Source organism: Amblyomma maculatum, chromosome 7 (assembly GCF_055883805.1).
Source record: "Amblyomma maculatum isolate TAMU_Amacu chromosome 7, ASM5588380v1, whole genome shotgun sequence".
NCBI lineage: Eukaryota > Metazoa > Arthropoda > Arachnida > Ixodida > Ixodidae > Amblyomma > Amblyomma maculatum.
The window spans coordinates 51,939,175-52,002,571 of record NC_139350.1 but is presented as its reverse complement, the minus strand read 5'-3'; the positions used below and the strand labels follow the sequence as shown (position 1 = coordinate 52,002,571).

At 45.8% G+C, this 63,397-nt stretch overlaps 1 protein-coding gene and 1 long non-coding RNA gene across 3 annotated transcripts; one reads left to right on the top strand and one right to left on the bottom strand.

Annotated features, from left to right (window-relative positions):
• Window positions 1-24,048: 24,048 nt before the first annotated feature.
• LOC146183185 (uncharacterized) lies at window positions 24,049-27,563 on the bottom strand. Of its 2 annotated transcripts, XM_084609071.1 has the most exons (6): window positions 27,311-27,563; window positions 25,990-26,178; window positions 25,495-25,614; window positions 25,139-25,337; window positions 24,653-24,750; window positions 24,049-24,250 (listed from the first exon to the last, which is right to left on the bottom strand). In XM_084609071.1, exons 1-4 carry the CDS (start codon window positions 27,456-27,458, stop codon window positions 25,270-25,272), a joined length of 525 nt encoding a protein of 174 aa, XP_084465197.1. In that variant the 5' UTR covers window positions 27,459-27,563; the 3' UTR covers window positions 24,049-24,250; window positions 24,653-24,750; window positions 25,139-25,269. The 2 variants fall into 2 exon arrangements, with proteins under 2 accessions (XP_084465197.1, XP_084465198.1); XM_084609072.1 differs by lacking the exon at window positions 25,495-25,614 and having other exon boundaries at window positions 24,053-24,250; window positions 27,311-27,502.
• Window positions 27,564-32,225: 4,662 nt separating this feature from the next.
• Window positions 32,226-45,498, top strand: LOC146183184 (uncharacterized). The gene is made up of 3 exons (XR_014708746.1): window positions 32,226-32,379; window positions 32,978-33,098; window positions 45,236-45,498. It is a non-coding gene; the product is annotated as an uncharacterized LOC146183184 (long non-coding RNA).
• Window positions 45,499-63,397: the final 17,899 nt, after the last annotated feature.

The window sequence follows — 63,397 nt, the reverse complement described above, 5'->3', positions numbered from 1 at the left end:
CAACCGAAGGAATACTGGGACACGACAGAGGAAATGAGAGTGGAGGTCCGGAAACTGATCCATATCCCACCAATACCAAAGAACATGCACCCTGAATATAATAAGCATAGACAAGAGAAAAGGGCCGAAACACAGACACGGAGATTCGAGACGGTAAATTCAGGTAGAATTGCATATGTAGATGCTGCATACTGCGGCAAAGGAAAAATGAATGCAGCCGTAGTTAATGGCTAGCGAGAAATGGTTACAGCAATCTCTATAAAAACAAGATTGATACAAATAGTGGAAGAGGCTGCAATAGCACTGGCTCTTGCTCAGACCGAGGCAAAATACATAGTGACAGCAAAAGCGCAATCAGGAGCTACACTGCAGCAGTCATAGTGACGATCGCGGGTAAAATCCTCGATCCGAAACGAATAGAAAGAGCCGTCACCCTTGTTTGGACGCCAGCCCACGTAGGCATGCCCGGAAACCAGGCGGCACACGAACTAGCCCGAGACCTCACACACCGGGCTGGAGGAGTGCCACCGGGGCAAGGCAAGCAAGAGGACCTGATTAACTATAGAGAAATAACAACGCACTACAGATTGAGCAGGAGAGTCCTGCTACCACCAGACCCCATTTTAGGTAAAGAGGAAGCAGTAGCATGCAGAAAACTACATGACAAATTCATACCCGAACCAGTTCTAGTCAACCATATATGGCCAGAAATACAATCAGAACTATGTTTATTATGTAAGAAAAGGGGATCACTAAATCACATAATATGGATATGTGCAGTTACCAGGCAGGGTTAAAATACTATAACTAAATACAACTGGGAGACCCTTCTGCGAAGCTCAGACTCAAGAGCCCAAAGAGAAATTGTTCGACTGGCCGAAGATGCCGCCAGAGTCGCAACAACTACAGGCCTGCAGCTAAAGAGACTGTCCCACCTTCCAGGTCTAACCCACGAAGAGCGGGATAGTCATTCTGTTGGACAAATAAAAGTTCTCTCTATCTGTCGTTGCGCTAAGCCATCCATCATTACATGAGCCTCTTCTATGTCTTAGCCCAAATTTTGCACTACCTTTTTTACTACTATGGTTTCTTGCTACAGTAGAGAACAACTGCTCAGCCTTTGCATTACCTAAAAAGTAAAGTGCGGCACCACCTAAGGAGAGAAATTAGATCATACACTGAAAAAAAAAAAAATTGCAGCTGTTTAAACAGTCAAATATTGAAAACACACACTGTGCACAGTTTGCATTGTTTCCTAATACACGTTTTTAGCATTTATACCTACCCAAGGACTTGAGTAATAAACCAGGTAGAAAAGGAGACAAGCTCTAGCCAGACAGAGCCGTAATATGCAAAACTCTGTTGTTAACATACTTCACACATGCTTAAACTGTTCAAGTGGAAAACCCAAGCTGTTCCAAAAAAAAAAAACCCACCTCATTTCACGCCTCTTAATTCAGGAATTTTAATAATTCGAACAAACATGCTAATAACACACTTGCTTGGTGTGTCATTAGCACTTTTACCTTTGGAATAGAGTAATAGCATTCTAATATGCCTGCGCATAGTATTTCTCTCCCTTTCACCACTATGCTCCCTCTGCTCTTTCGAGTAGCCTGCACCACCATGTACATGTAATGAGGCATCACCGAAATGCAAGCAGGCATTTGTAAAAAGGCACGCCTGCATCGTGCCGCACGAAGGGTAGCAGAGGCACACAAGATTGTGAAGCACTTCTTCAACTTCCTCGACAGTGCACGCAAATCAAAACACTTGATGGAACTGATCGAGATTTTGCTGCACCTTAACATCTCTCATTTGCAACGATGACATCCTCCTGGATAAATATCATTCTCAATCCATGCAATGCACAATGCCTGCCGGCAAGAACATTCCAGTACACTGCTGGAAGAACCCAGTGAAGAATGGCAGAAGAGTATTAAATCCCTTTGTCAATATTCTTGACTGAAACGATTCCAGGATAACACATGCACTTTTGTGTTGTTTTAGCCCTTTACATCGAGAACACAGCACATATTTAGGCAAAACTGAATGCGTCTGGGCAATTAACTGCAGCTTGCAGACAAATTGGCTGCTTGATAGGATGATTGCCGAGTGAATATTGAGGCTTTTCCTTTGCGTGAAGGGCCTCGGAAAAAGGTGACTATGCTATGGCCACTTGTCCGGTGTACTATCAGGTACTCCTCTGCAAACGTTCAGCTGTAGTGAATGCAATGAAAAGGGCACTCGCCGATGGGTACCCTCCTGCGTTTCATCAATTTCGCACGATCACTTGTGGTGCAGCTGCACTCGAAGAACTAGAACCATTGAGACCCAGGTTGCGATCCACCTAGTGAGCTGTCGCATCATTTTTCCATTGTTATGTAGCCTGCACAATGAACAAAAATAAGGGTTCCATTAAATGAGAGGAATACACGCCAATGAACAGACAAGATCTGGTCCACATCACACAACGTGTTAATGCATGTCGAGAGTATAAAGTGACAATGCCTAACGCTGCCCTTTATGCACCGCTGGCGGATAAGTTCTCAAATCTTCATCAGTCAACAGTTTTCAATGCCGTCTTAAAATGAAAAATTCTATCTAAAAAGTAGCTTGCTCTTAGCATCAGCACCAAAGGTTGATAAACTAACCAGTCCATAAGTGCAAGATGCCTGTTAATTTTTTTCAGTCGTTTAAAAGACCATTGCATTTTGGGCTCCCTGGCCGCCATCATACTGTTCACCGGTACGCACAAGCACTGTGCACACTAAACTGCAACGAAACCTGCTTCCAGCTGTCTAGAGGGATGGAACATCAATCACTCTCTTGGTCGATGCAAATGTCTACAGCCTGAGCAATTCAATTTCAGGCTTCATTTCTTCAGAAAATCAGGGGCTTTTGAACACGCCTTCAGAAGCTCCGCTTCATTGCCCGACTGACGCTGTTACCATACCAGAGAATAATGTGAGTGAGTGATCACACAACTGCAGTTTGCGGCTGACTCACAGAACAAGCAGTTGCCGAAAGCATTGAAATGTATAACCAACACAGCACAAAACTTCATCGCTTCACCACTGAGTACTACTATGTAGGACAAAACATAGCGGAATACAATTACACAAGCTTTTGAAATGCTCTGTAATCATCTGATGACTTTGGCTAAAAATTCCAGACACATACAAGATTATGTAGGATGGTGAAGACATTATACTGGAAAGTTAAGCAGCCATGCAGTTTCATTGGAAACAAATAAAAGGTTCCAAGGCTGCAACAACGTAATTGGAGTGAGCCTTGACATAGGCAGCGTACTGACACAGACTTTTTAAATTAATTTATATAGAAAAGGGTCTCTTTGGAAACAGCCATGGGTATAAACTCAGTTCCAATCAGATTAACTGCCATCCTCAGTCAAACTGAGCTATGTGCTGCGCTGAGCCACATTCTTAAATGTACCAGAATCCAGCACCTGGGCCAGCTAACTAGACAGCCGGTGCCGCAGGAGCACCCACCACCAGTCCCGCATCCCAGAACATACAGAAGGATTCTCCTTAATGGCAAGCAATACTGGCACTAGCACACAAGGACACAGCATATGGTCACACACTACTTGCATGTATAGAACTTTTTCCTATTCTTTCATTACATTTTACAATTGGCTAGGAGCAGAACGCAAACTAACACAAGCAAAGAAATAGCGTCTACTGTTCCTCTCCACTTGTGGGCCAGTCACAAAGGTCTGGAAGCCATCACTGCACGCTCGTAATTGCACTCCAATATGATCTGGTCATCAGCCTTCACTTTCCAAAAAAGACTGCATGCACGCAATGAGAAGGCACCAGCTTAACAACACCAGCATCACCAGGGGCAAAGGTCCTCAAATATGTTGTCTTCGTCGTAAAAGTATGAAACAACTCTTCCACTTCTTTTTTCTTCAAACACAAACCTTTCATTCTTGTCTTCTTGAAAAACTACCTTGTCAATCAGACATGCACAGGAAAAAAACAAAAAGAGAGACTGGTCAAAAACTACTGGGACAGTTACTATTAGAAGCTGTTGTCATAACACAATAAAAAACTGGACAGTAATGAATGCCACAAAACAGAAACTTAAGTTCATCTATAAGTATCAACAATGGGCACCAACCATATCCAGAAACATGACCTAGATTACGGTCACTGCAAGCCAAAGTCAATGGGCACCAACCATATCCAGAAACATGACCTAGATAATGGTCACTAAAAGCCAACGTCCTGCGTGACACCAGGTGTTAAAAGGCTTTTCCGTAACCCCACTCCCATTCTACAATACAGCTGTTTATCCAGAGCTAATGAGTTCTCATTCTTAACTATCACTGCTGCTAATTGAACAGCACATAAAGAATTTCATGAGAGCATACATGATAATAATGGTAATATACTGGAAAACTACATGGCTATAAAGTACATTTCGAAACAGAAAAAATGACAATTAGTAAGCACACCAATACATTACAACATAAACATAAGAAAAAAAAAAAGACAACAAAAATACCTATTTGTGATTGCTTGCTGCATTAAATATTTATGTTACACATCCTTCACATTGGCTGAGCACCACCCGAGGAAAGAGACTAGACTCCCCATACACATGGCATCAACAAACTGCACCTAAGACAAACTCTAGAAGACAGACTGTTGAATATAATGGTCAGAGGTGCAACAGCTGAAATAGGATTTGTATAAATGTTTGGAGCAGTAAAATCCATATTTGGAGCAGCTCACAGGAAAAAGAACTGCACTTCACAGCACGAATTCAAATTTTGCAGCCATTAAACGAGAAAACCTTACTTTCAGCACACAAAAATGAAGATGTGAATGCTGAACCGTATGAATGTGATCCACTGAAATCTAGCAAGGACCACCTAATACCGGTGCTCAGTATATTTCCTTTAGGAATTTGGCGTGTTTAGTTTTGTAAATATGAGCTTTGTACTGCAAGGCATGCTATCACATTAAAGAAAGAAAGAATGTGAGCCATAAAACCGACGGTTAATATTTAAGCTTCGAGGACAGAATGAAAATGAAAAAAGCTAGAGAGCGTGGTTTGACAATCTTAATCAAGGAATGTTGTCTTGCTCGCAAGCTTTATAAAACAATGTATTACTGTCAGGGAAATCCACAGCTAGTGTCGTGCGAGGGCAGCTCCAGAAGAGCCCAACTCGAAGCCGTGACTCCGATCAGCCTGCGTCCGAAACCGAGTGCAGTAACAAAAAAACCTAAAAATTTTGATTGAAAAGCAAACAGGAAAAAAAAAAAAAAAAAAAAGACAGGAAGAAAAGAAAAACGTTACCAAAAGGAAAAAGGGTAAATGCCGAAAGCAGGCAAGAAAGCAAGTTGTAAGCAAAAAAAACTGAGCAGCGAGCCTGTCTTCGGTCCGTTTTTTTTAGACTTTCTAGGAAATGGTGAAGACTGTGGTTTTGACTTGATATTTTGATTAAGGGGAAGTGGGCAATTATTCAGGATATTAGGTTGTATATGCACAGAGTAGACTTTATCATTTCGACGTTTCAGAGTCCGTGAATGAAGAAGTCATAAACTGATGCGCCTCTTATACTCTCTGACGAAGGGAAAGTGAGTATATCGACGAGACAGCATAAAAACAAGCTTGCTATAGATGAATGGCCTAACAAAATACCGAAAACTTCCAAGAGCTACAAAAGAAATCTAGAGATACATCCAAATATACAGACCTTACGGACCTACGGAGCTTAAAACACAATGTCGAAGTATTGCTCCAATATCAGAAGCATTACCATAGCCCTTTTCGCAGTACAATGCAGTAGCAGTGGTGCCTCGTTACAAACCCCCTCTGCGTTATGGGGATGCTTCACCACATGGACAGTAACCCATGCAGTGAAGCATCCTCAAACCGAGACTGTTAAGCATACTCAAAGTGTAGAGGAAGCACGTGGACACCATTTAAACTAAAAGGCTACTGAAACATGCTGCAATGTTGAAACGTTGTGACAGGCTATATCACGGCCGCAGAAAGTTTTCGCTAAGCATGGCGAACTTTTGCAGTTAGTTGGGGCATTTTGGCATATCCTGGCACAAATTTAACAAATCTCATGCTTATGGTGCAGCTCGGTGCAGAAATATGCAGCTGTATCAAAACAGCGCAATTAACTCGGCTGTTGCACCCCTGAATGGTAAATAACATTTGGTCTGATTTGGTTTATGGGCTTAATGCCCCAAAGCCACTTAGGCTATGAGAGATGCTGTAGTGGAGGGCTCCCAAAATTTCAACACCTGGGGTTCTTTAAAACACACTGATAGACAGCACACAGGCATGCAGCTGTCACCCCCAGGGGAACAGCATTCGAGCGCCCTAACCACAACACAGCCATGGCGGGGTACAATGGTAAATAAGCACACAAAGAACTTGTATGTATCACTGAAAGAAACGAACATGCACTGTTCGTAACATGCTTCAGTCGTGCTTAAATGGTTCTGGAGCAAAGCACCACGCCTTTCGGCACTCGGCCACAAAGATAATAAAAAGAATGAGCTAAAAGTCTTTTACAAAATGACACACTTTTAAGCATAGAATAAAATGCTCTCGCACAGTAGTCCTTGGCACATGAAATGTACAACACTTGCCTTAAATAAACAGCCCAGATTGCTGCAAGAACCCACCAAAGGATGACGGTGTTAATTAAATGTGTCTATCCATGTTCTCGACAGAAAGGGTGCTAGGATGACAATGCATACACCATTGTGTTGTCATCCTAGCACCCATAAAATCACATCACTAACTACTTAGGTAACAGCGGATGCGTTAAGGCAATTATACACAGATTGTAATTTAGCTGCAGCTTCCGCATAAATTCACTCAAGCGAGAGAGTCACAAGAAAGGGTTCTACTAGTATGGTTCTTCACACGAATAGCTAAGCTTCGCTTATTTGTGAAGGTCAAGGGGCAGACAAAAGTCACAATGGTGTAGTCCCCTATGGAGGTGAAGGTGCACACTCAGAGTGTTGCCGAGTGTGAAGATTTTGACGCACTACATGCATTGGTACGCCGTCTCGCATGTGTGGGCACGAGGTGCCTTGTTGGGCGGTACATCCTCGCGAACCTCTGCCTGCAGTATCTGCACTGAAAGGGGCATTTCGTTGTCCAGTGTGTGGCCGCTGCTGTTTCATTATGCAACCAAGAAACTTTGTGGCGTAGCTAGGCTCAGGGCACTGGAACCACTGCCTTGAAGTCTGCAATTTGCACTGTAAAAAAGAAGTGAAAATAACTTGAAGGTTGAATTACTGAGTGGCTATAAAATAACATTAACAATAAAATTGTTTTGCACTGCAGCAAATAAATTTGCTGATGAAAAAAAAAAGAGGCTATGATCACCTGCCTTTAAATGAAAAACTGAGCAAAAATAATTTCTGTTTTTCAGAATTCCTCCATACTGTACTGTCGTCTTTGTTAAGAATGTCAAAATTGAGCCACTGGAAAATACTAAGGGCTTCCGTGCCATCCATCACTGATGCAATGTGGCGGAGGTGGAGCCTCCAAAGCGAAGACATCGACGTAGAGATGGCTTGGCCCCACAAAGAAGCAACTCATGATGAGTGCACATTTTAGTGGACAGATGCGAGACGAATGCACATTGGCGGGCCCGCATAAAATTAACAAAAACGGCCAGCGTGTCAATCAGAGCAAAAGACTGGTTACAGCGATGCGCTGCTGACAGCCGCTACTACCGCGGACCGGTATAGCAAAGATTAAAACCAAGCTATGCAGAGACTAGTTGCCTGTGATAACTTGAAGTCTCAGTCAGACCTCGACATGATCCCTTCAGCTCCTATTTTCCTTAACATCTGATTTAAATGATTAGAGGGGTCCAACTTTCAGCTCAAGTGGCACACCAAATCAGGCGTATGACTTCTGCCACTGCTCTACTGCACGTTGGGAGCTTTGGAACAAGAGATAAATGCTTTAATCGGGCAACTGCAGTATAAAATGAGGCCACGCAGCTGAAATATATTAATAAGTCTTCACAATAAAAACTGATTTTTTTTATTATTTTATTAAAAACTGATTTAAGTGTCAGTTGGTTCTGCCACATTTTATGTACGCTACTTTGTTCACACAGAGCCAATTATTCACTTTTGGCCGCTTTCTCTATAGTTGTGAGCCAGGCCAGTCTTGACCAGACCCTTGTACTGGCAGCAGCAATGCTGCCTAGAATGTGAACAAAAGCCTGCGCTAAACCTCCCCAATCGATGTTTAAAATGACAGGCAAAGCTCTAGGGAACACCATGCTGCACAATTGAAATAAATAATGAAGTACAAGCATAGCTACGTCTCCCCGAGCTACTGGAGCGTGAAGCTTCCCAATTCCGGAGATCAGTTTAAAAAAAAACAGAAAAAGGGAGAGTGGCAATTCCATTTTGCTGAAGGATTTGTCAAACATCGTAACAAAATAAAAAAATACCCAAGAAGAAAGATGGTAGAACACTTCGAAAAATTGAAGATGGTAGAACACTTCGGAGTTTTTTTGTTTTTTTTTTAATCCTTCAAGGTCCAGAGCCATGCATAAGAATAAGAGCAACCATGGCTAACAACGATCTGAAGACAGCAGTTGATTAAATAGCCACTCCCATTATCATCACTGCGATATGACTTTTCAACACAATGGCATTTCACTGAGAGGAGAGTGTTGTGAAACTTGGGCTCACAAAAAGGAAACAGAGAAATGCATCAAGAAATAGCCCACAGCAAATGGTTTACACAAGAAAGTGAGAAACACAAGAGTATAAGCTGTATGCTCTGCTTCATTCATCCGCACCGAAAGCTGTGACTGAATGTCCAACATGGCATTCCATCGACCATGAACAGGCAATGGGGATAAAGTGGTTTAGCAGCAATTTTTGAACTCTATTAATAGCAGGACTGAAAATGAACTGCAAAATAAAATAGCCTGCGGAATGCTTCAGCACACTCGAAGAATTTGTAAACAGCCTTACTCCGACTGGAACTATGAGAAACGAAAAGGCACAGAAAGCAGCTGTTATGTCGCAGAAATGACGCTAGAGTGTGATATTCAAAAGAGCTAACCTTATATACCTATGATTACAAATAAGAACAGCCTGATATATAAGGATGTAAAAAAAGTGATACCATTGCCATTGTGCTCACTGAAGCCAGCCGGCTATGTACAGTCGTGAGCAAAAGTGGAGAGACCGCCGCTGAAGCGGCGGGAGCACTTGCGGGCCGCCCCAGGGCGCTGCTATCTCGCCACGCTCGTTCGCTGCGAGAGTGCCTAGAGTGACGCCAAACTTCCCCCTCACTCTTGTACGTGTGTTTTCAAGCCTGATAAATTCCTAGTGCGGATTTCGGCTGCTCTGCTGGTAAATGGTCGTGTTGAAGAGGAGTGTGAAAAGAAAAGTGTGTAGTTCCCGAAGGGAAACTAGCGGCAGCTGCTGCCACTGTCGGCGCGCTTCAGCGGTAACGCCGTCGGTGGCTTGGCTGCCTAATTAGTCGGCGGCTGGCATGCTACAAGAAAAAAAAAAATGCATGGGAAACTTTGCTCGAGCCTTGAGGAGCCATTTTTCAGGCCTGATTTTCTTTAATCAGTGAATAGCTGTGAGAATGCCAGTTGGGATCGTGGGAAAAACACAGAAAATTGCTGTTCTTTAAGAACTAATGCGTCCGCATATTGAGAGCGGGTGTGAAATGCAAGCAGATCATAGATGTTGCGCCTTAAGTGTTGCAAAATTAGCATAGTTTTAAGCCTTCACTGTATGGGTACCTTTACTGAAGTTGTTAGTTATGTGTGTTAATGGTGACGGGCTTATGATACCAGTTTTCATTAACAGAGCTCAATCTGCACGGAGTCATGTTGCACATTTGTGAGCGCGATTGTGAGCGCTGATGAGCGCGATTTGCAATGTCCATGAACGACCGGTAGTTTTTGTAAGCTTGGAAGGTACTACAGACAAAAACGCACTATTATTCTATTCTAAGTAACTATTCTAGCAAGCTTTTCCGTTGCTAACTTGTGCAACACCAGGCTGAAAAGGAATGCGCCAAATAACATTTATACATGACTAAAGTGCAATCAAAATATGGTAGTGTTCCAAATATGCACCTCTCCTGCTGCTTTACGTAAAACTCTGCACTTCCATAACAATTTCCCCGTGGCGTTTTTAAAGGCATGTAACAAAAAGGCAGCGGCCAACAAGAGCGGTGCAATTTCTAACAACGCCATATGTGCAATAAAAAAAAAAAAGAAAAGGCACCACCGACAGGTGCTGAAATGCAAACAGTGCAAGCTGTTATCCATTGTAATCTCATTTTGCACAGATTTCGTCGAGCCGAACCGTTTGATACCACCCGCATGTGGCTACGACCAGTGGTTCGCCAGATACGCACCCACTAAAAATTTCATTGAAAACAGAAATTGTCATGGGACCTCGATTACCGTTCTTATCTGAACACACGGATATATAAATTCGACCACACCACTGATCGCCGTTCAATTGAAGAGCGTTCTGTCCAAAGCAGTTCCCCAATGAGCGGTAGGCACATCTGAATTTCACTCCTTGGTACCAAGTTCGGGTACCAATGTGTTTGAGCACGTAACGATTCATTTTGCACCACCGGCGTCCTTCTGCTGCTACTGGTTCGACCGTCATACCCACCAAAGTCGCTCAGTGGTTAAGTAGCTCAACTACTGAATCTGAGTACCCAGGTTCGATTCCAACCGCGGGGGCCGCGTTTCAATGGAGGCAGAACGCAAAGGCGTCCGTGTGCTGTGTGATTTCAGTGCACATTAAAGGTCTCCAGGTGTTCGAAATCATTCCGGAGCCATCCACTAAGGCGCTTTTCTTTGACTCCCACCTCCCTTCCCTCGCGACGTGGCTGAAGTGTCCAGCGAGAAGGGTGACATGTCATGACTAAATAGTCATGAGTAATGACTATGACGCCATCACATGGTGACGTCATCGGCCGTGATGGTAACATGATGTCCCATCCGGACAATGAATGGTGGTGATGTCACCAGGAGATTCACGCATATATGAAGCTGACCCCACTGGGCATTCCATCCAGACATCTCTGCAGCACCTTTCATTTGGCGCTTCCTCGAACGCCGCACTACAGAGCATATAGAAATAGACACAGTACAGCAGGCATCAGCGGCGTTTAAAATTGGTTGACAGCAAAGAAAAGGCACAGTATCTGACACAATTCTGTGCGAACAGCTTAACTGAGCTGTAAAGAAAAGGAAAAAGGTGGCCGTGAAAAAAGAGAGAAAGAAGTGCCATAGTGGAAGGCTTCGGACTGTATGCTTGGGTACAGCCACAGGTCTGTTTTTAACCCCATTCAAAACTTTTTAATTGAATCAAAACATCTGCCTTGCTTATATGCTTTGAATATTTTAATCTGTAAATACAAATCTCAATGTTCTCCTACTGCCTGCATTATTAATTCCTTTTATTTTGGTTTTTCATTAATACTTTCCTTCTCTATTCCCTAGCAATCTTTTTTTTTTTTTTTTTTTTTTTTTTGTGACACGTAATTATACAACTCAAGAACAAATATCTCTGCATCCCAATTCTTGGCCGATCCCCCTGTGTGGGTATGTGCCATCAAATTAGCGAACAACACTTCGCAACAGCCGCTTTTCGCCTCATCACACTTTAGTGGTCCAAAGTGCCTCGAGTATTGTGCGTTTCTAATTACGCTTCACAATAATTGGTTCACAGGAAGGGAAAGGCGCAGTATCTGTCACACTTTCTCTGTGGACACCTGACCCGCGCCGTAAGGGAAGGGATGAAGGTGGGAGTGAAAGTGGAAAGAGAGAAAGGGGAGCCGTAGTGGAGGGCTACAGAGTAATTTCGACCACCTGGGGATCTTTAACGTGCGCTGACATCGCACAGCACACGGACGCGGCTGCGTCGGACGCCACTTCGTTTCGCCTCCATCGAAACGCAGCCGCCGTGGTCGGGTTCGAACCCGGGAACTCCGGACAGTAGTCGGGCGTCTTATCACTGCACCACCCGGCGGAATAATTACAGTAGAAGTTGGTGAAGCAGGGGAAGAGGTGTGATAGAAAGAAGCCAAACACACCAATCAAAGTAGACAGTTGTAATTCGCATTCCAGGTCAACAGCCAAATAAAGCACTAGTCAATACCAACGGTCTCGCAGTCAATGCCTCAGCAGCGCGGCGGGGAAGTCTTCCGCCTTGAAGCACTTCAGTGAGTCAAAGTGCCCCCTGAATTTTTAAACCAAATGCCCCCCCCCCCCCCTCCCCCACGTGGTACACCTTTAATTTGAAGCCACCGAAAGAAACCGTCAAAGGTGCGAAGTAAGAGCTTACACTCTTTAAAAAAAATTAAAAACTCGCGGCGAAATTTCATCTGGCAGTCAGCTGACAGCAGGAATTTTCTCACTGGCCTCGCTACCAGTCGAGCGCCCTAACCGTTCAGGTAGTGTTGATGGTGTTGAAATGAGACTTCCTTTCGAAGGGCGGCAAGCTCAACTTGGCGAGTATTGAAATTGACACAACGCGACACCAACAAAGGACGCAAAGGAATTTAAATGAAAATAATGACTAACATGTGCGCGAGAACGGATACGTAGCACGGTGCTTGAGGTTCCATGAAAGACGCGCCGAACACACGCCTGCCAGTGTGTGCATAAAGTGGGGTCTCAATCCGAACATTGCGACCCAACTTTTTTTTTTTTCAAGGGCAACTGTTAAGCAAATTTTTGGTTGACTGTGACGCTCACCTGAAGACATGATGCATAAGGTTGATAAGGTCAATAAGGTCTCGTGCACGACCAGCTTTTCACGGGAAAGAAGCCAACAGAAAAAAACTTGCTGGGCGTGACGTTCAGCGCTCAGTGTCGAAGGTCCGTTCGATACAGCTGCACATGGCTGCACTCGTTGCACCAGTTCCGTAAAGTTTTACGGCTGAGCCATTGGCGCAAGCGTGCAGCGCGAGTTCCAGTGCAGCACCGGCTGCTTCTAAACAAATGGTAGAGTGCAGGCTAGGCCGTCTGCTAGCCTTGGCGTCGCCAAAGCTGCGGTCGCTGTGTGCAACTCGCGTCAGCCGACGTCAATGTCCAGTACGGTACAGTGAACTGAGTCCCGGCGAACTTGATGAATTTTCAAATAGCACATGACAACGAAGTTTTTCCATTATCCAGCCGCAATGATTTTGGCCTGTGCGTTGTAATAAACGGTGAAAAAACACGGTGTTATTTTTTTCACTTGTCAACGAGATGGTTTAAAAGTACTTGTAGACGGGCTAGATGATGTTCAGCTTCAGACAGCATTCTTAGCGCTAAAAATACACACGCACACAAAAGAAAACGAAGGACACGGAACAGGCGCTACTACACACTGAAAAGACATACGCTAGGGCCATTTTTTTAATCTACACCAGCTACACCTGTGCAGCAAAAATTTCCTACACTGGTGTAGCTGGTGTAGGTTAAACAAATGGCCCTAATATATAGCAATGACCACACATGCGGCGGCGGCGCCACAGGCCGCCTAGCCGTGAGTAGTAATATATAGTTTGGGCTTATTGCCTTGCTATTCTAGGCACTACATGGCGGAAGTTTGTGAGCGTGACGTCAAAATTACGAAGCTGTGACGCAGCCTTGAGACGTCAATCGTGACGAGTATGCGAAATCGTCCAATTACCAGCGACTTTTAGCGTGGCTCCGCCCTAGTAGTCCCGAATCCTCGGCAAACGTTGATGCCACAGTGTGGCACAAAACTGAGCAGGGACCGTCTCCTAACTTTTTCTAACACGACGCAACTAATACGCAATAAATAAAACAAACAAAGGTTTATTTTGGCAAGATACTATTTTTAGTATTGATTAACATTGAGCTCAAGTTGAAGCGTTCTTAGTTGTGTAGTTATACTTGCTATTAGGTAACTTTTGTTGCCGCGAGGGTGCGCCGGCGGCGTCATGGCGTGCACATGGCGGCCTGCAAGCAAACAGCTGATTCCCCGAGAAGGTGCTGCTTTTTTTAGTGTCGTCGGTAATCGAAGTATTGTGCAAGTGCCGTGAGCATGCTGAAAATCTAATAGAATGCAGTCGAAGTCCAGGGCCTGCAGCGATAAAATTTCATGGAGCGCTTGACACGGAAATGGACAAAGACAACTTGCGAAGGTGTTTTCGGTCGGCGCCTACTAGTATCGATGAGAAAAGTGCTTAAAGTGCAACGTGCAGGCTCCGTGGTTCTATTCGTTTCTCTTTAGGAAATGCAAGACGACTGTGAAGCATGTAGTGTAGGCCAAAATGAAGCTCTGTCCTTGCATTATCATCTGTTTGTATGTAGCTGGATAGTTTAGGAAAGAACATGATCATGGGAATGCTTCCACCCCTGCCGTGACTGAACCCGAAGCCTTCATTCACTGCAGTGCCACCGTGACAGGGCTTTCGATGTAGCTCTCGTTGTAGTGTGCTCTGTATTTTTTTTTCTTTGTTCTCATGACTGAGTTGCTTTGTTTTTGAGCGATACCTTCTGCCCACAAACCATTTGCTTGATGCATATGTGACGTTTTTCTGCGTACGCTACAATCACTGTGAGCACTAAAACTCGCAATATTATGCATTCAATTTGTCAGCTTTACACTGTTTAGCATTAAGCAAATGCTTTCTATGCGTCCTAACAGTATATGCAGGCCTGTAGTCCTGGAAGGTTCACTAATGGAGACTACCTTATGCAAACATTGTACATAGCACTACTTGTGTCATGTTTCTGCACTGTTAAGAGCCATACTTTGTTTCCTGCTTCTGAAATGTGCCAAACCTATGACAACTACTATGCAAGCCTGTAATCATTAAGCAACTATTATTTTGTGTCATGCCTCTGAGTCGCAGTTTTATGCACAATACTTTCATTTCTTGTTTCTGAAGTGTGTCAGACCTGCGATGAGTACAGTGCCAGCTTACAGGCTCTAAAAAATTATTCGTGTATGTCTTCTCTGTGTAGCACAATCGTGCAGCACGTGCAAATAACTGCCTGTGCTATTGCAGGCAGTTGGTTTCGCTGCTGCATATTCAAGCGTGTGAAACGCTGCAGGAAAATAAAGGGGCACAGTTGATACACGTGCTTCTAAAAAACTTCTGTGAGACTTTCCCATTCCGATAGGCATCACAATTGCTGCCTCGTTGTGAAACACTTTAATTATGTACTCAAACACAAGCACACACACAAACACCAACATGCACGGTTGCAAGCAACAGTGAATGGGGGGGGGGTACGAAGACAAATTTGACTTGACAGATGAGGTTCGAGAAGATTCATCATTATCACAAAGGTTTCTGGCACAGACATGAAACGAGAAGGCGCTGCACTTGGCTGCCTGCGATGAGTTGGTCAGCTACGTGTGGTATATCATAGCCGATTGTTGTGCTGGCATTGACGCCGCAGCTGTTGCCGCACCATGGGCAGCTGTGCCAGCCAGCTCTGGTGGCAGGTTCTGTGGAACAGGCTAACATGATTCTGTATGGCTTTTCCCTAGAGGTATGCATGGCAATAGTGATCCCACTTCCAAGTAGCCGGTACACAGATGTGACCCTTTCTTGTCCAAGCCAGCAGCACCCTCCTCGTCTGCAGGCAGGAAGACATCCAAAGAAGTTATGCAACACGGCACGTGTTACACGCTCTGGCTGGTAGAGGAGCGTCTAGTATTTTTGCAAGCACTGGAAGCGGCTCTTCAGCACGCCTACGCAGTTATCCACCATTAACCTTGTGGAGGTGTATGCCTTGTTCTATAGCCGTTATGGAGAGTCCGGACCGGGATGCCATGACACTGGCAGCCATGTCTCCAACAGGTGCCCCTTTCACCAGCATAACCGAAAATGGCACGCTGTTAAGCACATTCTTCGTCGTTGTCGACCTCAACAGCCTCATAAACTTTAACAGCCTTGCTGACACAATGGAAGAGTCGCATCAAGTAGCTCATTGCCAGGTCTTGCTGACGATGACATTCATGGGAGTGCAGACAATGAATGATTGAAAGTTTCAGCAACACTGCTGTAAGGACAGCCTTGCACTTCATATCGGTATAAATGGTGCCCCATTCCTACTCAATACAGGCATCAAACACACGCATTCCCATATTCGTTTCTTACGTAGGCATTTCAAAAATGTACGACGTGTCTTACGTTTCAGCTTTTATAAAAGCCCAAGAACGGCAATACATGTGAGGCATGTGGAGCCTACCGTAACTTATCTTGCAAAGAGCAGCACGGCTCACTGTCGTGAATTCGACGCCTCGCAGAAGGCCTTCCTCGGCCTGTGTCATGCCTGTGTGCAGCCGAGAAGGCCGCCAGAAGAAAGCATCATGCCAAAATACCACGTAGGGAGGTTCATGGCCCAAATCATGTTGGCATCTCATATCTGAAAACAGGGACATCACAAGGCTACTCGTAGACGCCCGATGGGCCGTCGACAAACCCGACGACGCCCGGTATGCTGCCGTGACGAAGGAAGCCTTTCTTCGCCGCAGCCTTGCTGCATGCCGCAAACGCTTTCGAAGTGTCGGCTGCGCGAGGCCGATGTTCGCCTCGTTGCCAGTAGCGGTTTGGAAGCCACTAGGAGCTCGGAAAAAGCGCAGTGCACACATTATCTGCCGCCACACAGACAGCGCACTCGGCCGCACACACCTATCTCAGTTCGTCGCGTCGCACAGTCACTGTCCTATATCCTTCTCGAGTAGCAACATGCGTCGAAACATCTCGCCCGGCACGTCAAACAGTCTTCGTACACCGTCCTTTGCCGATGATCGCGTCGGGGCGCCGCCGCTACCGCCTCACGAGAACGCCGGCCGCCGCATAGACCGCCGCCATTTTTCCTTTGTGAGCGCGCTCACAAACGAGTTGTGAGCGGCTCGCGTCGCTCACATCCCCCGCTCACAATTGGCCCGTAGTCGACGTCAACACTTCAAGTGTGTCCATGACGTAAACAGCAGACGTCGATGATGTAAAGGACGGCCACTCCCACCGTTTTGCCGCTGGCCAATAGGAAGATTGTGAGTGTGATTGTGAGTGTGAGCCGTCTGTAATACGGCCCCTGCACTATACTATACTATCTCTTCGTACTTGACTCGGTACGTCGATCCGTAATACTCCTGTCCTACCCTCGAACAATTAATGAGCTGCCCCTAGAAGTATCGTAAATGTTTTCTTTGGCTATTTCCTGCTAGAAAGTTCTGTACATTTCTAATGCTGATTTGTCTCCATCCCTGTTTTCCACAGACCCCTCTCTGTTTCTTCAACATTTTTCTTAATTGATAATTCCTGGCTGGTCCCCTACTGCTGTCCAAATATTTGCTTGCCAATTTTCTTGTCCGCCTTCTCCATCTTGTGTCAACATTCCTCATGTAGAGGTAGCTGAAGACTTTCGTAGCCCATCGCTTTTCTCCCATTTTTCTCTCAAACACTATCTTGCTGCCAGCTTCCCTGCTCTCAGAAGAAGACCATCCCAGGTCACCCTTGGTTGGTTGGTTCACAGGAAGGGAAAGACGCAGTATCTGTCACACTTGCTCTGTGGACACCTGAACCGCGCCGTAAGGGAAGGAAGGTGGGAGTGAAAGTGGAAAGAGAGAAAAAGGAGCCGTAGTGGAGGGCTACGGAGTAATTTCGACCACCCGGGAATCTTTAATGTGCGCTGACAGCGCACAGCACACGGACGCCACTTCGTTTCGCCTCCATCGAAACGCAGCCAGGTCACCCTGCACACCCTAGTTTGGCGTATTCCCATGAGCTCCCAAAGCAAGCCTACCCACCCCGCACTGCTTAATTTCCAACCATGCTCGGACCAGCTGATCTCATACACAGTATGTTGACAAAAATCTGACGAGGAATCATCACCCCTTTGCAAATCCCTCGCACCACTTCATACCTATTGTAATTCCACAGTGCCCTGTTTTTCATGACAGCTGCGTTTCTGCTTTCCTTAGCTGCCAAATATTTTTCATGCTCCGTTAGATATTCAGCTCCATTATTTATCCACACCCCAAGATATTAGTACTTATCCACTACTTCCAGCATGTCCTCCTGTATCCTATGTTCGCCAGCCTCATTATCATTAACAATCATGACTGCCAATTTTTTCTTGCTAAACTGCAGACCTAACTTATCTCCCTCTGTACCGCAGATATCCATCAACTCCTGCAAATCTACCCTGTTGTCAGCCATCAGTACTATATCATCTGCGTACATTAGTCCTGGTAATGACTGTTGGATAAATTGTCCTTGCTTGAGTAAGAAAACATTGAAGCCGAGTCCACTCTCCTCTAGTTTAGCCTCTAATCCTTGCAGGTACAGCATGAACAACAAAGGTGACAGGGGACATCCTTGTCTAAGCCCCTTCTTTACCTCTACAGGCTTCGACACCTTTTTTTCCCATTTTATTAGCACCTGGTTATCCTTACAGATATCTTTTAAAAGATTGGTTACTCCACTTTCCACACCTAATACATCCAGAATACTGCATAAGTCTTCTTGAAGTACACTATCATAGGCTCCTTTGATATCCAGAAAAGCTAGCCATAAAGGTCTGTGTTCCTTTTCTGCTACCTCAATACACTGTGTCAATGAGAACAGATTGTCCTCTAACCTCCTTTGTTTCCGGAAACGATTCTGCAGCTCTCCCAGCACCCCCTTGCTCTCTACCCATGCCTGCAGTCTGTCCTTTATAATCTGCATCACCACCCTGTGTCAGCTTTGTCCCCTTTCCCTTATATATCATGCTCATCCTACTTAGTCTCCATTCATCAGGAACTTTGCCATCCATTAACATTTTGCTAACCACCTCTCTTAACGTTTCCTTAGACTTTAAGCCCAATGTCTTTAATAACATAATAGGAATACCATCTGGGCCTGCTGATGTGCTACTTGGTACTCTCTTCTCGGCTTTTTCCCACTCTCGTTGTCCAACTGAAACAATTGCACTAACCGGTCTATCCTCCTCTACTAAGGCACCTACGACGTTTCTTTGTTCTTTAAACTTTTCTGACATCATTAGATGTTCTATTGCCTTTTCCCCTTCTAGCCAGATATCTTGATCTGTAACAATAGACCTCTGCTCTAGGCTAGTCTTATTACTAAGGGAATTCAGGTGTTGCTAGAATTTCTTAGCTGCATTTTTATCCCTTTTGTTTACTTCTGACAGCCACTGGGACCCCTGTCTTCTAATTTTCTCATTAAGTAGGATGCCTCCCTTCTACATTTTATGTATTTATCCCATTTTCTCCCAACGTCCGCTTCTGATTTTCCCCTACGCTTAGAATATCTGTGTTCCCCGGAGGCATCCTGATGTTTCTCTATGGCCTTCTTAACTTCCCCATCCCACCAGCTCTTTGGTTTTCGTCTTGTCCTTTTTTTCCAGACTCGCACCTTAGCCAGCTCTAGCTCAAACAGTCCCCTTAACTTTATGTATGTCCACTCTGCTTTATTATCCTCAAAGATTACTGCTTCAATTTGGTTGCTTGCTGTTTCCATTTGCTGCTCCAAGTAAAAGATCCCATCTGGCTGGTCATCATGCTTCATTCCTGCTTTAGTTTTTATTCCAAAACTCAGCTTGATATGTTTGTGATCACTGCCTAGACTCCTGGTGCCATGTTCATCTATGTTCATTACCCCTAGCCTATTGTACATCCTCTGTGACATTATCGCATAATCTATTGTCGAATGCAGACTCCCCACCTCCCACGTTGTGACCCCATCACACTTCTCAGTACTATTACAGACAACTAAGTCATGTCTTTCACACATATCCAGTAGCATGGTACCTGTCGAGTCTGTGTATCCATCCATATCTTCTACATGGACATTCATGTCCCCTATTATAACTATCTCGCATCCTTTTCCTAGCTCATTAATGTCACCTACTATACATTCTACCATTTTTTTGTTTTCCTCTTTGGCGGTTGCTCCTGTCCACAGGTATACAAAGCCAAGGAGTGTTTGCTCCCCTGCCACTTTTCCTTTTAGCCATAAATTTTCCCTGCACTCCTGTTTGACTCTTTGCCAATTTGTACTTTTATGAATGAATGCCCCAATTCCCCCTCCCTTTCTGCTGCCCTCCGTTTTGTTGCAGTATTCCCATGAATAATCAGGGTTACAGGGTGGTTGCTCCATGTCCCGATGATGCGTTACCACAAATCCATAAACCATTAACTTCTCCTGCCTTAGCTGTTCTTCTATTTCCTCCCATTTTAGCATATTTCTGCCACCTTGCATGTTAATATACCCTATGTCTGAATTAATTTGGCTCTAGCACTTATGCCTGTTGCTTCTATGGCTTCTATGTTTCCCTGATCTAGGTTCGTCTTCCTGGTCGCCTTTGTTTACACTGGTGGCTTCAGGGCCCTCCTAAAAAAGCTGTTGCCTGGCGGCCTATCCTGCCTCCTACCGGTGGCCTGGCTGTAGTGGATGCCTTCTCATGCAAACGGATGGAGGCCGGCCTCGTACACATCTCTGTTAATCTCCATTGTGTTGTACCGAAGTGGTCGGCTCAGGCTGCTAATGATCCGGTTGGCCTCGACTACTCTCCCCTCTGTTCTGCTGGGCTGCCCAGCGACTTCCGGGATTGTGCATATAGTCATGTGCACTTTCTCAAAGGCCTCCTTTATGTTCTTTACACTTACTTCTAACTGCCTCCCAAGATTCCGGCTCGCCCCTTTCAAGACATAATCGAGTCCAGCATGGATGATGACCAGGGTTTCTACATCCTAGTTCCCTACCACCTCCTGGGCTTTGGCCATCGCTTCTACCATACCTTTTCCCGATTGGGCCTCCACCCTCAAACGCCTGTCACCCTTCACTGTTGTTAGGACAGCCTCCTCAAACCTCGCTACATTTGAGTCCCCCACCACCAGAACCCTTCTACGTTCTAGCCTTTCATCTCCAGCTTGCGCTAACTGCCGCCCGGTTCGCTCTCGTTGGCCCTCCTGTCGTAGCGCTGTTCCACCCTTCTCGCGCGATTCTGGGCTTGTCGTTAGCCCTCCCGGAGACTGTTTTGCTACCTCGCTGTAGCATCACGGAGCCGCCGCCGCGCTACTGTTTGTCTTCGCCTCTTGCGATTCCACCGCCACTGGGTGAATTTCCCTGTCCGCCTCCTTCCCATCTCCTTCATCTTGAGGGAACTTACGCTGGCCTCATCCCCCACCTGTCTTTGCTCCGACCCGGGGTCTCTGGCTACCCGCGTTATAAGCGCCTTCACCTGACCTTCCAGCTCGGCTCGCGCTTTTTTTGTTCTTCCCTGAGCTGAAACCCTATGTCCTCAAGCTGGGCGGTCTTTGCCCCTTCCATCCTAACCAGCTCTACTGCCTGTGCCTCCAGCGCCATCCTTTTCTCCCTCTCAACCTTCAGGCACAGGTCTCTCCCGAGCTCCTGAATCCTGAACTTGCACGGGAAACTAGTCTCCCCCGCGTATCAAAACCAGTTTCATCCATGTAGCACCAGCGCCTGCACTCGTCACATTGCATCAGCTCCTCGCCCCCCATGTGTTCCTTAGCATTGCGACCCATACGCAGCCCGCACAACTACCTAGGGAAAATCGGTTACCTCCGCTTTCCCTGGCCTTATGATTTGAAATTAGCACTTTAACTCATGCAGGTGAATACGCTTTCAATTGTAAATATAAAAGCGTACTTAGCTTCGGACGACGTCGCTGGCAAATTCCCTCGGAGTCCCCAGAAGTCTGCACGTGGTCCGCACAACACCAGCCAGCGCTCTAAACCTCTAAACAAACTCTAAATGCTCTAAACACTCGGCGAAATGGCGCGAAATCTGGCCCCAGGAAATGACGCATGACTACAGGTTTTCCCTCTGAATTTAATCCTAGCGCCAGCGGAAATAATCTGAGCGCCGACTAATATAATCTAAGCGCCATGCAATATAATTCGAGTGCCAAGTATTTAATCATAGCGCCAGCATATTTAATCCAAGCGCCAACTCGAATAATGTCCGCGCCAACCAATTTAATCCAAGTGCCAACGCAATTAATACAAGCGCCAGCGAATTTAATCCGGGTGCCAACCAATTTAATCCACATGTGGAAAATGATGCGGTGGAGGACTCCAAAGCATGAAAAATGAATTCCAGAAATAAATAGAAATTGAGATCACATTCCAGACCATGCGACGAGTAAGCGTCACATCTGCATGCACTATTTCGCTTTGTTCTTGTATCTTACAACAACCAAGAACCATATGTGCAGCCGAAAAAAAAATGCGGTTTGTGACACGTCTCTTTCAGCTTTTAGCTTAGACGCATGGCAAGTGAATAAATATACCTGTCATCTTCTAATTGTTTGGTTAAGCACTGCTTATCATGGGTTGTCTTATGCACTGAATCTGCATGCTGATGGCAAGTGCGGTCTTCACACAACAGCCGGCTGTTTTTAGAAATTGCAACCGGTGCAGAAATGTATTTGGGTTTCTAATCATGATTTAACACCACTAGCAGAAAAGGATCAGTGTAACACACAGTTGGTTTCGGCGTGAAGATGTAACGCTACCACGGAAAGAGAGAGCGCGCCCCTGCTTTCAGTCTGGCCGCGGCACGGTAGAGTGAATGAAACTATGTACAGCGGAGCTTACAACCGAGGCCAGGAATAGCTACTGGCTTCTCAATATGGTCACCTTAGCAGCAGTATTTAATTTGCCTGGGCTATTGGGCGGCAATCCTAGCAGCGTAGGTTGCCAACAAACTATAAGCACGTACAAGCACAGAAGTAGCCGACTGAAATGCAATTTTATTTTCTAGGAGACATTAGGCAGGTTTAAGTGTAACTCAGAACGTTTTACATATCGTCTCCATGCAAAGCTGCCCGTATAAAAGAAAAGTTATGGCGGTCAAAAGCAGCGCACTCTACGCTTTGTATTTGCTGCATAGAGTGTCGGGCAGCGTCGAGCAACAAACTGTGCCGATGGTCCTTTTTAGTCATTCCGGGAGGAGTGATTAGCACCAGGTCTCTCCGCTCGCTCAGGAAAGCTTTGACTTCCGACTTGAACTTCGAAAAAACTTCCTCTATAGGGTTGAAAAATGGACTAAGGAGGCAGCCGCTTGATCGAGTGCGTCTGACTGGCCAGGCTTGCCTGTTCCGCACGGCTGTGAGCTGGAGCGTTGTCAAAAATAAAAACCGCTTCAGAACCAGGTTCTTCACTTTCGACACGGGGTGATATGTCGCTCAAAAATTCATTGAAAACGACCCAGTGAACCTTGTCTACGGCCGTCCAATGAATGACACCATTGCAGGCGAGAATGTTAAGGTTTGCTCCTTTGGTGCCAGTCGTCGTCTGCACCGCAGGCTGTCCCTTCACTGCACGGCCGAAGCTCCTTGAACACCATATGTTATAGTTGGTCTCATCGATGTAAAACCTGCACAAGCGAGGTCCTTCACACTGCAATATTGCGCGTATGTTTTGCGGCTGCGTTTCACGTCGTCTCTGTTGCGGTCAATCGGCTTCTGAGTCATCAACTTCATAGCGTAACCGTGCGAATCCAGTAGGCGATCAATGCTACTTGTGCTGATGGCGATTCCCGGCAATTCTTCTTCCACTGCTTGCTTTATTTGCTTTAGCGTGAAAGCAGGGTTGTTATCTACAATATTCTTTAGAGCCGTTACAGGTAACGCAAAATGTCACTGGAACGTTATCTGAATGGCCACAAATGTCAGAGAGCAACGTTGCCTGATTGTTGCTAATGTCACTATTTTTGATCACCAGATAACGTTATGCACTAATGTTTCTACAACGTTCTGAAAACGTTGACGTTATGTTATTTCAACGTTATACCAACAAAAAATGACGAAAGAAACGTTGCCTGTACATTGCCTTAATGTATTCTAAACAATGCATGCGGTACCTTCCTCAAGGAGCTTCTAGGCAAAAGCTACATAACCCGCACCATCTGCTCCTACTAGACAAGGTGCAGCCATAGCTGATGAATCGTGCATGAGTGCGTTCTGCCTTCCTGAAGTGACTAATGTATGCTTATATGTCGGCAAGGCACACACCAAAAGGCAGTTACGCAGTAATCGTGGTCTGCTGACTGCTGACCGGTCACTTGAATGACACAGCCAGTGCAAAAATTACGTCAGGTGCACATGTGAGATCATTTACACAATTTATTTGGCATGATTGTACATCTGTTGAGTCAGCAATTCCATGAAGAAACGAGCAATCACATAGCTGCCAGGTCATCCATTCCATGAATTAGGCCACTAAATTAAAAGAACAAAAATACAAAAAAGATTATTATTCAGCCAAAATTCAAGACAGCACTTACAAAGTAATCAGACATCTAAAACTAAATTTGCAGGACCAGAATTACTTGTGTGTGGAGCGTGCCAATATTTATTGGACAGATAGTACAAAAATAAAGAACACCAGGACACCCACTGAATTTCCGCTTTTAAAACCATCAAAATTACAGCTGATGCAACATTGATGGCCTTGCACTATATCCTAGAAGTTTACTTTTATGTACCATAGGTTTTGCCTATGCTGTTCCATATGATATGCTGGTAAGCTAAGTGACTGTGACAAGTCCAGTTTTTGCACAGCTTGATGCACAAGTAGACTAAATGATAGTCCAGCTTCCGTACACAGCATAACAGACCTACCGTTTTTTTGCAGCGTGCTGGTGCGTAGCGAAAATGGTCGCCAATGTCATGTCTCATGTCCACTTCCTTGCCCAACAGGCAAGACTGCCGGAGGGCCACTGCGCAAACAAAACAATATCACAGACTTAGGGCAGTAAACCTAGACACACACTGATATTTACTACAAATTAACAAAACCCATTACATCTGTTATGAACTGTGAACACGCTTTTGAATACATTGAATTGTGCATCTCAATCTATTATACGACTCAATGAATCCACACCTTTTGCACAAGGTTCTTCAGAAGCCCTTAAATGAGCAAAAGAAAAAAAATTAGAAAATACATTAGAACGCAGCAGCAAAAATGGACTGCTGGCCAGAATTTAAAAACTAGCCAAATATATATTTGTGCCAGAATAAAACCACAAATATAGAGCTATAACATGCACTGCACAGTAAAATGTTGCTTACAACACCCACTACAGGCACAAGGCAAGTTTTTACCTTGGATGCCGCTTTCTGCTTGTGCTGGTCTCGGTGGAGGACGGCCAACGAATGGTAGTTGCTTGGCTTGTTGTGTAGGAACTGTAGATGGTAGGCGATGATTATCGCAGCTTTCATCGCTTTCACTTTCCTCACAAACAAAAAGAGCCTTCTGTTTCCTTTTTTTTTGTTGGGACGTTGCTGCCGTCTTCATCCGACACTGCAGTTAAAAATGTTTCAATTCAGTTATTTCAATAGTGGCTTGCTAAAGTAACATTCACAAATATAGCAGCAAAGCAAATGGAATATGCATGATTAATATAGAAAGTGTAAACATATCAGGCAAAAACATTTTAGCAGCAAAACTGGACTCGTACTTCCATACAACGTCTTCTTGGTGGGCTTTCTCGGCCTTTTTGTCAGCCGTTCCTCATCAGCTGTCAAATCTGACACCTCTTCAGCTTTCTTCTCTCTTCTTTTTGCGTCAGCATATGTTGCTACAAGCAAAGAGTTCAGTGTAGAAAGATTGAATGACACGGCTAAAGGGAAACTGAATTAAAATATTAAGCAGACCCGTGAAAAGGCAACGTTCACAACTGCTTAGCAACAATATTACTGAAATAAGAGCATAACAATATCACTATAACAGGAACCTTGAGCCAATGAGCAACAAACACGATTACTGATAAGAGTCATTGAATTAAGATGATGTGTGATTATTTCACCATTTTGGCTCAGAAGTTCTCCCCTCTGGCAGTGCTTAACTTATGTGCATCGTTGCCTTTGTACACTGCCACAACCAAGAACCTAAAGCTCCGACAGTACCCTATAATCACAGTACTATCTTGTGACAAAAAAAAAAAATGACGTACTAGTCTCGCCTAAGATTCGGCATTTGTGTGCAATCCATTCTTTTCCAGGCTCCTCGCAGTCTTTTATAGCGCTTGGGCAACGAGACGGGGTTCGGTATGGCAGCCATAATGCTTCCCCATTCCACACCCAGAATTTTGGGGATGGCAGCAACTCCGTCCGCACTGCTGAATTCGACGATGTAGAACATCCTGCAAGAATATAGCGCAGTTAGCATAACAAGCACTAGTGCCAAGTCAAAAGCATTATTTTCTAAGTGCCTCTGTTGAAGAGACACTAATGAGTTGCACTTCACTGCTCAAGTTTCCAATCAATGAGGGTCAACTTATGGTCAGTGTGTATTTTGCCAGCAGCTGAGCGAGATGCATGTCATTGAAACTAGTTTTCTTTGCACACTTATTGCTGGCGTTTCAGGAAATTAAATCGCTGCAAACACTATCTCCTACTCGGCATGTGCAAGAAATTTTCATCAACAAGAAGTTTACTGCTGATCTCTAAAGTAAAAACAGTGCAACACAGTCGTGGCGAAGAATTTCAGCATACTTAACTTCCAACTATGTTCAGTCCACGCAGATGACACACACACACACACACACACACACACACACACACACACACACACACACACACACACACACACACACACACACACACACACACACACACACACACACACACACACACACACACACACACACACACACACACACACACACACACACACACACACACACACACACACACACACACACACACACACACACACACACACACACACACACACACACACACACACACACACACACACACACACACACACAAAGCGCCAAAATGCTAAACCGGAATGGCAAAGGGCGCATACATACACTGAGCAAGTTAGCGAGATGGCTGGCTGGTGGCCCCAACCGGCGGCCTGTGGGCTATCAAACTAGATGAATTTTCAGTCACACTTCGAGCAAACGATTAATGACACTAATCGGTCACACAGACCTAATGATGCGGCTCTTGCCACGGGCGTGACAACTTAGGCGTTAGCGTGACACTGTCACGGTGACCACACCGCCAAAGAGGCAAAATAATTTCAGCATTTGTCTCCTGATCAGAACACAAGCAGCTCTGCTGAACATCTGTGATGCGGGGCAGCGCAGCACTGTTCTGCTGCGAAAATGCATGGCCAGTCGTTAATGACAAAGAAATTCATGATTAACAAAGCAGCAAGGAATAAACAGAAAACGCGTGGCGCATCCAATGTGGTTCCAGATGAGGCAGTCTGAGATATGCCTACAAGCTAAAAGGGAGGTCACCAAAGCAATAGCAACTCACCTGTGAGCGATGAACAGTGCATGCAGTCGGAAGATTGAGTTCGCACGTGAAATGCGGCTGCGAAGTCTGCACGAAGGCACTCAAAGTCAAAATGCACACGAGCACAGGCAAGTGGCAAGACAAGGCATAACGTGCGAAAAAGCTCCATAAAGCCCCACAAGAGCCATGCCGTCGTATTTCTTTTGTCCCGCCATATTGAATGTGGTGCCGCCTGAACCAAGCCTGAACTGCCTGAACTGCCTGAACGCAGCAAAATAATATGAAATAAATATTTGTTAATTTATGCTAATGTTCAAGCTTAGTAATTTACTGCGTGAAAGTTTTTTTATTTGCAAAAAATTGTTTATTTATGGTTATTTATTACATAAACGCTTTCGTTGGCCAAGACAAGCAATGTATGGCACACAAACGAGGTGTAGTCGAGCCAAGCTCAAGCCCAGCCAGTGTGTGTTCACATCTCATGGGTAATGCTTGTGTAGCAGCGCGGAAAAGTGGCTTTTTCTCCTGAGCACGCCTTATCATGTTGTATCAGCTTTGCGCTGTTATAACCCCGATACTTGTGCGTAGCTGAAGCAAGTGATCATACTGCTCATTCGTCGATGACCTTCAGTGCACCATGATGCGTACCGCTCGTGTTTGCGAGTAAAGCTGTGTCTATCGGCGATGGAGAGGACATAGTGGTGTATCATTGATGTTGGAAGAAGACAGAAATTCTGACGCAGGGCAACCAAAATAGCAGCACTTTGCCAATCTGATAGCCCTACTGTACAGCAGTCCCTTACAAGCTGAAACTTAGCTACTGCCGAGGAACATTTTGAGAAGGTGGTGTTTCACAGCAGCAACGACGATGAAGAATTGGTTTCTCCATTGTGCCCCGTTGATCCACCGCCAACTGGCGAAGTTGCCGAGTCTCAAGAACAAATTCTACAGCAGTATTCATGCAGCAGTGAGCTCCGCGATTTTTCGTCAAGCGATAGTGAGGTGGATTTAGCTCCGGCTTTGCACGACCCACTTCGTTCATGGGCTGTAGATAACATTTTTGCCGCCCACATCACTAAGCTTCTGAAAATTCTGCAGCCGCACCACCCAGACCTCCCTTCTGATGCCAGAACACTGCTGCGGACGCCTCATGCCAGTAGTCACCAGCATGGGAAGTGGCACTTACTGCTTTTTTGGCGTCACTGGAAACCTCATTCAGCAACTAGAAAGTGGAGCCATATCAGTGAGCGCTTCATTGATTTCCCTGACGATGAACGTCGATGGTGTGCCCTTATCTAGGAGTTCGTCGAAACAGTTCTGGCCTGTGGTTGTGCGGGCCGAAGAAAGCTCGCGAAATGAACCTTTCCTTGCAGCTCTCTACATGGGGGACTCAAAACCCGAGAGTGTTCACTTTTAGAGCTTGGACTGCACCATGGTGAAGCTGTGTTCCCTAGTGATTGTTCATGCATTTGCGACATGCCTGCGCGGGCATTCCTTAAATGTACCAAGAGACATGCAGCATACTATGCATGTGAAAAGTACGTGCAAAAAGGCATGTACTCTGTAGAGCATAGGAAAGGTATATTTCCTGATGTGTTGGCCCCTCCGCGTACAGGTGAAAACTTCAACATGACAGCCTGATCATCACAATTGCACATCACCATTGCTCAAGCTGGGCATCAGACTGGTTCCCACTAGACTATATGCGTTTGGTTTGCTTAAGAGTTATGAAAAGACTTCTAGTGCAGTATTGGACATCAACTGCCCCATCAGTGTCAATGCTGCCTTTGAGTGCACGTAGGGCCATTTCTGAGAACTTAGTTACTTTGGCTGTCAACACTCCACAGGAGCTTCAGCGCATTCCAAGGACCCTGAGTGTTCTAGAATTTTGGAAGGCATCCGAGTATAGAAACTTCCTTGTTTACTTTGGCCCCATTGTTCTGAAGCAACACCTTGCTCATCCATTTTACACGCACTTTTTGAAGCTAAGTTCTACCATCACAATACTGGCCTCACCCGATCTTTGTATGACTTTGTGTGAATATGCTGAGCAGCTGCTACTTAGCTTCGTTACAGAGGCAGGTAAGCTTTATGGCAGTGGCATCTAAAATGTTAGCATACATAGCCTCTCGCATCTGGAAGATGATGTGCGACGGTTTTGCCACATTGCCATATTTTCAGCCTTTCCTTTTGAAGCTTTTCTAGGAAAGCTGAAGCGACTGGCCAGAGGCCATGCCCTTCTTACGGAACAAATTTTTATGCGAGCAGCTGAACTAAAGCAGTTCAAGCAACCAGTGACTCCTAGAAGTGATGGCATCAAGCTGTCCAATATTCACATGAATGGACTAGTCCCTGAAACATTCCGGGGGCAGCGATTCAGTAAAACTACGATTGGGAAAAAAGTGTTTTCTACAAAGCCAAAAAACAGCTGTGTGAGGATAACGGGTGGAAATTTTGTCCTAATAAGAAATTTTATAGCAGCTGAAGGTGACGTCCTTATTTGCGGGCAACACTATGCCGATGTTACTTTCATGATGCAACGCTGTGGTCTGTTGACATAGGTGTTTACAGAGCCCGAGGACTTTCACGGGGTCTGAGTACGTGGAGCATCAATGAAATTGGTACAAAATGTGTGTGCTTACCGGTCAAGAAAAATGCAGATGCTATTTTTTGTGCGCTCCCATTGTAAAAACCATACCTTTGCTTGGTACTCTCTGACAATGACAAAACCATTCCCACAACACGGTATTTGTTTGCACTCATGTCCATGATATAATTTTCACTGTCTGTTGGGCTCTCAACAGTATTGTAAATTAATAAAAGTATAGTTTGTGATATTTTTGACCGTTGTGATCTGATGATTTGTTGGAAAATAATTACTATCTAAAATTGTTTCCATGTTATAAAGCTGCCATTTATCACTTGAGCATATATTCTTGTCCAACCAGGAATTTCGCATTTCACTTTTGCAGCTTTATTAGTTTCGCCAGTAATATCTAACTCGGCCTGTTTATAAATGTTGCAATAGCAATGTTATCAAAACGTTGGTGAGATGTGTACACCCAACGTCAGTGCTGTGTATGCCTATAAACGTTATGATGACGTAAACTCTAAACGTCAGGGCAACGTATGTCTTGCAACGTCGCAGCAATGTGAGATTTTGTCGCATTACGTTGTGTGGAAGTTCATACATACAGGCAACGTTTAGGCAATGTTTTGCGTTTTCCGAATTTCCTCGATGTTCCGCCTTTCTGCAACGCTTCTAGATCTATCGCTCGCTGCAATGGATCTCGCCGTCTTTAAATTGATGCCCAGCGTGTCTGCCAGTTTTTTCACATCTCCTCCACGCCTCGACACTTCGAGAATTCTGGCCCTGTCATGCTCGGAGACTTTGCTGTTCTTTCTTCTTAGTGCACCTAGAGGCAATTGAACGGCGGTCCCCGTTTTCGGTGCCCGATTAGGATGTCTGGGCACTGCTCATCAGCTTCCATGGAAGAAAATAATGCGCATAAAGTTCACACGACGGAGGCGCGAAGATTGCCGCCTGCTTTGAAATCTCTTGTCTTCTGCGTTTCTAGCAATTTTTGTTTTATGCTCTTGAGAAAACATTTCTATTTCTTGCAAACGAAAGTACACCTATTTCTAATAGTGAATTCACGTGTCTGTGCTTTCATCCATTCTCCTAGCATAGCGCAAAAACAGACGACAATTCGGCACCGAGTAAACGGAGGCGGAAAACTTGCCGTCTGCTTTGGAACTTTTTGGCATTGGCTGTGTAATGTTTGGCTGATGAAATTACATATAGCTAAAATAGATACGGTTGATTAAAACGTTTTTTAATTGTGTGATAAAATAATTGTGTTTCATCGAAGACATTTTAATTCTGTATATATTCTGTAATCAGCAGTGCACACATTTGTGGGATACATTGTCCTCTTGGAATATAGAGCCAGTAAGCCACAGCTCTGGGACCCTTCAGTATTTCAGTGCCGAGATTGTGCCTTTGTCATAATATTGACGAAAGTCATCCCATAAGCTAACGCTTCGCTTATTCGTCGCATGGTCTGGAATGTGATCTCAATTTCTATTTATTTCTGGAATTCATGTTTCATGCTTTGGAGTCCTCCACCGCATTCATTTCCACATGTGGATTAAATTGGTTGGCACCCGGATTAAATTCGCTGGCGCTTGTATTAATTGCGTTGGCACTCCGATTAAATTGGTTGGCGCGGACATTATTCGAGTTGGCGCTTGGATTAAATATGCTGGCGCTATGATTAAATGCTTGGCATTCGAATTAAATTACATGGCGCTTAGATTATATCAGTCGGCGCTCAGATTATTTCCGCTGGCGCTAGGATTAAATTCAGAGGAAAAACCTGTAGTTCACTGTAGACTGTAGTATAGTAGTCTCGAGGGAGAGAGCGCATCTCATTCTGAGCCGCAAGAAAGAGCGCGCGCTCTCTCCTTCGAGACCGGCCGTGGACTGATAACGTCAATAACGTCACGATATGGATTTGTGACAAATGCTCGCGCCGCGCGCGCTAAAGCCGTACCTTGCTAAAGCCACTAAAGCACTAAAGCCCCTCTGCCCATAGCGCGGGTGCTGGGCGGGGAGCGGCTAAAACTCGCCATGAATAATGCCAGTGTTGCCTGGATTTTTGCTGGACAGCCGCCCTGAATCCCTAGCAATCCCTAGGTCGGATTGTCCCTAGTTGAGGGCACGGCGTGCCGGCGGGCCACCGCTCATCGCCCGCCACCCACCCCGCTTGGGGATGCCGCCGGTGCCGCGGCGGCGGTTTGGTGCCGTGGCTTTTGTTGTAGTAAACGAGACTGTGCCTGTTGCACGGACGGGTGCGATCGAACTGACTGGTGTGCGCGCCATGAACAACCCTGGCACATCTACTGCGGCTTCGGTACAGAAAGGTTAGTGCCCGGTCTGTGAAAATATTTTAGTTGTGGACAAAGCATGCCAATGAAGGTGCCGCCATGTTCAAATTTTAGCTGCCAGTTTTGCGTGCAATGTTCGTGGTTATATGCTGTCCGCTTACCGTTCTTATTTGTCACATACTGCAGGGATTTGTGCCAAGGTATGCACTTGCAGCACGCGCCAATTTAGCACTGTTGAAGGCGAGCACTGCACTGTCTTATGATGCTGCTAACTGGCGCTTGATGCTTTGTCTTCTATCAACCAGATACTCACGGCACTCGTCAGTGATTAGCTGCTTAGGGCGACGAAGCTCATTTTATGCTTTTTACGTTCTTGGCCCCGATTCTCCATACGCTGTTCGTTTTGATCACATCCGGGTGAAGTACTTGCCTATGATATCGCTCGAGCATCACTAGCTTGAAACTAGTGATACATATTGAGCACCAAAAGCTCGAAACTAGCACTGAACCTTTCACAGCTAAAAGCGGCAGCTATATGGATGATATTCTGCGTACCCTTGATGAAATTTTGCCTAGTTTGCGTCGGGTACGACAAAAGGATAAGCTCTGTTGAGACAACAGAAATGATAACGTAAATACCGTTTAGACAACTCCATTGTAGCACGGAGACCACGTAGAGGTGCTTCGAAGTAATGAACTCGCTACTGAACTCCCCTTATGTGTGTGTGATTTTTTTTTTCCTGTACCTTTAGTTTCTTACACTCCTTACTAGAGCCCTGCACGGGTTGGATTTTCCAGCCCCTTCCCTGGCCCACGTTTGAAGACCATCCCGGATCCATGGTTCCAAGCCCATCGGCAATGATTAATGGCCCGGACCCGGCCTGCGCTTCCACGACAGGGCCTGTGCCAAACCTGCAAAGTAAGTCTGAACAGGCGCCTTAAAAATGTATTGCTTAACTAGCACATAACAATAAATCAAGATGAGAGACAAACCTTGCAAAATATTCTTGGTTGAGAAGGGCACAGTTAAAGCACCGACAGAAGCAAAGGCATGGTGAAGAATATTTTGACAAGACATTTTATGTAAAGCTATCTAGCACAATGTACATTTAAAAGGTGTGGATTATGGGCATTTTAACTATGACTCCTTATAAGCAATTGGCTCTTGGTGCAAGTTCTTTGCTTAATCACCTACAAAAATACTGCCCCTGGCAACTTTGCCCCAGGAACATTAGTGGGCAAGGGCAGAAAAAACCAAAATTTACATATTCATTGAAGAAATCACAGCCACATTGTCACATCTCTGTGGAGACGAAAAGCGGTAGCGTCTGTTCATTTTGCATGTATATGTTATTGGATATGTAAAGATTCCTAAAGCAATAAGCTCTTATCCTACAGCATTTATTGTAGCGTAGAGACATTCTTTGGGGGGGGGGGAGTCAGAATTTTTATGAACAGATGGCTGCCTGCCGAGCAGTCAATTGAAGGTCCTTGTCCAGGGGCTGTTATAAGGCTTCAAATGTCCAGCCGTTAGCGGTAACACAAAGGTTAGAAGCTACCCTCTTGCTCACTGATTTCTGAGAAATCCTAAGCTGATGGTGTTGAGTACTTCAGTAGGCACGTGCTTATGCAAACGGGCTGTGTCATGCATGACAGGTTACAGCACTTCATAACACCTCCATTGTAGTACAGTTCGCTATCGAGTTTTGAGCCTTTCCTTTTTAACTTTTTTCACTTGTTTCATTGAATGCAGCCTGGCATGTTCGTACTAAATTGCTTGGACAAAACACCGAGTGGCACTGATTAAACTCTGTTCATTCTCTGTCATTCTCTCTCTCTCTCTGTCATTCTCTCTCATTCTCTGTCAACATATGTACTAGTAGTGGTTTATTCATAAACCACCGGAATGATTTTAGTGCTGGAATTCTATCTCCAAAAGAAGCCATACACAGCTTTACCCAGCCTGGCCTCGTTCCGCCACTGCAAGCTGCAAGCCCAGGCCTGCATGTCAAGCCCGAGCCAGGTCTAGACCCATAAAAACGGCAATTTTCCAGCCCGGCCCAGGTTTTTGGGCTGCCCGAATTCATGCTCTGCTCCATACACTGTTGAAATTATTTGCCGAGAATAAGTTCTCAGCAGGCAGTACTTTGGTAATCTTTGTTAGGAAGAAATTACATGCCATAATTTTTTTGCCCTGGAAACTTGCTTACACGACTACCTCAAAAATATCACCCAGACGTGTCCCTTGCCTGCAGTCGCTTGCTGTACAAACAGCATTGCAATTTATTTGCTGACACTATGGCGCATGTAGTGCGAAACAAAAGCAGGTCATTATTTGCTAAAAGATGATTGTGAAAGTATGAAAAATTTCAGTCACTGCTATTTTCATGGGAAAATGTCACATGGCCTTGTATAGCCAATTAGGGCCAATTGATGAGAAATTTTTGCTCAAGATTTCTGCCAGCAGAGTAGGCACTGCTGTCATTTCTAATAGCTATTTCGTTCATTCATTTGCAGCGGCACCAACATGTTCTGTTGTCTGTGTTTTGTGCACCCATATTCTGTTCGTTGCTTTAAAACATTTCTGGGTAAGTGCAGTCGAGACCGCGAGCATAGTGTTGGGTGAATTCACCAGGCGGCATGACAAAAGGAGGCAGTGTGATGTAGAGGAATCCACTTGCGCCAAAGACAGAGACTGCAACCATGCCAGACAGGTTGCCAAGACATCGAACGAGAAGCCAGACTAGCCTATTGCCGAGAAGCTTACCAAATGCGGAATCAAGCCAAGACTGAAGCGGCAGCTACAAATGCGGCACCGGCCGATGGCTAATGCTTTTGACTTGGTTTAAAGAGAGCTGAACCTCTGCAATATTTAATATTTCATAACAAAGGCTTCAAGGATTTGCCTCAAGTGATTCCAGGTAGCCCTGCATGCACAAACCTTTGTCACGGATACACCTGCAAGAAACAAATAGTGGTGCGTAATTGCTCCAAGCGATGTTCTCTTTGTTTTCCTTTTTAACTTGATACCATAAAAAGCACCCTGTGTGGCAGCACCTGCTGACTTGGTCATGTCATGTAGCCTTGTGTTGTCACACAATCTGACGGACAGTCATTGCAGTGCTGCGTCACCTTCCTGCCACTTGCCAGATACATGCCCATAATTTTTCATGGATGCCAGATTTTCTGCAGTATGGGACCCATCACAATATTTTTTGTTGCCAGATTCCAGTAGTGCAGTGTTTCGTGACTTTTTTGTCACTTGTCCGGCAGCAAGACACATTTATTGCCGAGATATTTCGATTTGAAGTTGAAGAGGTCTGTTTTCCTTCCAAGGGATTTAGACTTGGGAAAATGATGCAAACGATGGTGTAGACATAGACTCCGTGATTCTTGATGCATAGCGAGCAGTGCAATCTAGCAGCAGCTGAAATTAAAGCTACAGTTCGCCAAAGCCGTCTATTTGTTTGCACCAGGCATAGATCTTGAGCTTGACCGCAAAGTTCTCGCAGTGAATCTTGACCTTTGCACCCACAGAGCATGCGGTGCTTTTTAGAGTTGAGGTCACTTGACTAACAGGATAGAATGTACGAGTGCCGGCGTGGCGGCAAAGTTTGTAGCTAGCGAAGCTATGGATGCGGCCACAGACATTGCCGAGCTACCATCACGAGTGACGAGTAAAGACTGCTACAGATCCGTCTTTTTTGAATAGCAGCAAGGGGTGAACAATGCATTGTGGCAGAAAGTTAAAAGAAAAAAGGGGTACACAGGGCCTGTTTTGCTCAATTTATTTAGTTTCCTTCACTATTGTATTTCTTAATATGAACCAACTGAGCTCCCTTTCACTCAATGCTTCCTTGCGTGTCTACACCTTATGTGGTGTACTCTAGCGTCGCTGCCCTGCAGATGGCAAACTGATGTGCCAGTAAGGTCTGTGCATGCACACTGGGAGAGTAGAAAATAGAGAAATAGAAATATTACGAGATAGTTTGGCAAACTCCTATGCTTATCATAGATATGAGACATCGGTGACACTATCAACAGCCAGCAAAAGCATTCAGCACACTTGGGATGCAATTGTTTAGCGGTGAGTGAAAAATGTGTGTAAAAAAATGCAATTGCACTACACAAGTAATGTAATGCGAGAGGTCTCAGCTGTTCGTGTGGCGCAATGGCTAAGACATTCAGTTAAAACTCCAAAGGACTTAGAATTAAATCCTGTTCGAGGCCGTTTTTTTTTTCTTCTTTTTTTTTTGTCGCTTTTTTTTTTTTTTTTTTTCTTAAGCACCCATGCAATTTAAATCTTACTTTTTCCAGCCTTTCTTTTCTTTCCCAGCTCCACTCGGGTCTGTGCAGGTTTATTCTGCCCAGTAAGTTGTAACTTAATCCTGTGTGCATTTCATACCAGATTTTTCAATAGAGAAGCGCTTACTGGGGCATGAACTTCATCAGAGGAAAACTCTGCTGCTCCGCACTTGTAAACCAAAGCATGTATATCAAAAATGAAACCATGTGGTGATGCCAAATGCATAGCTGTGACTTCGAAGAACCAAAACATACCACAACGAAACTGACTGCCTGTGGCACTGCCAAGCGCAAATTTATTTTTGGCTTCCAATATTTAGCCTGTCTTTTTGCCATTTTTGAAACAAAAATTAACAATTCAAACATGCAACCATAATACATGTTAGGCAGCCTCCGGGATCCCTTGCATGTCATTGTGCATGCATCTGCGATTTCTGTATTTCTGCAATGCCTGCATTTCTGTTCTCTTTTTTCTACCTTATAAGAGTTTTGTTTTCAGTGAAAGTGGTGTTTTTGTGATTAGGAGCCAGTATACCATCGCTGCAAGCCTACTTTTTCTTTCAGTGTTCCTTTAGCACTACTTGCAGGTCTACTGCAGGTCTTTCGTATTGCACTCTGAACAATTTTTCACCCATGCTTTTCATTAGGATTTTCGAAGCATGATGGGTTGTAGCGAATGGATTTGATTGCACCTGAAAACTTCCAACACAAATTGAGAGCCTGTAATTTCTCTTTTTTTTTTTTTTTTTTGCTCACTGCGTGTTCTTTGCGAATGATGAATTTGACCACCTGCTTCACGAGGGAAGGCTCGAGGACGTTGAAGCTACTTCGATTGCCCGTCACTAGGCACAGTTATAGCAGTCTCGTAGCTCACTGGGTGCATGAGGTATTTGAGGTTACTACTCCTTATCGCCATAGACACCAGCAGGCTCAGCATATGTATCTAGGCATGCGGCTTCTTGTTGGTTGACCCCTTATCATTTATACTGCGCAGTTTGTTGCATAATGGAAGCACAAGTTGACACAGGAAATGAAACGCCATGCAGTCCTCATCGCACTGGCCGTGCGCCACAGCGACTTGGAAATTGCCAACTTTCTGAATGTTGCGAAGCCTTTCGTTAACAAAGTGCGGACAGAACTGATGTGCTGTGACGCTGTGGCGAAAAGGAAAAAGCACAGTCAGCGGTCAGACGTCGTCAGAACACCTGATTTTCTTCAGAGGCTGCAAGTCATCGTGAGTGACAACCCAGAGAAGTCAATGTGGGACATTGCAAAGGAGCTCGATGTCGTAGAGTCAGCTGCCAGGCTTGCTGTGCACGAGGACGTGAGGTACCATTTCTGTGTCATGAGGAGGCCGCAATTCTTTTCTGGTAAAGGTCGGGAGAATTGTCTGCTCTGGTCCAAGCGCTTGCTAGGCAAGCTGAAGAGCCTGGAATGCTTTTTTTTTTCTTTCAGATGAAAAGAACTTCGATCAAGACCAAAAAGCTAATTGCCATAATGAAAGATGGCTTTACGGAAGCGCTAATGAGGTGCCGACAGCATTGCAGACAAAATTTCTGTTTGTGATGGTGTCAGCAGCCGTCGGCAACAAGGGTGATGTCATGCTGCCACACTGTTTTGCAGAAGGACTCCGCGTTAATGCTGCCGAGTACGCAGAGGTGCTTGCCACCGTTGTGAAGCCCTGGACTGATACTGTTTCGAAAGGAAAATCTTGTGTCTTTCAGCAACATTCGGCTCTCGCCCACACCGCCTGCGTCACCCACGAGTGGCTGGCCAACAACTTCCAATAACCACATCACTCCCAACTTGTGGCCTCCTAGTTGTCCAGATTTGAAATCACTGGCGTCGTTGAGAGAGAAGCCGACAAAAGGCCACATAATACAAAAAACTCTTAAGGTCGCCACTGCGAACTCAATGGGCAGTACCTCTAAGAACCACCTGATCCGTGCATGCAGCCATTTCCGAAGCCGAATTGAATTGGTTATTGCTGCAAGTGGCGCATTCATTGAGTAATGTGAAAATAAACAGTAAGAAAAATATCTCCTAAAGTTTGGTGAAAATATATATATATTTGCTGGAGATATTCTCTGCCTGAAGCCGACATTGCATCCTCAAATGCCTCGTGCACCCGGTATATTGCAAGATATGTGGCTCGAAAGTTCAGGCACAAATCAAAATGTAGTACTTATTCTGTATCTAATTTTGAGCAAATTATGTGTGCAAAAAAACAAAACAAAAAAAAAAAGAATTCATCTCAAATTTTGACCACCGAGGTCTTCTTTATACGTCTGCAGAGCTTGCAAAGCTCGTAAACACGCTGGAAAATTCGATTTCTTTAAATTATTTATTTCATTTCAATAATTGAGATTAAGACAAGCAACATTCATAATTTTGCGATGTTTTTGAAAAGCCCAGATGTTCCCGAGCCTGGATATTCTGCCCATGACAGAAAAATTACTCTTCGCATAGAGAAGTTCTACGTCCAGATGAGGTTCTGTTTTTATATGAAGTCACTAAACTAAGAGCAGAGCTCTAAACCAGAGCAGATAATGCACCTGAAGGTGAGGAGATGGAAAAAATTATATTCTAGGGCTCTGTTTAATGACCCTGCCCGCGTCTTGTGTATTATTTTCAAATTTAGCAGCTTAATCATTCACGTGCTCGTAGTTCAGTGACATTTTCATATAATTCTGTAGTGTTTCTTATGTTGGTACCATATGCTTGAACTATTTATATTCACTTAAAGGGGTCATGACAGCTAAAATCTGAGCATAAACTGATTATTGCATTTCACTCCATTCACATAAATTATAAATCCTCGAAATTTGAGATTTCAGTGCAGTAGATAGTTTATAATGATTTTTTATTATTAATAGCGAAAGCAGCTTTATGGTTTGGCAACCTTGGGCGCTGACGTTACACGATATCATCCCCATGCTTTCTGCTATTCATGGTGACTGCGGCACTCTTGCATGCATGCCGTGGATTGTGGTCACTAAGAGCCTTTTTCTTTCTTCAGCAAAAATATTTCATTCGCATATTATTTTTACTTTGGCAAGCCTTCACTATAGTGTGCAACCTTAGCGATCCTTGGACTTGTTTTGGGCTTCGTCTAGAGATTGTCGAGAAGGCCAAAATAGATGTGCTCATGCTGTATTATTTAAGCATACAATCTGAAGCACATTATTCTTACGTTTTGAGAGTTAGCTTGTTTAACAACAAGCACTCCCATATATAAAAAGGCACATGTCCAACGTTTCCTTCCTGGTCTTAAATCGGTAACCAATCAGCAACACAGTTGATATGAATCGAAGTTCGGTTTACATTCGGCTTCTGTTTTGGTGAGCAGTCAAGGTCGACAAGTCTCGTTCTGAATGAGGCCAATTTGGGAAAGCGACCCACCGTTTGCCTTTGCAAGTGTGAACATCGGTCAGTCTGAGCGGTTCCTTAATCGCACACCCTTTGCAATCCTCAATCGTGAATGGGCCTTTAAACTGCACGCTGGTCACATGTTGGTTACAGTCAGTGTGCAGTAAAACATCTTCAGAACACAGCGGGCCTGTTTGTAAGCAGCACAATTTCTGCTGCCAAGAAGGGTAGAAAGGCCTTTATGACTTATTGGAGATTTAATTGACCACATGCTCTGAAGTTTCTTCAAAAAGCCGATATTTCTGCTATAAAACATTAACATTTCCGCTCCATAGCTGTTTCAGCACGTCTGTCCTGCTTTCTGCTCCATTTAGCTGCTCCAAAAAGCATATTTGCTTGCTCCAAGAGCTGCTCTAAACACCTATTTTGGCCACGCACACATGGTACTGCTTTTCACGAGCCCCTGTCCAAAAGTGCTGGAAGAAGACAATAACGATGCTATTTTGGGGCCTACTTCACGCAAATTCAGCACTCAGACTTCGACTACCTTGAAGGAAAGTCATCCTTGCCACTTAAGAGTGTTCAAACGTGGACTAGCCTCCCTTGCGCTTTATAATGGCGTTCACACCCTGACCGCCTACTTACTTGTCCCTGTGGGCCTTCTCGATGAAATCCTACAGGCCCCTCATGATGAGCCCACAGCTGGGCGTCTAAACTTTATTTTACTCTCAGTCGCATTCAGGTTAAATAATATTGGCCCATATTGGCCTCGTCTATCTGCTAATGTCACGCACTATGTCAGGAGTTGCTGCGACTGCTAACGCCACCGAACACTGCTAACAAGACTGCAGGATATACAACCAAACCAATCACTTGCGAGGCCATTCCAACAGATCGGCATGGACTTACTAGGTCATTTCCCGACATTGACATCTAGCAACAAGTGGATAATAGTAGCAACTGACTACCTGACTCGCAACGCCGAAGCAAAGGGCCAAAGGCTTCTTCAGACTAATTATCGTTGTAGAAAGCGAGAAGCACATCATATCTGTCGTGTAAAAAACCCACTTCTCGTTGTCCGTGGCATTGTCCTCCTTGCATGCATTAACAGTCAGTCGGCCTGAAAGTTAAGCCGATGTAACTAGTTTCTCGCTTTAATGTCAGCACAGTAGCCTGCCGCGCTGTTGCTGCCGGCTAGGAGCGGAGAAGCAGGTCAACTCCATTCCACCTTGTGTATGGCAGGGAGCCCGAAAATTCCAAAAGCACTGTGGAATCTACACTGCAGAAGTGCGAAAGGCTGAGCGTTGCTGGTGCACACGGTGCATCCGTTTGCTCTCATTATCATTATTAACTAAATGCACCGTTATCATTGCTAATGCCGTCATTGTCATTATCACTAATTGCAGCGTCATTGTCAGCGCTACTATCGTCGCATGTGAGACAACCGCAAGCTTGCCTTGCAGCGCCAGCTGAGCACTTCGCCATAGATGGTCCAGCGAGGTATACAAGTACATCGTACTCAAGTGCTCCAACACCAGATGGATGCTTTGAACGCGAAGGTTGGCATAGGAGTACGGAATTCCACAAGCCGGCCTGTTGGAGATATTCCAGCTTGCGTGGAGAGAGCAGATCCATAACCAGGTTTGAGAAGCAGAAATGAAGAGATGGCACAGCGAAGCACGGGCAAAGTCATCCCTGGCGGTGGACTCCAGCACAAAACACACGATCGCTAATGAGAACATCTATGACAACACACGAGACAGCGGACGGCAGCGGGTTACTCTGCGAGGCACGGTGTGGTTTTCTGCGCACAAGTGCTCCGAGTGCGACGCAGCCGATAAAACCATACAGCATGTTGTGATCGAGTGCCCGAAACTGTGGCCCTCCCCCCTACAACTTCGACATCAGCACTGATGGAGACTCTTTCGACAGCACTTGGTCTGCAGTCGATGTCACCACCCAAAGAGCACACCCTGGGTAGGGCAGTAGAGGTGACAAAGCACCGCCTTGACTGGTGGCGTAAACGAAAAGATTGTTGAAGGACTCCCCCCTTTTCCTTCCTCATTTCTTTTTTCTGGACTTTTGACCAATGCACAGCAGTTGGTATTTTGTTCTTTTTCTTCTCCTTTATTTATTGGCCTAATGAAGAACTCTGTGATCCCTCGCTACAAAGGGGAGTGGCCGCATCAGCATCACGCAGACAAGGAGAATTATGATGTGTGTTTTAACTCATCCTCATGATAGACAAGGGCCCGCCGGGGTGGCGCAGTGGTTACGGCGCTCGACTACTGTTCCCAAGAATGCGGGATCGTAACCGGGCTTCGGCGGCCGCTTTTCAATGGAGACGAAAGCAAGGCCGCCTGTGTTCTATGTGATGTCAGTGCACGTTAAAGAACCCCAGGTGGTCGAAATTTCCGGAGTGCTGCACTACGGCATCTATCATAGCCTGAGTCGGTTTGGGATGTTAAACCCCGCAAACCAAACCAAACCAAATCACTGTAGACAAGATATATGTGCAGTTCACGATCCCGGGTGTGGCATAGTTGGTTAAAGCTTAGGCTGGCGATGCGAGGGATGCAGGTTCGATTCCCGGTGGATGCAGGATTTTTACCTTTCCGATGACATTAGTTTCGGTTTCAGGTGATGTAATTTGATCGAAAGCTATATTGTGACCGAACGAACGCCGACAGTATGAGCCATTAAAGCGCAGCTGCATCACTTTTCGAGAATTCTGCGACATTCAAGAATTTGACTCTCCATAAGCTGTCGGTAATGCTTGCAAAGTGTTTGTGTGCTATCTTTAAAACTGATGAAGTAATCAACGATTACAATTCGAGCTTCTCCTCACAGCACTGAAGGACTGCGTAGAAGCTCGATGATGACATCACGGACGGTAATATTTTTTCTTTACGTTACCTTCGCCCACATCATGCTGTGCCTTTTTTGATGCCATCAAACAATATTCCTGGGCCTTCAATTTTGGTAGCCTTGTTTTTACTTCTTCCAACCAAGCCATTCTATGCGGGAAACATACTGGTGCCGTCAATGATGTCATTATGTGCCCCCCAAGCGTCGCTGTGTGGTGAGGAGAAGCTCGATAGCTGAAGCGGTTTAAATCGCTATTTGCGCCATTGTTTGAAATGCTAGCGCGAAGATATCTTGCATGCTTAACCTGAAAGCTGTAATCATTTGATTCCTTGAAACTCATCAAAATCTACAACTGGTGCAGTTTCCCTTTAAAGGCTTTCGCCTTAATACAGCGCTCGATGTCATGCTGATGCCACATGTAACGGAAAAGGACAGCCTCAGTGTCACTGCCTACCTTCAGCGTGCAGAAGCAGCCCGACTCGCCCAGTTGCGCATAAAAAGCCAGCAAGGCACCAATGCCTAACGTAACCTACAATGACAATGAAAATTACAATCCAGCAGACCGACTCTAGGTTTGGATGCTGAATCACCATCGTGGATTTAATGAAAACTATAAATTTTACGCTGCTGTTTCCGCAAATCAAGTTCACTCATCTAGATGAAATGGGCTATGGAATTGTCCCCAGATGTTACTGACAGTACCCCAGGGGTGATACATGTCCAGAAATTGTATGTTGTGTGCCTAAAGCCCTATTATAACTGATGGACACTATTTATATTTTGCTTGATGTTTATTTTTGCCTACCTTTCTATTCAATGTAGAGCATTGGGCCGATGCTTCTTTGAGGGGGAAGTCATACCGCAAAGCTTTTTTTTTTTTTTTTTTTTTTTTTTTTTTCACGCTTTACGCCACCTGGACGCAGCTTTTACTCATTTTGTTGTACAATGATGAGATTTACCTCGAATGATTGCCACAACACAACACTGCTTCTACATTGTTCTTGATCATTGTACTTGGCAGGTTAACATGTTGCCTTTAAACTGAGCACTGGGCATTCTGTTGTTCGATGACCAGTGCCTTTGTCGTGATTGGCACCTTGTTGCAACAAAATAAAAGTGAATCCAGTGTGCAGATAATGCTGTCAAACAGAGTACTGAGTTCTTTTTGGCTGATAGTAAATGATGGAATAAGAACACATGGTTGCAAAGAGCATATGTAGGCTCTTGAAGACGTTACCTGTGCTCCTTCTGCCATTAGCTTGTTAATCGGTGTGATGAACCACTAGTTTAAGAAACACTATCACCAACCAAATTATTTATTAGAACCCAACATTTCGCGACCAACTCGGTCCCTTCCTCAGGGGCGACAAGTTCGAGGCCCGCAGTAGCAGGCAGCGGCCTATGCTTAGCCGATCTGAAGAAGAATGGCTATACACGCGCCTTTATTCCAATGTGCTTTCCGCTGTCGAGCTTGCAGGACAAGAGGGTCGGTCAACACGGAAACGACGAAGCGCCCTCGCATTGTGCTCCCATACGTGGCGGGCACCAGTGAGGCGCTTGCACGCATCCTGCGCAAACACGTCTGTGTGTCGCACAAACCTACTTCAACAGTCTGCCGTTTTCTGCCGCTACCAAAAGACCGTATTCCTAGAGAAAAATAACCAGGCGTTATTTATAAAATCTCGTGCTCAGAGTGCTCTGCCTCTTATATCGGCGAAACAAAAAATCTGTCTGCGCATATTGCAGCACAAAAATGACGCCCGGCAATTGAACTCGAAAAGCAACCCCCCTCGCCGAGCACTGCGAATGCGCCGACCACAAAATCGCCTTTGGCGAGGTGAACATACTTGATGTGGTGGAGACCAACCCTTTCAAAAGACGTCACGTCTTTTTTCGGTTCATCCGGCTGACAGCTGCAGCAGTGAACAGGAATCTGGGGACGCTACCCTGGCTCTGCTACACAATTGGACTTCGCCACGTGTGCCTGCTACTGCGGGCCTCAAACTTTAGTCGCCCCTGAGGAAGGGATCGAGTTGGACCCGAAACGTCGGGTTCTAATAAAAAATTTGGTTGGTGATGGTGTTTCTTAAACTTTTGTTTCAAGTACCCAACCAGGCGGAGTTACACCGAAGATGTTCTCGTTCAAGCCTTTCCAGTGACAGGCATCGTAAAGAACCAATGAGTGCGGAGGACAAGTCTATTTGCCATGTTTGAGCCTAGTCAGAGCCTCTATGAAGGCACACAAAGGACAACTTGATAACTCATTTTGGATATGTTGACATTCATCCAGCAGTAGTTATGGCTGACTGCATGGCAGTGTAGCCTAGCCTCTGAAATCTGCTTCCAAAAATTGATGTCAACATACGCAGTTTACTTGTGCAATCCGTTGGTGTTGGCAATACCTGTACTTTTTTTTTTTTTTATTTTGTATTTTCCAGTCTACAAGAGTTCTGTTTCTTGCTGTCTTTTTTTGAGACTCACTTTTGACAACTTGGAAAATCTTTCTTTTTGCAGAGTTCAAAGACTGGAAGGACCATATGGAAATCTGTGAAGTGGCTCATTTTGTTAGTGGCAGGAATGGCTCATCTGCATACCATGCAGGTTTTTGCAAATGCACATCTGTTTGTTAGCCGACTTTGAAAAATAAGAGGGCTAAGGAACCTGTTCCACATCATGTTCAAAATAGGCTGTGCTTATATGCCTAAGCTGCTTCTGACATTGCCATGGTGCTTTTGATTTTGTATACAAATGCTATCTGAATAAAAGGTGCCTACGTATCTTGTATGTTTAATGAACTCAAGCATGTGATGGCTCACATGCATCACATTGTTAATGATGGTCCCCAAGATACACAGCATTTAATTGATGCTAATTATATGGAGTTAGCTGCACGTTAACCCGGTAACCGCCAAATTAACTCCCGAAAAACATACTAACATCGGCAGGTTTAGTTGTAATGTTTTTCATGCCATTCTAATTCTAAAAAGTTTCCTTCATTAGTAAAGCATGCTGTCACTTCGCCATCTTTGTTTTGTTTTTTTTACCAGTGTACGCACATCGCAAACGGGGTCAGAGTAACTGTCAGGTACAAATTCTAGATTGTCAGCGAAGCTGCTGTCTGAACTACTTTACGAAAGAGCTCTTTTTTGTTGAGGCATCACCGCCACCGGCACTCTTTGTGTGTGGCACTATCATAAAATGACTTTTGTCATGCCAAAAATGTGTGCTAAAGACTGAAATGCACATTTTTTTTCCATGGATAACTATTGCTCTGTAGAGTTGAAAATGCAATCAATGTATTTACCAAATCTATTCCTTTTTCATTGGCAGTGCAAGCAATGTAAGAGCAGGTTGGACAAGTGCCTTTTGTCACTGGCAATACTGGCACAATTGCCAATGACAAATGAAGCTCTGAGATAAAGGACTAAGCCAGCATATGGTTTTGTGGATGCGGAAAGTTATGTGTAGTTAGTCAAGTTTGTACACAGTCGTCTGAAAGATTCTCAACATTTTTACAATGATTATTGCAGACCTGCAATGAGACACTAGAATATTCACTTTTACATAGAAAAGTGATGCTGCTTCAATAGAGGCAATATGCGAAAATGCCCGTATGATATGCAGCAGTATTAGTAGTGCACAATAAAGGTTCCCAAGAGGCTAAAATTGTGGCCCTCCTACAGCCTGGAAATAAAACCCCATATACTTTGCTGATATGCACAGAAATACTGCCTTTTGATAACTAGACATACGCTGCACCTACCTCCACCATCTGTGCTTGCCTTGGATTGCAATGCCTTATGTAACGTGCACAAAGGGATTGTACATTATTTTGCAATTAATTTCGCATATACATTTTGGTGAACTGTCTGCAGCCACAGGGCCTGCTTTTGAGCTGCATAGATTTTCTCCTTATGGAAGTTTACAGTTGACAAGTGTTCTGTTCGGTTTATGGGGTTTAATGTCTATAGGCTATGAGGGATGCTGTAGCGGACAGCTCCAGAAAATTCTGACCACCTGGGTGTTTTATGTGCACTGACATCGCAAAGTACAAAGCCGCCTTGCATTTCGCCTCCATCAGCTGCCACCGCAGCTGAGAGTAAACCTGTATCCTTGGGATCGGCAATCAAGCTCTCTTATCACTGAGCCACCACAGCAGGGTACAAGTGAACATGGCTGAAAACAGATCTACGGCATGAAAAGTTTTCCCAGCTGGTGTACCTGTAGGCAGGTGCAGAAACATTTTTCAGGTGCAGAAACATTTTCTAGAAGATTTTGCCTGGCAAACAAGCAACATTTGTGCACAACCTGCGCTGTGTGCAAGGAGGCTGCAGTGACAAAGCCTCAAGCTTACTCAAGCTGTTGCTTCAAGCTTACTCAAGCTGTTGGGCTGTTCCTAATTCGTTAGCATTGCGCAAATTACTGCAGTGCAAGCTTGCCAGCAGGCTAATGTGCATCATTTTAACCCGCAACCAAGCTTGAACAAAACTAGCCAGGGTTCTTCAATAAATTTGCATTTCGGAAACACCCTGGAGCCTGAAAGTTGCAAGGAATGGCGATTTGTAAATGGCTTTTTTCAGCTGCACAGTGCCTTCAATAAGCTCAAGCTTATGACACTATTTGGCAGTAAAGTCTTCTACTGGCCTGATTGGTGCACTACCCACAAAAAAGCATTGGCACTCGTGCTGAGCAGGTCTAGAACAGCAGATGTTAAATGGTTCACAGGGCAGAGCACAAGCTGCTTTATTCTAGGTGTAGGAAATTACCAACATTACAAAATAGAGAGAGGGTACGTACACAGGACAGGAAAGGAAATGGCTGACTAAATATTCTCAGCCTGTGGAGTCATCTGTCTGTTGGGTTAACGCTATGCAACCACTAGATAATTCCATTCTTAAAAGCTTGGGCTCGCCTCATGACAATGGCATTAATATTTTTCCATTTTGCTGCATTAAATAGCCGTATTGCTGACACAAGCTGCAAGTCTGCGAAGTGTTCACTAGACAAACTGCTTTCAAGCAATGTAAACCGTGAACGCCACTACTACCGTTCCACTAGCACAAGCAGCAAGCATCGGTGCCGGAGAGCTTCTAGCAAAGAACACTCAGAAGCATAAAAGTCGCACAAAAAAGTGCCTCGGTAGTAGTTAAACCGCTTGCGTTTTTCATTCCATAAGGTAAATGAAAATGCGGTGCCGTTTCGAATGTCATCAACAGAGCGAGGGGTGCAGACAAGAGTAGTAGCCAAAGGAGAAATCTTGCCTACCGTGGTGGCATTCTATGCCATCAAGAGCAGTTCCCTCGAATACCGCGCGATGGGCCCTACGTAGCCACAGTGCTCATCAATGTGCTGGGCGAGGAAAAAAGGTTAATAAATTATATTAAAAGCGATGGAATTCGGGCAAAAACAGCGGTAAGAGTTTGGACAGCCAGAGAAAAGCCTACATTCTTTGTCCTGATTCAACCTCCTTAGTCCCGGCGTCACCCATTCCTTGGCACATAGGTGCACACTTCTGAACCTAAGCACAAAGATGTAACTTTCATAAAGCACAAAACAACCGGCGCAACAAAACGCAACATATCGTATAGCGGGAACAATCGCGCCGTCGCGAGGACGTGCGGCGGCCCTTTGACGTCTTATGTCCTTACCTGCAAGAAAAAGCAGCACCTTGGATGCGGGACGTGTTATTTATTAGCGAGGACCGTGAAACTTTGCTATGGGTAAACATTCAGGACGAGAAATCTTCAAAAAAAGACGGTCACTTATGCATCTCAGCGCAAAACATGGAGGCAGCCATCTTGAATGTTTTATTTTTTTTTTCTTTTTGGTGTACATACACAACAGATGGCGCGAGACGCTACAAAAACGATAATGATGATAATGGCCGCGAATTTTGAAAATTTAATTTGCGCAGAAGGGTGGCGTTTTTCGTTTAAATCAGGCGCAAAGTCGACGAGTTTATAGGCAGACGCCAGGCATGAAAGGGAGATTCAGTTTGGCTACGAAAAAAAATTTACGCCATACATAGCATAAAAACAAATCCCACTAATAGTTATTTTCGACTTCAATTACACTCGGAGACAACTTATGGCAGTGTGGCCAAGGCTAGGCAGAAAAGGTAAGATAGGCCACTGTTCCCTAGCCTTGGAAAATGAGCCAACTCACCCCTAGTGACCTTACACATTCTCTTAAATTTATCCCTTAGTGGCCTGTCCTCTTTCCTTTCCTGTCTGGCCTTAGCCACAGTGAGAAAAAAAAAATTGGAGGGGGGGGGGGGGGGGGGGTATCCCTCAGTATATACATAAAATATGCTGACAATGAAACTGATCGGGCAGCGCCTAGCTTGTCCGTGCGACCCTCCATAGCAGTTGCAGATCCTGTATGGCCCGAGAACTTGTATTCCGTCCAAAAAGCAAGGAAAGGCACAAGCTTTCTAAACTGGTTTATTTTATTTCATACATACTGCTAGCCTCTTTTTGGAGGCTGTTGCAGGTTTGGGGCATAATATAGAAACAGCAAATGACAGGAATACTGGCAATCCACACTTGTCTAATTTATATATAATTCTATATGGCAGTGTGGAACAAGAAATGGAAAAGAAGGATATGATACAATACAATCACGCTGAAGACATGTTTCACTATATTTGTACAGAGGTCAGGCTACACATATATAGGGTACTCAAGGAACAATTGCCAGCCGTGAACTGAACCCATCTAGTGATGAGCAATTAACCACTTCATCGGCTAAGCCATTCCATTCACGGACCGCCAGGGGAAAGAAGGAGAACATGAACATATCACCAGTGTGCTCGATACTCGACTAAATGCTTGAAATGACGCATTCTTTCGTTTCTATGTGCTGACAGTTTAATAAATTTGGGAGCTGTATGCAATCAAGAACATCCACACTGTGCGTGCTGCATAGCAAAAAGCCTTCGGATACTTGCCGTTGACTCAAACTATAATTGGAGTCTCTATAAAAGTCTTGAACATGAACTGCAGTACTTTATGTTGCTTTTCACCTCATCTTGGTTTGCAACTTCAGGTTTAGGTTCATTGCACAGGCAAGTTCTGAGTGTTGTGGGATTCGGGCTTGCTGCGGCTGCCCTTTGCGCGGCCGCCGCCCGCTTCCCAGTTGTTCTCCCCGTTCCCTTTCTCCCGCCTGAGGCGGCGGAGAGGGGCTCGAGCGACTTGTCACTGTCGTTCGGGCCACAGCTCCGCCCTGGCGTCCCAGTGGCTGCTCTCATTGGCGCCTTTTGGCGGGAACACGGCACCGCTTCGACAGCCGCGCTCGCGCGACTGTCCGAGCGGAGCTCTGAGAGAGACTCCTCCGAGACATCGCAAGGTGCGTACGCAACTGTTCTTGTCTGCCGGCCTTTGTCCGCACAGACCAGTGTGTACTCGAGTTCGTCTGCTCCGGGTCTTACCTGAGAGCGAAGCTCGAGCCTGTCGATCGTGATCCAACGATCCGCGACAGGCGTACCTTGCGGTGGTTGCCCAATCTCTCTCAAAGGAACCCTTTGGTTACTGCGAGAGAGAGATCACAGCACGCCCTTGCGTGCTTGCGGCGCGCACTCCGTGTCACTTCGTGCGCGCAGGGGAGCCTAGCTCCTCGCGCGCTCCCTTGACACGGTGACTGCGTATGTGTGTGTATGTGCGTTTTGTATATATGTGTATGTGTGTGCGTACGTGCGTGTATGTGCGTTTGTAAATATGTGTATGTGTGTGCGTGTGTGTGTGTGTGTGTGTGTGTGTGCCGCTGGAGGATGGCGTTTCAATAAACGTCTCCTTTGTGAACTTGGAGGTTTGTGTCCTTGCAGCGCAGTGCTCTCCTTCCTTTGGAGGATGAGTGCGCGCTGCAGTGTTTCAGTGCGCGCGCGGTGACGGCTGATCGGGGCTTCGGCTCGCGCGACGCTCGAACCCGCGGTGGTTGGTGGCCTATGTCCACGTGGAAACCACAACTGGCGCCCAACGTGAATTGTCCCTGGCTCCATGAGTCGTTGGACAGCACATCGGCCGAGCCGGTCGCCTTGACGATCAAGCTCGTGCGCCATGCCTGCCGCCCCCTGCGCGGCACTCGGCAAAGGCACTGAAACACGAACATGGTTCTTCGGACCACCCTACGGTGCGACCGTTGACCATATGCCTCCGCTGTTTCAGCTTTACGCCGTTGCGGAAGCAATGTGCGCGATGCCGCCGCTGCCGGCATCTCCGCACAACAGCACCCGTACCCCGCTTGCAGTCACTTCTGTTCGGGGAACGGCGAGGCGTCGGCCGGGCTCCCTCTGGAAACCGGACCGACAGCGCGCTCAGTTGGCTGATGCGGCTCCTTGAACTTGCGAGCCGGCTGGCGCGCCATTCTCTCTTGGTACAGCATTTCGACTTTTCGGTGCAGTATCTACAGGGGAGAACGAACGTGGTAGCTGACGCGCTATCCCGTGCCCCACTCGCCCGCGGCGGCGTCTTTACGGACGGCGGGCGAAGGGGGCGAAACAGCGGACGAGCCGCAGAGCGGCACGGAGGGGACGCCCGCAGACGGGTTCCCCATTCCGCTATCCGGGTAAGCAGCGCTTCGCGAAGCAGGCGAGGGTGAAAGCTCTTTGTGAGCACATCTGAGACGCCGATGCCAGCGGAAGTTTTGCTGCGAACCTGCGGGGGGACGAAACCAGGCTCTCCTTTGGGATGACTGGGATCGTTTTCAGCCACGAAGAGCTACGACGGTCCAGCAGAATGACCCGTTTTGTCGCGATGTCAGCGACGGTCTCTGGGAGACGAAGCGCCGTTACGCTGCTTGTATTGCAGCGGGCGCAGGGGGACACGAGCCAGCGTGTGTCGCGGCGTGCCCCGGGGATTCATATTTGCTGGGCCATGACGGGCTCGCGCTGAAATACATAGCCACGGATGATGAGTCCTTGAACCATTTGAAGTGGCTATTCCTCAATGTCTGAGCGGCGCTCTGTTGCGTTCTCTCACGACAAACCATTGACTGGTCATCTGAGTGGCTCCAAGGTTTTAAGAAACTGAGTCAATCGATGACTGCAGCCGGCATGAAGCGCGACATTTTCCGCTGTTGCCGTTCCTGCCATGTCTGTCAAATGGAGAAGTCAAGGGGTGGCAAGCCACCGGGCATGACGACACCAACTGACAGTGTGCGTCCGTGGCAGATGGCCACCTGCGATTTCATGGGGCATTTCCTCAGTAACAAGCAGGGGCTCATTGCTGGAGAATCCCCCTACGGGAAATGCCAGCCGTGCCTACATTGCAGACCTGAAGGCCTATGCGTAACGGTCTGACGAGCTTGCACTGGTGCCCATTGTCACCACAGGCAAGCGCCGAGGCACACCCGATGCGGTGGAACGCAGCCGTGCCCCGCACCGGTACTAGGTGAGGCGACGTTCACCTGTGTGATTGATGCCGGACAGCGGGCCTTTTCCGCAACCGAAGGCATACCGCCTCACTGACCGAGCGAGCTTGCTCGTCGAACCCTACCCGGAAGCAAGGTTGGTCTCTCCCTTTTCTAGCTCGCTCAGTTCCAGCCTTTGTATTTTATTTTGTTTTTGTGTCTCTTCACATTTTTCGCTTTCTTCTGTTTTTGTTATTGCTTCCTATCTTGTAAATATTGTACAGTGAGTGCCTTCTTTTGTACAGCGCGTCTTCTCTCCTCTTCTTGAAATTGCGAGGGTTGCTCATTAGCAGTCCCGACGCGCGGCTTTTCGGTGTGTGTGGAAATGAAGTTGGGGCCGTTTGGGGACGGGGAGCATGGACGATGCCCCTTTCACCCAAGGCCGCCGTGGTTGCGAAGGTGCTCGGGACAGGTTCGCCGCGGAAGGTCGGCATCACCCTTTGGTGTGTGAGTGGCTGTGCGTGTGCGTGCCTGGGCGTGGAGGCGACGACGTCGCGCCATGTGTGTTTGCCGGCGTGTGCGGAGCGCGGTGGAAAGGAAGCCCCGCGCGGTCTTCCCATGTGCGCCTTGGATCGCCACGGAGTCACGGACTTTCCACACCCGGGGCCCCTTCGGCGTGTTCGCTGTCCCTGCACCTAACCTGTACCACCACCGACCGAGATCGTTTGCAGCCAAGGATGAACGTTGGCCACCCAGAAGTCAACGAGCGGTGAGTCACCGCAGGCTCCCTGAGCTGCACCTACGAACTTTGGAACTTCTGTACAAAGTTGTGTTTGTACATAGTTATTCTGTACATAGTGGTGTTCTGTACATGATTGTGTTCTGTACATAGCCGTTGTTACTTAGCCTCCGGAACTTTGTACATTATTCTTCATGTCATCTTGTTCATTTTTTTTTTGTGCGCCTTGCTAATGTTTGTCTGTCTTTTCGAGATCTTTCTTGCTGGAACTGAAGTGTAGTTGACTTGTTGCGTGAGGATAGCATTCTTTTCCTCATGCTGGGGACCTGCCGCGTGCTTTCACTGATGGGTAGGAGGGCAATTAAGGAGAGGAGGATGTGGGATTCGGGCTTGCTGCGGCTGCCCTTTGCGCGGCCGCCGCCCGCTTCCCAGTTGTTCTCCCCGTTCCCTTTCTCCCGCCTGAGGCGGCGGAGAGGGGCTCGAGCGACTTGTCACTGTCGTTCGGGCCACAGCTCCGCCCTGGCGTCCCAGTGGCTGCTCTCATTGGCGCCTTTTGGCGGGAACACGGCACCGCTTCGACAGCCGCGCTCGCGCGACTGTCCGAGCGGAGCTCTGAGAGAGACTCCTCCGAGACATCGCAAGGTGCGTACGCAACTGTTCTTGTCTGCCGGCCTTTGTCCGCACAGACCAGTGTGTACTCGAGTTCGTCTGCTCCGGGTCTTACCTGAGAGCGAAGCTCGAGCCTGTCGATCGTGATCCAACGATCCGCGACAGGCGTACCTTGCGGTGGTTGCCCAATCTCTCTCAAAGGAACCCTTTGGTTACTGCGAGAGAGAGATCACAGCACGCCCTTGCGTGCTTGCGGCGCGCACTCCGTGTCACTTCGTGCGCGCAGGGGAGCCTAGCTCCTCGCGCGCTCCCTTGACACGGTGACTGCGTATGTGTGTGTATGTGCGTTTTGTATATATGTGTATGTGTGTGCGTACGTGCGTGTATGTGCGTTTGTAAATATGTGTATGTGCGTGCGTGTGTGTGTGTGCCGCTGGAGGATGGCGTTTCAATAAACGTCTCCTTTGTGAACTTGGAGGTTTGTGTCCTTGCAGCGCAGTGCTCTCCTTCCTTTGGAGGATGAGTGCGCGCTGCAGTGTTTCAGTGCGCGCGCGGTGACGGCTGATCGGGGCTTCGGCTCGCGCGACGCTCGAACCCGCGGTGGTTGGTGGCCTATGTCCACGTGGAAACCACAGTGTAACTATAGGCAGGGGTGTTGGAAGAGGAGGAAAGGCAGGGAGGTTAACCGAAGAAGAAACCGGTTTGCTACTCTGCACTGGGGGAAGGGGGTAAGTGGATATAAAAGTGATGTGTAAAAGAAAGTTACAGAAATATGAAGTCAGCACTGTCACATCACAGCCATATCACGTCGCATCACAGCAAAATCACAGTCTACCGATCAGGCCCGTGGTTTTCATGAAGCAGAGCAGTGCCTGGGAGGTCTTCACCGCAGACGATCGCCGTAGCCAATGGCATATATTCTTGATTTCTGTCAGCGGGTGTCCATATAGACACTCTAGTGCAGGGCAGAGAAACTGTCTTTCCACATTGTATGTGGTCCACTCGCAAAGAATGTGGCCTATAGTCTCATCAGACCCACAGGTTGCACATGCAGGGCTATTAGCCATACCTATCACAAACGAGAGCAAAGTAGAGTTCTGGGCTAGTTGGTAATACATGATAAGTGGGAGGCTTAGCGCGGAACAGACAAGGACAGGAGAGGCACACAGGACGAGCGCTAACTTACAACTGAAAATTGGAAGGGAAAAAGTACGAACTCGAGGAAACAATATGTGCGCATGCTCTATAAAGCCCTGAATTTGCATGACTGGGAAGATAATTCAAGATAATCTAGGGCCACCCAAAGGCAGATAAAACAGAATAGAGACGAAATACCGGAAGCATACAAAAACTTACACAGCATTTAAAAACGATGCTTCCTTTTTCAACAGAACAACCGACGTTTCACTTACGCACTTATCGGTTCCTAGTCTATGGATGAATGAATTGTTTCCTCGAGTTCGTACTTTTTCCCTTCCAATTTTCAGTTGTAAGTTAGCGCTCGTCCTGTGTGCCTCTCCTGTCCTTGTCTGTTGCACGCTAAGCCTCCCACTTATCATTATCACTATCACAAATGAATGAGAATTTGTGAATGCTACACAAACCCACAGGCAGCACAGCAAAGTTGCTTCACGTCGGGGTAGGCCGTGTAGAATCCGGAGCTTCAGGTCAGGAGCAGGGCTGCCGAGAGGCCTGTTCTGCTTATGATATAATGACAGCACCACATTTAAGCTGCAGTGAATATGGTTTGTTAAGAATGTTGCAATAAGCGGGTACCGCACGGTTGCTGATTTATCTATACATGGGAGAGCGTCCCCCTTATGTGATACAGGGAAAGAAATAACCACATAGCGATCAAAAGGATGGAGGAAGGAAAGACTGATGACAGCATGCTTTCTTGCCACTGAAAATAAAAGAAATCAGGCTAGTGCCAAGAGACGGTTGGTTGGTAACTGGTTTATGGGGTTTAATGCCCCAAGCATCTCGAGTCGTATGACATCAAGAGAAGTGGTTATGGAAAAACCAAGCACATATAACAGTAGGACAAAAAAAAAAAAAAAAAAGACATAACAGAACTTGCCTAGACATAACAGATAAACAAATAAACAGACAAGTGTAGCAGTATAAGACCAAAGCATTGTGCCTTACAACATATTTACAAATTTGCTTCCATGTGCATGCAGAACTTGTTATAGCCTTTTCAAGATCATGGAATCAAGCATGTTGCATGCAAGGGCAAAAGTGGCTGTAAGCGTGGGAAGAAGGTGACACAAGCCGCTGACAAGGAGAAAGCTTTGAAACAGTTCACAGGAATAGGGAACGTAAGGCACAATGAGCAGGTACAGGTCTGGACAGTATCAAGGAAGTGACAGTGGCTGCGCACGATTGCGTCGCATGAATGTGAAATGTGTAGCCTCTCAAATGACGTCAATGTATCCATATGCATTTGCATTTTAGCGTGCAGTTGCTGTTTGTTTGCTTTTCTTTTTTTAGCGAAGTGGGGGCTTGACTATGGCAGGCCTGAATTGTTTGAGATCAAGTTAAATATTTATTTAAAGCTTTCCTGAGGCCTAAAACTCCATTTGTGTTGTATCTGTGGAAATACGATTTCCCATCATCATTCTGTTGTTCTGTATACTGATGTCCATTTAAAGCAAGAATAACATCAGGAGAATGTGGCTGCTAATATTTAATTTCGCAACAGATGCTTAAGCTAGGGCAGCGCAAAATGCTGAAGCCAGTCTAGTGCTCAATAATACTGGGTGAGGTTAGAGCACTGAAGGATACTGGTTTATATGTACGGCACTCACACGCCATGCACGACTATCCTACGAGGGTGTGAAGGAGCAAGCAGTCGGAGGTTGCAAGCCCAAGCCATGGATGACAACAAGGACCAGTGAGCGGATGTCTATACCATGAGGAAATGCTAATTTAAGCATCTAGATCATCATCATCATCCTCAGCCTGACTATACCCACTGCAGGGCGAAGGCCTCTCCCATATTCCTCCAATTAACCCGGTCCTGTGCGAGCTGCATCCACTTGACCCCTGCAAACTTCTTAGTCTCATCCACCCACCTAATTTTCTGCCGCCCCCTGCTACGCTTTCCTCCCCTTGGAATCCAGTTTGTTGCCCTAAGCGACCATCACTTATCCTTTCCTCGCGCTACATGTCTTGCCCATGCCCATTTCTTCTTCTTGATTTCCATTAGAATGTCAGTGACTTGAGTTACTTCTCTGACCCACTCTGCACGCTTCCTATCTCTTAACGTTATCTCTACCATTTTTCTTTCCATAGCCCTCTGCGTTGTCCTCAACTTTAGTAGAACCCTCTTTGTTAGCTTCCACGTTTCAGTCCCATAGGTAAGTACAGGTAAGATGCAACTGTTGTATGCTTTCCTCTTGAGCGATACCGATAAACTGCTAGTCATAATCTGGGAGTACTTGCCAAATGTGCTCCATCCCAGTCTTATTCTCCTTGTTATTTCCCTTTCATGGTCAGGATCTGCTGTAACTACCTGTCCTAAATAGATATATATTCGCTTACTACTTCCAGTGCTTCGCTACTTAACGTAAACTGTTTTTCCTTCCCTAGGCTATTAAACATTACCTTAGTCTTTTGCATATTGATTTTCAAGCCTACTTTTTTACTTTTCCTGTCTAGGTCATCATTATTTGCAATTCATCCCCTGAGTTACTTAGCAAGGCAATGTCATCAGCAAATCGCAGATTACTGAGGTATTCTCCATCTACTCTTATCCCTAACTGCTCTCATTCTAGATGTCTTCTTTCTTAGATTCTAGCATCTAGATGTCGCTACATAAATTGTTCGTGGTTTTTTGTGCACCTATTTCTGCTTACAGCTTTTTCTTTGCTTGTAATGTAAATTATTTGTGTTTATTTGATTAATCCCCCCCCCCCCCCCTATGCAATGCCCGCAAAGGCCCTTAGGGTATTTGAAATAAATAAATAAATAAAAAACAATATATGGGTGTGTAGTGCTAACAGTAAGTGCTGGAGTAGCTCGGTGCAGTAAGCAGCCAACAAGTGTGGCAGTTACGAGACGAGACGTAGTGTTGGGTTGAGTGCTGGGGTATTGTAGCGTATAAGTGTGTATTGCAACCCAGATTCAATTTCAGTTTGGTGGAATGACTATACAGGTAATTCATTGGGTATAGGGTGTGGCATGTCCAGACAATACCAACGACAATGGCAACAATGTGGCCTCACAGATTGACACTCATATGTTTTAATTGTAGCTATAAATGTTTTTCAGTCACTTAACAAATTGCTATCCATAGCAGAAACAATACTCATGCACTGAAAAATAAAATGAAAATACTGAATATAATGCACATATATATACCTTGGTACATGTACTGTACATGTAGGGAGCCAAGGATGCGAAAGTTGTCCAGAATAAACGAGCGGCTGCGTCTCCAAGACTGCTGACAGTAAAAACAAAAAATGGCATATACACATGTAAACACTGAAATGAAGTGAGTGCTTTACCAAGCAGCATTGCATATGAGATATCAGCCAACGTTTATAGTTTACTAACACGTATACAGTAACAAGGCAGCTGCAAGTGACCTGAAGGAAGTTAAGCAAGCTACCTTCCTGGCCGCATTTTGGCAGCTCGCTGCATTCGTTACTCTGGGCCTCAAGCGAACTACTGTATATTGTGTCATAGTGTATACATATATATTTTTTATTTTTACCTACCCTGCCCTTTCTCCCTCTCGTTCACCTCTTTGATTTCCTCTACCCCTTCCTCACTATCCCTTCAATTCCACCGCCCCTGTTCAGGTGCTTCAGATATCAGATACCGGGGCTGGCAAACATCTTTTCTTTCCTTTTGTATATGTAATAAAATAACCACTAAAACAACAAATGCTGGTAATGCTAATCATCTTAAATTAGAATCAGATAAGCAGATAAGCAGCAAGCTGACACAGTATAGTGCCTACGTTGTCGTGTTGCGCTGTCGCAAGCTCCTGATAGAAAAAAAAAAATGTATTTGCGCAAAGCTTTGTTGGAAACAATTTAATTCCTTCCAAAGTCATTTTTGCTATACTGTTTATATATCCATACATGTTCTGATAAAACACACGAGTTTTGCACCGTCTTCAGATTGCTTTCCAAAGCTAGAAGGTGGCATCCATGCCACAGAGATATAAGTAATTGACAAACTGCACGCTAATTTCAAAAACAATTAAGTACCAGGTTGCTGTTTAGCTTAATGCACTGCTAAATGACACCTCTCGCATTGATTTCGCGGACAAAAATGGACACGACACCCACCTACCGCTGCACTCAGCGCACTATGTCAAAAAACAACAGCAATGACAATGGCTTACGTGAGAAGCGACGGCCGATGTCAGATCGTTGACGCAGACATCGCAAATTTGCTCGGCACCCATGAATCGAACGTCCGACTTTTGCAGTTGAATGGTTTAATGTTAAGGGTGCGTTGCACTACCTCCCCTGCAGCAACACCACGGCAATAAACTGAGAGACTTTACAAACACTGCCCGAATGCGCCGACGACGGCGTCGTCCAGAGCTCGTTAATCCAAAAGCTCTGGACGCCGTCGGCGACAACGAGGAAAGAGCCGAAAAGCCCGCCAGCCCGCCACGAATCTGGGGACAAATTCAGACTCAACTAGGCACATAATAGTCAGCATTTAGGTACTTTGTAAAAACATGGCGTTCAATGCGCTTGGGGAAATCTAGGGACAAAATTTCAGCCGAAAAAACCCTATTCATGGCGGGTTTTAGTCTCGCCCGCTGGGCGTAGACCGAAGCAGACTGCGGAAGTGCAGGGCCGTCTATGCGGGCTGCGTGTTCGTGAGGACTGACTGCGACTTCCTTGGCCTTCGAAGCGGAACTACTGCAGTTTGTCAGCACGGCAAGGTGAGGAACGTTATTCTGGCTTAAAACGTTGCATTTCGAGCAGTTTAAGCTGACCGCGCCGGCTGGTTTCTCGCGCAGCTCGTGAACAGGCGTCAGTGCGCGCGTCATGGGTCGGCCAGTTCGTGACACCACGGCAGCTTCCAGCAAAGGCAGTGTCAGAAATTGTTTCTGTTTGCAAACTACGCTGCATATCAAGCAGTTTAGCTCAGCACTCTGGCTGGCGCGGTTGTCAAGAGAAGGCCTATATTTGCTCGGTAATGGCCCAACAAGGGCTCGCCGGTTACTGCGCAATGGACCATTTGCGGAAAAGCTCCTGCGCATGCGCGACAAAGGCGCAACTAGCGCCCTCTGTAGGCGATTTGGTTTTGGTTGGAAAACATGACCAGGGGCCGAATTACGGTTCTCGCTCTAAAGTTATAGAGCGTGACGTCAAAATGACGACGCCGTGACGTCTCGGCGAGACGTCAACGCGTGACGAAAATCGGAATCAACCAATGATCGCCAGGGTGCCGCCCCGGGCCGCTTATTTTCACGGCAACAGGTTTATTCGCACGTCAAGGAGCCGTTTGCTAACTTTTTTATAGATATAGCGTGTGAATAAATTAACTAAAGTTTTATATTTTCAAGAAGCCGCATTTAAAGTTCAATTTCATCAAAAAAATCAAAAAGCAGCTACAGTTTTGCAATTAAACGCTCTCGTGGGTAGCTTCTTTTGCCGCGAGGTCGCGCTGGCAGAGGTAAACAAACCGTAAAAATGGCGATTTTCAGTAAAACAGCTGATTCCACGGCTAGTGCCGGCTTTTGCGCATCGTCTGATGTCAAGGTAGTGTGATGGTCCTAAATGCGCGGAGAAATCATATCGAAAGCAGTGTAATCGGGGCTTTATTTTTCTTTAGGAAACAGAAACAAAAGAAAGATCGATCGCGGAGCACAGGCAAAATAAACTTTTATGTCCACACGAACGTCTCACACACAAATGCTTCAGTTAGAACGAGCACGGGGAAAAGCAAGCGTACACTACCAACCTCGCTCGTTTTCATTCGTTTTGCACTGTATGTCACCTTCGCCTCCGCCTTTTGCTTTGGGCGCACTGCGGAGCCCAACCACCCTTCAGCGCCAACTTTGCAGTAGTTGAGTTCAGCCATTTGACGCACGCACTTGCTCACCGTCAGTTATGAGAGGCCGACTACCTGTGGAGACGAAATCCTCCGGAGGCAAAAAAAAAAAAAAAAAAAAAAAAAAAAAAAGATCGAAGCACGCATGACAGCCGCACCGTCAGAGCGGTCGACTGCAAGCTTCATCACAGTTCATCGGCGCATTCGTCGCACCACCATTCCGCTTTCACATTTTCAAGTCGAAATAGGCATCGGAACAACTCGCCGAACAAGTAGAACGCATTCTCACACACAGCCCTTCGTCGTTGCTCGCGCCGGCGTTGCCGCTTCAGCGCCGCAGCCACCACTCACACCACTCCACCGCGGACGCCGCCGCCATTTTCGCTCTATAACTCGCTCTAAAACGTTTTAGACCGTCTCATCGCGCTCTACAAAAATAGTCTAAAACTACGGGCATAATTAGGTGCGCGACGTCATCTGTTTTTTCGCCTCCGCGACGCAATCGCAGCATCCCGTGACGCAACTTTTCAAGATGGCGACGGCGACCAATAGGAGCGGGCGTTTTAGAGCGCTCTCAATTATAGAGCGGTCCGTAATACGGCCCCAGGACTTTCACAGCTTGCGCTTCGAGCCTTCAACTTTAGGAGCAAAACTAGAGGCAGGACTGCGTCGGGAGATGTGGAGAGCATTTTTTCTTTGCACGGGCGGTCTACCTCCCGGCACTCCTAAGCACAGAAGTTTACTTGAAAATATACCTGGGTTCCACGGTTGCATGACTAGCCCAGTAGGCGGGCAGTGAGTCGCTTGAGAGCTGTGATGAACAGCTGGCCTTCCCGGTTGAGGTTCTATTTCCCGGTTAGTCCCGGGCTGGCTACCGCACCGGAGCTTCATAATAGATTAGCTGTGCCAAGCTGCCTGCATCAATTGGACACCGAATCCCGTGTTTGTACATCCGATAAAGGCAACGAAAATGGCAAAACAATTGCCCTGCGGATACACTAACCGACCTCTTGAAATCCAGGATTAGAGAGGCAATTTCGTACAAATTACAGGCTCCAACCGGCCTTTTTATACTGGTATTTCGAGGTGATTAAAGTTTACCACTGCTACTAAATAGTGGTGTCGAAGTCGAGGACAACGATAAAAATGACAGCGAGATTCCATTCAACCACGCACTCGATCGGAGACGAGTTTTTCGCATCCCATGTGTTGCGCTACTTGCGCTGTACACCTTACTTCCGGATGATCCAAAGGCAGTGAGTGTGACTCGTATAAATTTCGGGAAATGCAAGTAAGTACATGGAATGCTGACCACACCAGTTACTTGCAACATACTGCAGGCATGTTCCATCGACAAGGGCGGGCTGACACGCATTGCAGAACTAGCCACGGCCGGTCTCGAGGGAGAGCGCGTTTCCCTCGAGACCGGCCGTGAACTAGCGTCGCAGAGTCCACAGGTCGGAGACGGTGCTATTGGTGCTATGTGTAACTAGAGAACGCATGGGAATATCACAGCATGCCGCTTGACGAACAGCAGAACAGCAGTACGCGAGGCCGAAGCTCAAGGAGTATTGTAACAAGTAGAAAGGAACACGGCCAGACACGGCCACTCGGCTACGATATTCAAACGTTCAAACTACGATCCTACGATGCCAAGAAACCCGCCCGCCACCATCGCCACAGCCAAGTCCGGCTTGCGAGCGATCACGGAGCCGGCGACACCAGCGACCGGCCTATCGCTAGAAACAGCGACGAGAAGCGGCAGACATTTTACAAACAAAACATAAAACAAGTTTTACGCCACATCCGGCAAGTTATTCCTCCTCACTTCTTTCAGCTGGCGCATGCGCAGAAGCGACGGAGCATTCCAATAAAGAAGGTCTAGTCGCATCGAAGTGCTGAGAGCAGCGCCACCTATGAGAGGCATGAAATGTAGGAGCGGCGCTCGCGGCCCACTCGCGTCACCTAACCTTTCTAGCCACCTAGACTTCGGAACGGCTATTTTTGGCTTCTGAAGGCGAAAGCCGTAGCTACGTGCTACGACAGCAATGTCGCTCACTGTGCGGAAAACACAAGAAAACATGCATTAGTCAAATTATATAGCAAGTGATAAGTGAAATATTTAAAATTACTGCTATTAAAATTATTTTTAAGTTTTTGCAGATAATTGTTTTCGCTGCACTTTGCTTTGATTGATGTAGGCGATCATCGGAACTCGCGTCGTCTGCTACGCTAGCAGACAGCAGCTGAAAGAATGTCGTACAAATATAATATATATGCCCGTGGGGTATATCGTATATATGCCTGTAGATATGCACCTGTATATGTGCACATGTTCTGGTTTCATCCAAAGCATTGAGTTTGCTTATCTTTCACCAGTAATTTTGCCATAAAGTGTGTTAGGTTGTTCACTCGATAATTAGCAGGGTTTAAATTCTGTACTCAATTAAGAATAATCAGTTCACAGTAGTTGCAAGAATTGTGTTCTATGGAAATCTTGAAAATATTTTCTTTCCTTTTAAACTAGAACTTAAAATTTGTTTAAAATATTTCATGTATTCAAAGGATTATTTAAAGAAGCAGATGTCTATAACTATATATAACATCAGTAATTTTGACTTTCTTGGCCATGCCATTCTTTTATAAGTCAAACAGATTAAACTATGCCAAAAATAGCATTCACTTTATGTACACTGCAACATGGTCATGCACATAAATTAAATTTTCATTAGCTGCTTAAATCCATGCTGGATGACCAAAGGAAAAAAAGTGTGACATATTAAACTTATTTCCGTGTTTTCAATAAGAAACCACCTCATTTTCATTTGGAACCAGTGGAATAATGAAGGGGGCTGGTAAATTAAAACAGTTGGATGCCCAATTGGAATCGGCCTAGTTTCCTACTGGAACCCATTGGACCTCTTATTGGAACCAATTAAGTTTCTAACTAGTGA

Bases quoted from the DNA above. Each gene is read 5' to 3' on its own strand.
- LOC146183185 (XM_084609071.1), bottom strand. From the start codon at position 27,458: ATGGAGCTTTTTCGCACGTTATGCCTTGTCTTGCCACTTGCCTGTGCT. The intron at 26,179-27,310 runs GTGAGTTGCTAT...ATATTCTTGCAG, and splicing joins GCACTGTTCATCGCTCACAG to GATGTTCTACATCGTCGAAT. The intron at 25,615-25,989 runs GTACGTCATTTT...CTTTGCTTGTAG, and splicing joins CCGAATCTTAGGCGAGACTA to CAACATATGCTGACGCAAAA.